This window comes from Triturus cristatus, chromosome 3_1 (genome assembly GCF_964204655.1).
Source record: "Triturus cristatus chromosome 3_1, aTriCri1.1, whole genome shotgun sequence".
Lineage (NCBI taxonomy): Eukaryota > Metazoa > Chordata > Amphibia > Caudata > Salamandridae > Triturus > Triturus cristatus.
Window position 1 is genome coordinate 957,303,888 of NC_140583.1, and position 72,089 is coordinate 957,375,976.

The window sequence follows — 72,089 nt, forward strand, 5'->3', positions numbered from 1 at the left end:
ATTTACTGAGCCATAAAGGTCTTTCCACTCCGTGAGGTTTTTTGCCAATCCAAAAATATATGGAAAATGCATTCTCACCCACGCACAAATTGCATCCACGATCACCATATAACAGCAAAATATAGATGACTCTCGAATGAATGGCACGTGTGGAAGCACATCAGCCTCCATTTTTAGGTCTCGCCTGAGCCAGCGCATGCGCTGGTCTGGCGAGATATTTAGGAGTGGAGTTTTAAAAGTGCTGCCAAAGGCTTTTGCTGGCCTCAAGCGTGCGGTTACGTGCACGTGAACGTGCACAGCTGCCATCTGGCTTTCTGTAGTGGCTCATTAAGCCTTACAGCGTGTGAATCATGCTCCTCCACCCCCTTGCTGCCTGCTCTCACTATCCCCTCCCTTCTCCCCCTCCCTCCTCGTCAGCTTGTTTTAATTAATTAATTTATTTATTTATTTAGTGTTTTATAGAGCGCGAACCAGACCCATGAGGGTATCAGAGCGCTTTACAGAAGTAACAGTTGGGATACAAGGACATAGGGGGGGGGGGGGGAAAGTCAAAGGGATAGGGACAGGTGGATACAGCATATGGTAGAACAAACAAACATAATTTTTTTGATGAATGACGGACAAGCCTGACACCCGATTCACTAAGATTAATAGAACGCGCGTGCACCACTCAAGTGCTTTTTTTTTCTTATTTCCTTTTTTCTCCCTGGCTCCCTCTCTCTGCACCTTTCCCTCTCTTTCTGCCATTTTCTCCCCGTGTACCTCTTTCTCTTTTTGCCCTTTGCTCCCCATGTACCTCTTTCCTCTGTTTCTCCCCGGCTCCCTCCCTCTCTCTGCCCCTTTCCCTCTCTTTCTGCCCCTCTCCCTGTGCTCCCCCTGTGTGCCTCCCATTCCTCTGTGCCCGTCTCTTCCCGCCCGGCTTCGTCAGCTCCCCACGGGCACATTGCCCGTAGGACTCGCCAATACTTGCGAAAAAATAAACACAGATTTAGCGTTGGCGGCTTTCATGACCCTGGGTGGGGGGTGAACAGTGCATCGGATACAAACATCTCCCACCCACATCTCCTTTTTTTATATACTTGGGGAAAAACAGGAAAGTTTACAGACTGTGTTACCAAATTATAGTCATTTTAAGAATGACAGTCAATGCCATTTCTTTAAGGCATTGTTTAATCATGTTTGATGCATGCCAATATTTCAAAACCTAAGAATCGGGGTAAAATATCCTTTTTTTAATTTGCTCAGATGAATGTCTGCCAAGCCTGACACCCGATTCACTGAGATTAATAGAAACAACACAATATTTACGCGGCGCCAATGAACAATTATCCTGCCATCTATCTCTGAGAATATCTTCCTGATTGAAAACTACTCATGCGTGTAATCGGAATTGTTTGGAATTAGAAGGGAATTTATGGCCTTGCTCCTACTGTCCCGATCCTGTCCTCCGTCTTTCTCTGTCTCATTATCCTTTTTTTCTCGCTCCCTCCCCCTGAGTCCTTATACAAGCACATTCCTAACTCCTTCCTTCCTTTCTTTTTTCTTCCCCTCTTCCCTCCTTCCTTCCTTTCTTACCTCCTCTCTTCCCTCTGTTCACTTCTCTCTATCCTCTGCTCTCTTCCTTCCTTTCTGCTTTCCTACCTTTATTCGGTCCTCCCTCCCTCCTGCTTCATTCCATCCTTTTTTTGCTCTTTCTTTCCATCTTTCCATGTCCTCCTCTCTTCCTACCCTCCTTCCTTCCTTCCTTTCTTCCCACCTTCCTTCTATCGTTCCTCCCTCCCTCCTGCTTCATTCCATCCTTTTTTTGCTCCTCCCTCCCTCCTGCTTCATTCCATCCTTTTTTTGCTCTTTCTTTCCATCTTTCCCAGGCCTCCTCTCTTCCCTCTGTTCCCTCCTCTTTTCCTACCCTCCTTCCTTCCTTTCTTCCTTCCTTCCCTTCTTTCATTCTTCCTTCATTCCTTCCTTCTATCGTTCCTCCTTTCCTCCCTTCCTCCCTCCTGCTTCATTCCATCCTTTTTTTGCTCTTTCTTTCCATCTTTCCATGTCCTCCTCTCTTCCCTCTCTTCCTACCCTCCTTCCTTCCTTTCTTCCCACCTTCCTTCTATCGTTCCTCCCTCCCTCCTGCTTCATTCCATCCTTTTTTTGCTCCTCCCTCCCTCCTGCTTCATTCCATCCTTTTTTTGCTCTTTCTTTCCATCTTTCCCAGGCCTCCTCTCTTCCCTCTGTTCCCTCCTCTTTTCCTACCCTCCTTCCTTCCTTCCTTTCTTCCTTCCTTCCCTTCTTTCCTCCTTCCTTCATTCCTTCCTTCTATCGTTCCTCCCTTCCTCCCTCCCTTATACCTTCTTTCCTTTCCTTCACTTCTCTCTCATCACTCCCTGCCCTTCCCTTTCTACCCTCCTGCCTTCCTCATCTACAGAGTCCATTGTGGACTGTGTAGTCGTGCATCTGTGTGTTGTGAATCCTGGAACATCTCCCTCGCCACAGACACCGCAATAAGTCACAATGATTACTAACCCCATAAGACTGGGACCTGGATAACTAAAGGCTTGTGGTATCTGATGCGTGCAATGTGCAAGCGCAGCACTATACTAACATGACGCAACTCAGGAATTAGGTCGCTACGTAGGTGGGCTTGAACTCGGAATGCCCAACAGATAGAGAGCTTGTGTCATGCTCTTCTGAATAGGAGATTTCACAGGACGCACACCACAGGGTAAGACACTGCATGCTTGCCATCGTTTTAGTTGCACTGTAAGAGGAGCCACATACAGCAGTCAAGGATAGATTGTACACTGTAATTCAGACGCAACGCTCTGGATCTTTTAGCCGGTCAATAATTTCCTCATATCTTTCTCTGGAGTTTGCTTCTCAGAATTGATGGTACAGTGAGGACAGATAATGTACATTGGAGGTGTGCAAGACATGTTTTAAATTGAAACCTATATAGACTATCATAAGAAAGAACAAGCATTGGCATAACGAATAGGTCTCGCCTTTGGGACCTTATAAGTGTTTAGTTATCCAGCACAATATCCTTGGTGCAACAACTTCAAGTGTTACATGGCTAAACACTCATAAGCTCCCAAAGACGCGACCTATTGGCTATGCCAATGCTTGTTAAAAGTGGAATGCAAGTACTCGTGCTAGGACACATGATATCAATTAACAATAGGTGAATTAATACAAAGCAGACACCTTTTCACAGTCATGTTTTTCCACAGAGGAATATTTCAGTGATAGTTCAGAGTTGCAGTAAAGATTTTATGAACCATAATTAAAAATTAAGGAGAACCCTAAATATCATGAATATGTAATAGCGGTATCAATGAATGCATTCAAAATGTGTAATAGAACAAAGATTCAGTAAACAACAGTTGTACTAGACACATAAAACACTGCTCAGATAAATGGCAAAAGGAGGCAAACTGAAAAGAAGCATACACAACAAAGCAATTACTCAGTTGGATCCCCACCTTCAAACAGGGAATTGGCTACAGGGTTACTTCACCGAGATAACTAGAGGGCCGGACGAATAGAACAATGCTCAGAGCAATCAAAGCAGCAAATCACACAGTTTGCAATATTCCCAACGTCACCAGCAACTACCGTGAATCAATAATACTTTGAAGGCATTAAGACTGACTTGCATGTCAGTTTGCATTTAGAAGGAGTTTCTTTGCACAGATAATCATCCCAGACCACCATCATTTAACAATGCCTTTGTTGGTGGAGGAGCCTAGCGCGCAACCAAGATGGCCGCGTAGGTGCGAGGCTCCCGAGGACCTCCGCGACCTCCTACATTAATCCTGACAGAATCCTGTCCCAGATGAGGGGACTGTATTTGTGAGCCCGAGCAGAGGTGACGCCCGTTTTCCGTTTTTAAATCGGACCTCGGACACCGGCGGGAGCATCGATAGAGGTTTGCGGCCTTCTCCACACCGGCCCCCCGTCCTGGAGTGGTGGGGCGATCCGGACAAGAAGTGAACAACAGCGGCGGGTGAGGCTGGGTAGCTCGCGTGCCCCGCACTTTCACTTTCGCTTTTGCGCCCTCCTTGCTGCCAGGCGAGGTTGGGTTGCGGGGCGGTGTGCGGTGCTGTGGCCTCGTTGGGCTGCCCTGCCGACCCGCCGGCAGCGATCTGTCCTGAGGATCGGCGGTGGCCCCCCCCCCGGAGCCCTTGAACGGGATTGTCTGCCCCCTTTCTGAGGAGATTGGCTCGATTTGGGGATTGCGACCATGGCCACAAAACAAGATGGCGACCGGGCCAAGGTGAAGTCGACCCGTCGTGGCACGGCCCAACAATCCAATAACATGGACCGCTACACCCTCCAGAAGGGATCTCCAGAGGTGCTGCGTAAGTCCCCCACGGGCCCGACGGATGCTCCCGCTCTACCCACGGACCTGACCCTCCGGGACGTCATGGGCGCCATCGCCGAGATGAAGGCCTCGGTGGACCAGCGCTTTGACACTCTGGCGCAGAAGATCGACTCGGTCCTCGTGGACGTGGGCCTCGTGAGAGCCGATCTGTCGAAAACAAATGACCGGGTCGATTCTTTGGCCCACTCTACCTCGGGCCTCACCACTGACGTGGCGGCCCTCCAACAGGAGGTGCGCAGGCTTGGCCAGGCGAGCGCCCTGGTGAATCGTCGACTGGAGGATTCCGAGGGTCGGGCCCGGAGAAACAACGTCCGCATTCTCGGGGTGCCGGAGGGACGAGAGGCGGAGGCAGCGGATCTGTTCGTGGAGGACCTGGTCCTCACCCACCTACAGCCCCGGGGGCTGAGCAAATTCTTTGCTGTGGAGCGGGCCCATAGGGTCCCTGGGGGTAGACCTAAGATCGGCGCCCCTCCGAGGCCTCTCATCGCCCGGATCTTCAATTTCAGGGACAGAGACGCTATCCTGCAGACTTCTAGGCTCCAAGGGCCGGTCAGACTGGACAACATGGATATTAATTTCTATCCTGACTTTACCCCGGCGGTCCAAAAGCAGCGATTGAGCTTTCTGGGTGTCAAACGTCGCCTACGAGACCTGAATCTCAAATATTCTATGCTTTTTCCAGCTAAGCTGAGGGTGGAGGTGGATGGCCACACACACTTTTTTGATCGTCCTGAAGCGGCCGGGGACTGGCTGGACACTTTGCCCGGAGATCGGGGCCGGGGGGGCGGGGGGGGAGCGGTTGGTGGGGAGGGCCCGCCGGATCAGGCCTAAGAGACTAATGGTAGGCCTTGCTCCGGACTGTGTTGTTGTCACCATTGACTGTTAGGGTAAGTTCCCCTCCTGAGGGGGTCGTGCGGGGTCTCTTGGGGGATCTCCCTCCTCCTCTGGGGGACTAGTTAGTTTTCTTCTATGGGGCGACAGGCACACTGCACTTTGGGGGGGCTATCTGGGCTCATGCAGGGGTGCAGGGTGGGGGGAGTTTTGTTGGGATGGGTGGGTTGGGGTGGGGTGTGGTTCGTTTTTACCGCAAGGCAAACCCTTTATTGTACTAGTGTTCTTGAGTTGCTCTCGGGGGGACAAATGATGGCTTCTGTATGTGATGGGGGGTAGGGACCTGACTTTATTGTCCTGGAACGTCAACGGGCTGGGGGATAGGATTAAGCGGGGTGTGGTCCTGCAGTATCTGAAACGGATCTCGCCTGATGTGGTCTTTCTGCAGGAGACACACCTTATTGGTAACTCCTTTTGTGCCATGAATCGACGTGGTTATCGTCTGGTGGCCCACTCGGGCTTTACGTCAGGCTCACGGGGGGTGGGCATTATGGTCAAGACCTCGCTCCCGCTAGAAATAGACGAGGTGCGCCATGATGAGAGGGGACGCTACACTGTTTTGGTGGGGAGGATGGAGGGCAAAGTGGTTGTCTTTGTCTCAGTGTACGTCCCACCGGGGTTGCAGTCCTCCACCTTTGCGGACCTGGGGCGCCTCCTTCTCGACCTTCCGGGGGGGCTTCTGGTGGTCGGGGGGGATTTCAACGCAGTGGTTTCTGGGACTATGGATCGTTATCCCCCTAGGGACCTCCCCCGGGCACAGGCGTGGCTGTCGGGCCTTTTGGATACACTGGGATTGGTGGACTGCTGGCGTTTAAAGCATCCCACTCAGCTGCAGTACACCTTCCATTCGGGTGCCCATGGTAGCCTTTCGCGGCTTGATCATATCCTTGTCCCTGCGGCCTATGCCGGGAGGGTGGGGGAGGTGCGCCATTTGGCGAGGGGCATTTCAGATCACTCCCCGCTCCTGTTGCACTTTGGTGTCTTCCCGAGGGGGGAGGGCAGGGTAGCCCCGATCAACGCTTGGTACCTGCGCGACCCCACTATTCGCGCTGACTTGATTAAATCCTTGCAACGGTATTTCGAGGAGAATGTGGGGTCAGTCCTGTCGGCTATCTCCCTTTGGGAGGCTTTCAAGACAGTGCTGAGAGGGGAGGCCCTCTCCCTTATTTCTCATGCCCGGAGGCGCGCACAGGAGGAGGTGACCCGGGTGGAGGCTGAAATTACTGAATTGGAGGGTGATTTGGGGAGTGGGGTGACTGACGCTGCGCTGCACGTTCTGCACCTCAAGCAGGCGGCCTATAGGGCCCTCGTCACGGAGGCGGCCAGGGGCCTCAGCAGAGAGCAACAGGGGCGATTGTATGATGTGGGTGATAAGGCGGGCAAGTTGATTGCGTGGTTGGATAAGAAGGAGAGAGCGAGTCGTGTGGTCCCGTTGATTGAGAGGGCGGATGGCGTGCGTGTCACTGAGCCGGAAGGCATTGTTTCTTGCTTCGCGGATTATTTCCGCGAGGTATATTCCCCGGTTTCTACCTGCTCGGAGGAGGATTCCCATGCCCTGCTGCGTGACATCGCGCTCCCCTCCCTTTCTGTGGAGGACAGGGAGTTGCTGGATGCCGCCCCCACCTCGGACGAAATCGCCCTCGCCATCCGCTCGGTCGCTTCTGGCAAGGCCATGGGCCCGAACGGCATTCCTATCGAGTTATACAAGCTGCGACCGGATGTACTGGCACCCCACCTCCGCGCGATGTTTCTTGCGGCCCACTCGCGGGGCTCCCTCCCGCCGGACCAGCGTCTGGCTACCATCGTGGTTATCCACAAGGAGGGGAGGCCTCGAGACCGAGTCACATCCTATCGGCCTATCTCGCTCTTGAATGCGGAGCCTAAAATCCTCGCCAAGGTGCTTGCCAACCGGCTGGTCGGTGTGGTGGGCGACCTGGTCCACCAAGACCAGTCCGGCTTTATTCCCCATCGCAATACGGCTCTCAATCTACGACGCCTGCACGGCGTGCTAGCGCGTGTTCCGTTCGTGCGGGAGCCGGCCATCTTGGCGTCTTTGGACGCCACCATGGCTTTCGACACACTCGAGTGGCCGTACATCTGGGCGATGCTGGCGAAGTTCGGCTTCGGGCCGGGTTTCGTCAGCTGGGTCAAATTGTTGTACTCGGACCCACTTGCGCAGGTGGTGGTGAATGGTCGAGTCTCGGCCCCATTCGTGCTGGGACGGGGCACGCGACAGGGTTGCCCCCTGTCGCCGCTCCTGTTCGCACTGGCCTTGGAACCTCTGGCGGAGTGGCTGCGGTGGCACCCTTCTATCCGAGGTCTCCGTTGGACCCCCGAATATGAGGACCGCGTGTCTCTCTATGCAGACGACATCCTTTTGTATTTAGCCTCCCCGCGTAAATCACTGATTGTCCTGGTTGATGTTCTGCACTCATTTGGCCGTAACTCAGGCCTCGTCATCAACTGGGCCAAATCCTGTGTCTATGTGCTTTCCGGGGAGGCTCCTGTCCTCCCGCGGGGCTGTCCGATCCAGATTGCCTCGGAGGGATTTCGATACTTGGGTGTCTACATTACGCTTGACCCAGTGGCCCGCTACGAGCGAAATTTGCTTCCCCCCCTCCAGCGTTTGAAGGAGGATGTCGCGCGCTGGAGGCGCTTGCCACTTTCGCCGCTCGGCCGGGCGGCTTTGTTCAAGATGATGTCACTGCCGCGCTTCCTGTACGCTCTCCAGAACACCATGGACCTGGTCCCAGCGCGCTACTTCCGTGAGGTGGAGGGTCTGCAGCGCCGCCTGTTCTGGGACGGGAGGCCGCGTATAGCCCTGGCAAAGTTGACGCTCCCGTGGTACGACGGAGGGATTGCCCTCCCGGATATTAAACGGTATTACTGGGCCTCCCAGTTAGCTGCAATTAATCACGGCCTCTATGGGCCCGCCCTAAACCCGGCATTTGAAATGGACAAGATGCTCCTGCCCGGTGGCGACTACAATCGAGCGCTCTACGCTAGTGTGCCCGATTCCCGCTTGACGGGACCCACGCGTGTGATGGTGCGAGTATGGCACGCGGCTAGTGCAGCTATGGGCTGGAAGGACCGTTTGACCCGGGCGTCACCGCTGTATGCGTCCGAGAGGTTGGGCTCTCTGTGGACCTCGAAGGGCTTTGCGCAGTGGGACACTATAGGCATCAGTACAGTGGGGGATCTCTGGACGAGGGGAGGATTTAAAACGTTTGAGACGTTGCAGGCGGAGTTTCAGCTGCGGGGCAGTGAATACTTTCGGTACCTGCAGGTCCGTCACGCACTGGGCTCCGTTTTCCCAGACGTGGCCTCCATCCCGGAGTCCTCCCCCCTGGAGGATCGAGTGCTAGATGGCCATGTTCCGGACAGCACGATCTCCCTCATTTACAAGAAATTGATAAATGATCGCTCGGGCTTACTGACTGGCCTCCGCGAGGCCTGGGTTGCCGATGGGCTGGAGTTGGACGACGAGGACTGGATTTCCGCGGTGGCCTCTCCGAAGGAGGTGGCCATCCCGGCTCGCCTTCGTTTCGTCCAGCTTAAGATACTCCACCGGGTGTACATGACGGGGCCAAGGCTTCTGCGTATGGGCTATGCCGAGGACGGACTGTGTAAGCGTGGATGTGGTGCCTCAGCGACCTTTCTACACATTTTGTGGGAATGCCCGAGGGTGGAGCGATTCTGGCGTGGTGTGCATGAGGTCCTGCGAGCGGTTACGCATGTCGCGCTGTTGCCTGAGGCGAGGAGATGTCTGCTGAATGTGTGGGAACCGACCGATTACTCAGTTCCGCAGACGCGATGGGTGACTCTGGGCTATATGGTGGCTAAGCGGGACGTTGCACAGCTGTGGGGATCCCAGAGGTCCCCGGCGGTGTCGGCCTGGAAAGAACACATGGATTGGTGCATGTTCCGAGAAAAGGTGGTGTATGTGGCGCGGGGTAAGCCTGGTGCATGGGTGAAGATATGGGGCCCCTGGAACGCCTTCCGCGGGGATATCTGCGAGCCGCCGTTGTTGCCTCCCGCCTCACCAGCTCCATCCCCTTAGTTGTCTCCCTTCCCTAGCTCCAAGCATAGTGTTCCCCCAGTCCTGGACTTGTTTCCCTTCCCCTCTTGGGGGTTTTCAGTGGATGGTTTGGGGTCCCCCATTTGAGGAGCACGTGCTGTCATTCTTGATCGTGGGTTGCCTTGCGGGTGTCTGTTTATTTATGTTGTTGTGTTGTAGAAAATGAAACCGTATTGCGGGCTCTGAGCCATATGGCCTGCGTTGTTGATACCGCCTGCCCTAGTGTCTATGCAAAGCTAAGTGCCTCATTGTATGTTTCTCATTTGTTCTCGTCACTTTAGCGGCCGGCCGGAAGGTTGTAGGCCCATACCTGTATATATTTGAGATTGCAATAAACGGTTTCAAAAAAAAAAAAAAAAAAAAAAAAAAAACAATGCCTTTGTTTAAGTAGAAACATATGTTTGCATTCCTTGTTTGCTTTTTCTCTTAAATCAAAGCTTGTGAACATTTAATTCCCTGTACTTGCAAAAGTCTTAAAGCTTCTTAGGGTTGTTTTGGCTTATCTGTCACTTTCAAGAAGGGCATGTTATATTCCTAAAATAAATATAAATGGTACATTATTTTAAGAAGTCTACAGTGTTTAAATACCTGCAATGATTAACTATAGTTCTTCTCTATGCGTGCTTTCAGTATGTTTAATAAAATGAAATGTCAAGATTTATCCAATATGTTTAATATCAATAAGTCAACAGCAGAACACTATTTCAGAACAAGTTTAAATGTGACACCCTATCAAAGTGATGTCAAAGTAATCTTTCGGTCAGCACTGGAAAAATATTTTTTTAGGGTTTAATGTTATAAAGTGGATGAAAAGTTCACATTCGTTTGGATACCGTTCTATGAGTCATTTTCAAAGCACAGCTTAAGTCAGCCTTTGAAAGAATGTTTCAATTTACACCTTCCTACAAGCTATTTGCATTTGCATCAGAATCTCTATGGTTACAGGAAAGAAGCTGCAAATGGGAAAATTCCATTTTAGGGTATGAATTTCAGAAATAAATAAACTGAAACTAATATTCATATTGAATAATAATATGTGGGCAGATAAATAGTAAATGGGGAAGTTATTCCTATCTAAAGAGTGCATACTGTAAGTGTAATCGTTTTAGTCGATCCTTTGGTGAAGTTAAACTCTGCAAAATCCACATCAATGTAGTTTGATACCAATTATACGCAGTTTCTACAGCAACATTTTTCGTGTTTCAATTAATACATATGGGAAAACAAATTAGATGATGAGCATTGTAGGTCATGAAAGAGAACATCTTTGCCCCTTTCCTGCTGAAAATCTAAGCTTCATTCATCAAAAAAATCTAAATGCTGGTAATTACTTTAGTGATTAACAATATGTCCATAGATTATGATTATGAGACAATCACTCTTTACAAAAATAATTAACAAATCTGATGTCCATATCTTGTCTGATATTAATGAAAATAATGACTGTGAGCAGAACCAAACCATATATGAATCCAAGGAGATGCAATGTATTTTCTTCTGTAAGTAAGGGATATTTAGAAATGTGTATCATAAATAATATTTTATGAGCAATGTTTATCAGAAGCACACCCAACTTAGATAACGCACACCACATGTTCTAAATAGTAATTAACTGAAGATGTCAGACAATAATACAAACAGCTTATGTTTATTGCATTGGAACAGGTGTTCAATAATCACATTAGAGAAAGCAGTAACATTCAGTAGTATAGATGCGGTCAGAAAAAAAACACAAGTACATCCAATGCCTTAGATTTCATGTAAGCCAGTAAGGTGATGTAGATGGTTTTCAATAATTATTCAAGAAAAAGCAAACGAGCATCAGCTACAGCTGGCATGAGTTCCATCACTAAGGACTTTTTCAAGGCTATGGAGATTTGGGGCCGGATGTACAAAGGTTATTTGCGGGCCAAAATGGTTTTTAAACCTGTTTGCGCCTGCAAAAAACCAGTGGTCCATGTACTAATCCTATTTTGCGAGTCGCAAATCAATTTGCGACTCACAAAATAGGATTAGCGACTCGCTATTAGGAAGGGGGGTTCCAAGGGAGTCCCTTCCTAATAGCGACTCCTTAAGCTATGTGAGATTGTTTTGCGACCCCAATTGTGGTCGCAAAACAATCGCAGTTTACCACCCTTCTCAGAAGGGTGGTGAAGCACTCGCAAACAGAAAGGGGTCCCCATGTGAATGCATGCGCAAATAAGTGCAGGCAGTGGGCCCAGGTACAACTGCCTGCCCTTAAAAAATTAAACTGAAAAGTTTCATTTTTATTTTTTATATGTATCCCGTTTTCCTTTAAGGAAAAGGGGCTGCATTTAATTTTAAAAAAACTGTTTGATTTAAAAGCAGTCCCAGACATGGAGCATTCAAACGGACAGAGAATTTCAGAGACATCTTGGTCCACACCCGACCTAGAACCACCATTCAGAGGCAACCTACTCTCTGGGCCCTAACCCCAGTAGAAGGATACTACCCGTGTGGGTCGTGTGCAGTGTGTCCCCAGACTACGGCATCCAAGCAGATTGATCTTGGTTTACCTAGACCTTGGCTTCAAAAATGCCACCCGAATTGTAACCCGAAAAATTGTGTACACCTTAACACCTGTCCCTGTGCCATGAGATATGTGGACATGACGACCCGCCCCATCAAGACTCGCATTGGGGAACACAAGAGCACAATCCGCTGTAGAAAAACTAACACAAAGCTACAGAATCACTGCCTAGAGAGTAATCACCCTCTTGAAAGTCTACGTTGGACAATAATCAAATCCCATCCCAAATGGTCCTCACGCACACTATTTAAAAACGAACAACGATCGGTGTTTCGCTTGAAGAGCAATATTACTGGTCTGAATGATGACATACCTTGGGTGTAACTGGCGTCTTAAAGTCTGGTTCCAGTCCGCAATCATTGGACAACTGAGGTTGTGCTCTTTTACAGAGTCTTTGGGAATGGAAAGACCACCTGACATAACAACTATCCCTACCATGGTAGACTCCCATGTGTACTGTTTATTGTTATCATCTTTGCGATTGCAAAAATTGCCCTTGGCCTCACCTCTTAGCAACGACCATCAATCACTGTCAGCACATCTGGGCAGCATTTCACACATCCCAGTTATTTTTACTGATGGTATACAGCACTTCGCCGACATTAGCATGATCATAATGTCAATTGTGAACTCCGCCATTATCAGGGGCTATCAGCATGAAAAGTGTTATCTGAGTCTCCAGAGGATAAGCTTACACATACAGAATACACCATATCTAGTGATCCAACTATGGGTGTTGATTAGACTATCCACTGTCCTTCCCATCACGCAATTGGCCCATATCTAATATGCGGGTCCGTGCATGTTCGACAGGATGTATGATTTACATTTTTACATATGAATATATGTACAATACATTCTTCCAATAGGAACTCCCTTTGGTCATGCAGAGGATGTATTTATACTCATCCATCATGGCCACCATTACCCTATCATCCCTCCTGACCTCACTCATGCAAAAGGGACACTCCCATTTACCACTACGGGCCCCCTAAGTTTCAAATAGCGAACTATTTGAAATATTTGCCACACTTTTTACTACATTCTTGTCATCCGGTTACAATGTTTTCTCCTTGTAGGGACTTCCACTTGCCCTACCTGTGGGTAGCATAGAAACCCTGGCCAGGTATTTGATGGAAGTTCTATTTACTCCACTCCATCATGGCCGCCATTGTTGCCAGCACCCTCCCCTTACACTCATCATGTTTTGAGCGACGTCTACACCGTCCATACCAATCTGACGGGGAGACGAGGCTCTACTTAGACGCAGGCTTCTTTCAATCGTTACCGGTGAGCCTATTCGGAGGGGCAGGTAACAAGGCTGTCTAGTGAGGGGAATACTGCGAGTATGCTCCTATTGCTTCAGAGTAGAATATCAGGTAGTGGGACTGCACGTGTGACATGGCTAACTTCACCTCTTTTTTCACCCAGCAGTTCTGATCTCTTCACATCGAAAGCATTTCCTCCATCTCTATCGTTCGCTTGCTGCTCCACTGTGGTCTATTGTATACGCCACGCACTGCTACTATTTTGACTGCATGTTTTGGCAGCACCTTCGAACGAGAGACACAATTTAATTTATGTGAGCACCGCTCCGTACACTACTAACCTATGCATTTTTTCAAGCTTGCAGACGAGGTTACATGACACAGAATACCAGGTACTGTTCCTAAATCACTGTCGCAGTAGTTTGGAATGGGTGTTTCTCTGTTTTTCTGTCACCCCGCCATTTTGTCCATGTAATACCTGGATGTTCCAACCATCCTCTTTGTGGGGATTTCTTTTCTCTTCCTGACTTGTCACATTTACCACGCATAACAGAGCTGGGTCGTATACATCGTGACTTGTTAAATTAAGCATGCCCTATAGTTGTGTGTGACCCATTCACTCATTAGTATGATATTATGAGTGTTATGCATGATGATATTGATACTTTCACAATATTATGCATGTTGTCTTCTTCTGGTTTTCTTTTTTCTCTTTTTTGTCTGTGTCTTTGCTAGGTTGGGTTTTATAAGACCACAAACAATACAAGTCTCCTGAAGTGCCTGAGACGCATCTGGCCCTACACTTGGGTATGGTGAGAGTAATGGGTGTCTCCCCCAGACTCCCCCAGTTTTTATCTTAATTCACACGGTCCTGATGAAGCGCACTGCGGATCCATTAGGGACCCATCTGATGCGCGAAACATGTTGACCATATCACACTTTCACATCACTTTCACAGACTAAGAGCAGTGGGAGAATATCTATCCCCCCTACACATTTGTTTCTAGGATAGGCTCCAGTCCCCTTGATTTTAATTTACCTTCTGGACCCGTGAATAAAATTGTATCGGGGTACCAACGAAGAAATTTTATCTTCACTCACACAATTTTTCACAAGGCCCACACACCGGCATGCACAACTGCGGCACCTCCTATAAAAGATCTCCGACAATGAGCCCTCTCGCGGGGCCCGTGGAGGACTGCAGAGCCACCCCCACGAGGAGCAACACCCGATGATGAAGCACGACACCCGCAAGGGTGTGTGAGGGCACCATTGTCAAAAGGAGGAATTCCCTTACTTTCATCTGACTCACTCTAGCTTTCGACACACTACTTATCAACATTAAGTTGCAGAAATTTCCCCTTGTTTAGGAACAGCTACCATTCAGTGTGTGTACATTTACTCTTGAGAGCACTGGTACTGGGCCATCTTTTTCTACAAATGCTCCCTGTACCCCCCTTTTTTTGTAATGTATAACCCCAGCAGGCCACCATCCCTGGAAGTGCCAGCCATTCTCAATGGGGTCGCAAATTGCGACAGCCTCATTAATATGCATGAGGCATACAATTTGCGACCCCCATTGGGAATCGCAAACAGTGTCTCAGACACTGTTGTACATCCCAATTAGCGAGTAGCAAATTGCGAGTCGCAAATGCGACGCAATTTGCGACTCACTTATTGGCGGGTCGTACATCTGGCCGATGACGTAGAATAGGTGCGGATTAATGGGATTAAAAGAATATATGAAATCCAGTATTTTTGTAAAGCGCGAACAGTTACCTGAGGCTGTCAAGGCACTGGGGGCTGTCGGGAAGATGTGTTTCTAATGTAGGAAGAGAAGAAGTGTGATAAATAACCAATAATATAGCTACACAATGAAACTGAAGAAGTGTGAAGTTCTGTTCCGGTCTCGCTGGAAGGATAGTGAACAGGGGAACTGTGATAATTAAAAGTGTCTAGGCTGAGTAATAATATGCAGTGTAGGCATGGAGAGGAAACAAAAATATTCACAATAGTATTGGATAGCAATAGACTGACTATAGTTTGCATATTTGACAAATGTCCAATCGCTTGTGCATATGGTAAAGCAAGTGTTGTAGTTTAAACTACTGCAGAATATTGGTATAGTAGGCTCTAAGGGAATGAGAAAATTAGAGTATTATGAGTGACTAAAAATTGTCAAGTTAATGAAAATACAATGAGCTCATGCTGTTAAATCTTACATTAATACCAAACCCCACCCATTATGGTAAGTGGGATAGGTTATCATCTATTATTGAAGATCACTGATAATGAAGTATGTGAGAGAGGAAGGATGACACATGACATCAAAGGTATGGTATTCCTGCTCCAGTGTAAGCAATTGGGTAACTGTGGGAAGTATCATAAGTCATTAGTAGTATAAAGAGTCATTATTGTGAGGTGAATTACAAGGAGAAGTGTGTCAAATTGCGCCAGAGAATGCATTGGGTGCCCTGAATTGCAAAATAGCTCAAAATGCACTGTTAGAAGGCAGTAACTAAACACTTTACAATGTCCTTTAGCATGGATTACATAAGGGAGGTATATTAAAATGATAAGCAGTATGGGCCAAATTGTATCTCGGAGGGAAAAAACCCTTCACACAAGAAAGTAAGCACTATACATAAACCAAGTGCTGGAGATATGGGCACATAGAGGGCGACACACCAGAACCTACGGGGAGGTTATTGCTACCCTGAGGAACCTACCTGAGCTTGCTGGTTTGCAAGCCAAAGGTGGGCTATCCAGGGAAGAGTTCTACAGAGCTCAAAATGAGTGTCCCACTCTAAATGGCTTGAGGCAACAAGCTGAGTTCCAGGCATCTAGGGACACCTCTGGAGATCACACACCTGATTTAATGGGAGAATGACCTCCTGTATAGTGAGCCTAAGATTTCTGATCCTGGGCAATCCATGTGTTGGTGGCACCCAAGTGCTACAGAGCCTTTCTACTGTGTTCCGCTCATGACATGCCCCTGACAGGACATCTCCGGCAGGACAAGACCTTTGCCAGACTTGTCACCCGCTTCTTGTGGCCCCAGATGAATGTAACCAAAAATGCATTCTGCAGGTCATGTCCTACCTGCCAGGCCAGTAGGAAGAATGGCAAAAAGCTAAAAGGTCCCTTGGTTCCCTTACCTCACTTTGAAAGGGTGGGCATCAATATTGTTGAGCTCATGGACTCCAAGACTGCCTTAGGCAACAGGTTTAGCTTGGTCCTGTTGGCACCATCCAACTAGATACCCAGAGGCCCTAATTCTGAGCAATGTAATTCCACCTACAGTGGCCAGAGCCCTGACGGGAATTTTTATCCAGATGAGGTTCTCCAGAGAAGTAGTGTCTGACAGGGTCACAGACTTCATGTCTATCTACATGAAGTCAGTGTAGAATGAGTGTAGGGTAACTTACAAGTTTGCTACATCATAGCACCCTCAGACCAATGGGCTAGTTGAGAGGTGTAACAAAACCCTTAAAAGCAAGATTGTAGACCTACCAGAGCCCATGGGGCAGAAGTGGGACTTCCTCTTGCCATGCCTTCTTTTTGCCTACAGAGAGGTGCCACAGAAAGGAGTTGACTTCAGTCCCTTTGAGCAGGAGCCACCCTGTGAAGGGACATCTCAGTCTGGTGAATGAGGATAGGAGCAACCTCTCAAAAAGCCCCACCCTGAAATGGTTAGCTGCATGTTGGCTCTCAGGAATCATATGAAACGCTTCTGGAAGAAGGCCTCTGAGAACATGGAAGCTGATCAGGAGGTAATGAAGCTCTGATAGGATCAGAATGCCACTCTGGTTGAGTTTCAAAAAGTGTGGGTTATGGAGCCAGTGGAGCCCAGGGCCCCACAAGTCCACTGGCATTGAAGGAGAGAAGGAGAGAAAGGTGGGGGTCACCTACCAGTTGGGCCCCAAAACCCCCAGGTACCCCTTAAGGGTTAATCACCACAAACCCCACGATGAGAGGTCTAAAGTCACCATGCTCCCGGTGACAGATGATGGGTTGGAAGAGGTAAGTGGACCTCTCCCCAACCTCTTATCGTCCATGGAGCAGGGTGGGTCAGTGGAAGGTGTCAATCTCTCCCCTAACCTGACCACAGAGCAGCAGAGAGGCTGTCGCCAGTTTTTGGGGCAGTATGCTTCTTTGTTCTCACTAATCCCTGGGCTTACACATTATGTACCAGTGATATTGATACTTGGGATAGCATGCCAGTGAAGAACAAGATTTATAGAATGTCTGATAAGGTGAGCGCTAGCATCAAGGAGAAAGTGTCCAAGATTCTTGACTTTGGAGTGATTGAGCACTCCAATTGCCTTTGCTCTAGCCCAGTGGTGCTGTCACCCAAACCCGCCACTCTGGGCACTGCCACAAAACTCAGATTCTGTGTAGTCTATAGGGGGCTCAACTCAGTCACAAAAACATATGCTCACCCCATCACCTCAACTGATGAACTCCTAGATGTTTTGGAAGCTGCCAAGTTCCTCAATACTTCTGGGCACTGGCAGATTGCCCTAACTAAGAGGGCTAAGGAGGGGGCTCCATTCTAAACTCCAAAGGGTCACTTCCAATTCAAAGTGATGCCCTTTTGGCTAAATAATCCCCCTGACACTTTTATGAGGCTGGTTAACAGGGTTGTGGCTAAGATGGAGGCCTTAAATGCCGCCTCCCAGGATGTTATTGCAGTCTTTTGTTACAACAAGGAGGATTACCTGTTTCACCTCCAGAAGGTGCTTCAGGCCCTGTAACAGGCTGGCCTGACTATGAAGGTCAGCATGTGCCAGATAGGATAGAGATCTGGGTGGGGGCAGTTGCAGCTGCTCCAAGACAAAATTGAGACTATCCTGGCCTGGGAACCCCCTAACATTCAGACTGAGGTAAGAGCCTTCCTAGGCCTCACTGGATATTACAGGAGATTTGTCAAGGGGCATGGCACCTTTCTGCCCCCTTGGCTGATCTGATTTCCAAGAAGCAGCCCAAAAGGGTGATTTGGACAGAGACCTGCCAGAAAGCGTTAACACTCTCAAGGAAGCCATTTGCACTGCACCAATACTCAAGGCTCTTAATGTCTCCAAATAATTTATGGTGCAGGCAGATGCTTCAGAGCATGGCATAGGTGCTGTGCCCTCACAGTTAAATGAGGAGGCCCTAGACTAACTGGTAGCCTTCAACAGTCGGAGGTTATTCTCCAGGGAAAAGAGCTAGAGTGCTATTGAGAGTGAAGCCTTTGCTATGGTCTGGGCACTGAAGGAGCTGAGACCATACCAGTTTAGGAATTCATTTCCGGGTTCAGACAGTCCACAGGCCCCTCAGATTGCTCATGCAGATGAGGGGTAGGAATCCCAAACTGTTGAGGTGGTCCATCTCCTTACAGGGCATGGACTTTATGGTGGAACACCACCCTGGGACTGACCACTCTAGTGCTGATGGTATATCCAGGTTCCTCAGCCTTAGTGATGAGAACTCCCATGAGGGTGAGTAGATTCTCCATTTAAAGATGGGAGGGACACATGCTAGACTTGGCATCCTCGGTGTGGTCTTCCCTCACACTTTTTGCCACCCCGTTCTCTGGATTTTCATTTTTGCTGGCATTAGGACTCTGTGTACTTTACCACTGCTAACCAATGCTAAAGTGCTTGTGCTCTCTCCTTTCAACATGTTAAAATTGACTTATATCCAATTGGCACACTTACTTTACTTATAAGTCCATAGTAAAGTGGTACGACCAGGACCTGTAGATTAAATGCTACTAGTGTGCCCCCAACCCTCATTGTGCCACCCACTTAAGTAGCCCCTTAAAACATGCATCAGGTCTGCTATTTCAGCCTGGGTGTTTTAAACAGCCAATTCGATCTGGCAAAATAAGCTTTTCGCAAGGCCCAACCCTCCCTTTTTAATACATTTGTCACCCTTAAGGTGTGCCCTAAACACCCTTTAAGGCAGGGTGCACTGTATTCAAAAGGTTGGACATGTGTTTCAAGTTTTACATGTCCTGGTAGTGAAAAGCTCCCAAATTGTTTTTTCCACTAATGTGAGGTCTACCTCTTCCATAGTATAACATTGGGTTACCTTATTACATTGAATAGGTGCTATCCTTTGATTGGGAACAGATAGAAATATCATATTTGGTCTCAAAATAAATGTCATTTACAATTTCCTTTAATTGAAAAATTGGATTTTAAGTCACAGTTTTGAAAATGCCACTTTTAGAAAGTTAATATTTTCTTACCCTAACCATTTGGTGGCTACAGCCTGAGTCTTGTGTCAAATGACTGTGAATAGCCTGGCAGTCCCACATTGTGTATTGCTCCCGGACAGTTAGACAAAAGGAAAATAGCTTTTGGCACGATGGGTCATTCCGCCAGGATGGGTAGGTAGAGCTGTTCCCTGGTTCACTTTCATTTCAATGAGCTGCCTCCAGCACACTCAAAAATGAATTTTACACCAGTCTATTGTCACCCTAGACCACTCGGGCCTGGGCATGGAAAGGAAGGAAACACCCAGAAACAGATGTGAGGGTAGCCTAACAATTTCCTCCATTTCAAATCTGGCAGTAGGTATAAATATTGGACCCTCAGACCAACTCTTCAGTACACTCTTGAACCTGCGGAGGGCCACCAAAAAGGCTGCCTTGTGTTTCAGAGGACTGCGCTCCTGCTTGAGGCCTGCTTTGCACCTCAGAGGACTGCCTTGCTGCTACTAGGGGACGGCCCTGCTGCTTGAAGCTTGCCTTATACCCTCAGAGAACTGCCCTGCTGCTTGAGGCCTGCTTTGATGCTTGATCTCAGGACTGCCAGAGTGACTCCAAGGGCTAGTTGGCTGGCCTCTGGTGTGAGCTACAGGGCTTCAGCGTATCAAGCTCTAGAGTCCTTGAACCTTGCTCCTGGCCTCTGCTTGGATTCAGTCTACAACCGCCCCCCCAAGTGGTGCCCAATCAGTCCCAGACCTTTGGAAATAGTGCTAAAGGTGCTCTTCTAGCCAAAACCTGAAACTTAATTTTTTTTCACCAAACATGGCCTGAGAACAGACAGGAGGCCCGGGACCGACCTGCTCACTGATCCACCCAAGGTGCATCACCAGTTGGCCTAACGTTCGCAGTTGCTCCTGCTATGTTCTTCTCTGTAGCAACAAATCCTGTTCATAGGGATCTCCGAGCAACAGTATCCGGCCTCATGGAGCCCTCATTGTCTACAGCCTGCATCTTTGTCCCACTGGACATTTTCAACATCCAAAAAAGTGACAAAGTCTGAACGAAGAAATCTTCACTGTTACTCCGTCAATCAAATCCACGATGGAGACACGTCCTCCTCGGCACCGTCGGTTGCCTTGTCCCACTGAGCTTTACCTTCTCAGGAACTTCTCCTTGACATTTCTCCTAAGTCTGACGGTAAGCCGAGACTGAGCCTAATCCACCTCAGACAGCTTGACCATGCTCAATCTCAGTCTGCCTTAATGTTTGACTTTGCCCCGGTCTCATGCGACCAGATATCCACAGTTGACATATTGATCTTTTAGGTGCCATTTTTCACTTAAAACTTTAGAAACTCATCATTCTGGTTATACTGATAGGACTTAATTTGTTTTAGTGCCATTTCACTTATTAAAATGTACTCTATTTGTCTAAACTGGTATGGGATTTTTTTTGTGTTGTGCTTTCAGTTTAATATGGTCTGTGTGCTGCATAAATACTTATTACAGTGCCTCTAAATTAATCCTGACGGTTTTTGTGCCAAGCTACCAGACTGTTTAGCACAGGTTATTCTAGTGACTTTTGTGATTCACCCAAACAAGGATTGTGGTTGTTGCTTAACGAGCGTTCCATCCACCCCTCAACCAAAGCCCAGTTTCTTACAGTAAAGTTTTTTAAAAGCTGTGCAATATTAAGTAATGAGCAAAGTGGCGAAGGTTGCCACACAGGTTTAAAAGTGAAGGGAAAATGAGGAGACTAACCTACTAAAATGAGTTTTTCAGTGGGCAGCCTCTGTGTTAGTGGGAAGGACGTTAATGTGCAACTGTGAGGTTGGCATCCATTTATCCTAATGAAGGTAGAAAGAGGGCAAATGCAGGAGTACAAAGAAAGATTCTTGCGCCGTGCTGGAAAGGGAGGAAATATAGTGTGACAGGTGATTGTGATGGCTGATTGTGTTCAGAACTAATAAGAAGGAGGCAGAAAGAGAGGAAATTTGAGAACAGCTGTATCACGGCAAAAAGACCAGCATAGACAAGTGGTTCTAATGTGCATGAGTGTAATGAGATGACTAGTGAGAAAATTAGAGCCTTGTCAAAGACTATGGAAAGAAGGCTGGAATGCTGACTTAGTTATTGGGCTGCCTTTGATAGTAGTATGTCCATATATTAGTGTCGTTTGTGAGACTGCTAAAGTATGGTACGGGGATTTGCTAATCAATAAAAAGTAATTGTAACAGAAGCAACAAAAAAGATTAGGAAAAAAAGGTTTTTGGTGCAACTCTGATATAGTGAGAGTTTACCCAGAGAGGTACGATGTTAGAGTATTAAAGACAAAACAACTCAATTTGCTATATAATATATAAAAGACAAATACATTTTGGTTCATACCATTGTATAAGTTCATATAGTAACGAGTATTGCAATATCCATTGATAATAATACATTTTCCTGTGGTCTTGTAATGGGTAGTCCTAATAAGAAAAAGTAATGGCACAAAAAAGGGCAAAAATATAAAAGGGGAAAGCATAGTTTATAGGACTAGCATGGTATAGTAAGAGTTGTCCACAAAGTTGCAACGTTGTCATGTTAGAGACAAGAAGATGAAATAAACCATAGAACATGACGTAAAATGCACATTAGTTCATGACATGGTATGGATACATATTACTGATGATAGGATTTATATATTCAATTAATTATATAGTTTTCAGCTGTGTTTGTCCATTTTTTTCAAAATGTGAGATGGTCAACATAGACAAGAAATTATTATGTTCCATGATAAGAAAAAGGTGAAAGAGAATACATTGAAACAATAGCACATACAGTAGACAAGATGGTATGATGATGTTAACAGGGTGTTGTCTATTGGGCTAGGGGTTTGGTCCAAAGATAGGTAAATGGTATTAGCACATCTTGATGTAGGAAATGGAACAGATGTTTGTTGGTAGAGACTCTGTATTACACGCTGCAAATTGATAGCTGACCTCCCACTTGCGGCACATTATGCAGTTTCACTCCCTGAATCAATTTGTCGAGAATCTCTTTGCTCCATTCCACTTACCATTTTGATGTGTCTCCCCAGCTTAATCCATGCCAAAGGACAATATAAAGTGTTTAATGCCTTCTGAGAGAGTGTTTTATTTAGCTATTTTGACATTTGGAGCTCACAATGGGGTGTACTCCCTGACTCAATTTAACAGTTGTCTCCTTGTAGTTCACCTCAGAACAATGAGTCTTAACGCTATTTGTGAGTTATCGCCCCAACCATACTTCCTGCAGATACCCAATTGCTTACACTGGAGCAAGCACCATTCCTTTAATATCATCTGTCTCACCCCTTTTTTACCTCAGGTGGACTTCTCCATTTCGCACAACCACATACTTCACACCAGTGAACTACAATAATAGATTATAACCCTTCCCAGTTACCATATTAAGCAGTGTTAGGTAAATATAGGATTTAAAGACACAAGCTCATCGTACTATTATTATCTTGCCAATTTGTGTCCACTCATAATACTCTCATTTTCACATTCCCTAAGAACCTACCATGCTAATGTCCTACACTAGTTTAATTTGCAACACTTGATTTACCATATGCTTGAGTAATTGGGCATTACTCAAATCTGCAAACAATCTCCAGTCAATATGTTGCCATCCAATACAAATATGAGTATCCTGAACTTTATGTCACTCTCCCTCTATGTCTACATGGCGCATTATTACTCACCATAGACACTTTTACTTATCTCATAATATTATATTTCTCTTCCTCAGCTGACTATTCTTCTGCAAGACTTGGACAGTACTTTTTCAATATCGTTTTGTAGTTATGTTTTTGGATTATTTATCACGTTTCTTCTTCTCTTCCTACACTAGCAACTCATGGGTAATATGATTTTGTTATGATTTTGCACTAAATTGGATTAATCCACTAACGCGAATCATCTGGTACAACATGTACATGTACTCACTCTTAGGGGACTTCATTGCACTCCTATCATAATATCCCTCTGTTGCCTCTATTGTTCTCCTTTTATCTATGTTATTGTGTTGAATTATTTCCTCCATTTTTAGGTCGAGTCTGGGCAACGCATGCACTGATCTGCGAGGCATGCTGTATTAAAGTGTGGACTTGAAGCCCCGCCCAGTCTCTGCCCATATTTGTCATTGGCTTGTGTCATTGTCCTTAGTAGATGCTGGCTTCTGATTCGTTCATAGGCTTGTTAGTCCTTCCTTAGTACCGCCTTGTCTTCATTTGTAACCTCCCATGAGGACTGACCCTTTTATTTCGGTTGTTACACGGTATGTCTTTTTTAGTCTGTAAGCACTATTTTCTTTAATGAGTTTCTCCTACTGCAGGCAGGACCTGCTTACCTTACATTTAGCACGCCATGTGCGCTTCCACTTTCCAAGCAGCCAATGCGAGACCAAAAGCTTGTAATTCATTGAGCATTAATTAGCCTGTCACGCCGACGAGTATGGAAAGGTTTATATTTGGGGATGTTTTTATGTCCAGTGCAATAAACATAACTGTTTGTATTATAATCTGCCATCTGCTAAATACAAGCAGTGAGTTATGATCTCCCGTTCACTCTGGAGGCACTTTTTTAGTAACAGAGTGCAGTCTGCTGCAGCACGCTCTTACTATTATTATTCTGATTTATAATCACATTCTTGTAAATTAGGCCGCCCCTATTTGAGATGTGCATTGGCATTTTCCACTGCTATCACAGTAAAGTGAAATAATATTTTATGCAGGGATGATTACCAGTTACCTCACTTTATCAACATGTCAGTACAGGTTCTTGTGGTGTGTCGGAGGGCAGACTCTTTGGCGTGCGGTCACGGCTTCCATTCCTCACGTTCTTTCTTGGGCGGGCCCACGAGGGTGGATACAGGAACCGGAACCCTTCCTCCGCCTCGCACGTGCTTTTCCTTCTGATTTATTCTTCAGGGAGCTCTTACGCTCGCAGATTTAAATATTGCAGCCTGGTACATTTTTTTCCTTTTGAAGCTCCTCAGCAACAGATTTAATTACGGAAGCTTGTTATATTTTTTTCCTTCTGAAAATCAAACTGGCTTTGTCAGCTCTTTTAGGCACAGTGCATATGTTTAGACATTAGCATTTAAGATATGAAGCTTTCACTTTTCTGGCTGAGCGTTATTTCACACACATATCAATCTGATCGCGTTTTTTTTCCTGGCATGCAGATAAAATGTTTATTAGTAGAGGAGAGAATCTCCGTGTCTGTTCCTTTTGGAAGGAGAGACGGTTTCAACACTGGTCTTGCACAAGAGAACAGTTGCTAGCACGGATTTTTTTGGTCAACGGCAGTGCAAGAGTTATTAGCACCAGAAGCAAAAAATTCATTTTTGGCCCATAACCTAAGTATTTGTAAAAGCGCACGTTCACCCCCAAATGGGCATCTTGGTGCTGAATAACAGATGTTTATTGTTACCCAACGGTACTCATTATTTTATCGACCTCAGAAAGGATGAAAGGCTGAGTGGACCCACCAGGGATTGTACCTGTGACAATGACGTCAAACACAGGCCCCTGTAGTGGATACATTAGTCCACTCAGCCACCAGACCTCACCTAATAGTTCAATTACCACCTAGCAAAAGGGTTGAATTTGCTTTGCCAAACTCCAGTATGGCATTATTTGCTTCCCCCTACTAGCAGTGCCATCGGTACCGGCAGTGGCATAATGCAAAAAGATGGGCTCCCCCATGTGAAATGTGGTGAGGGGCTCCTTCGCTTTCTCTCATATTTCCATTTGCTTTGAGCTGAATGAGGGCCCCAGGAAGCGTTGGGGGCCCTTGAAAGGTTGGCTCCCCCCCTACTCAACAGGGGCCTACATTACTCCCCAGAGTAGCAGCCATACCACATCACATGGACACACCGGCTATGTCCGTGGTATGAGCAACAAAATCAGGAATGATAGACCTATCTTTTGCACATCTTGAGATTGGTTTGGATGCATATGGAGAGGACTTAATTATCTTGTTAAGAATCGTATCATTAAGGTGGTTACATCACTCTCAATTGTGACTATTGTAATGCTCTTTTATCTTGTTCTCCTTATGTGGACTGAACGCTGACACATGCACCCTATGGAAGTGATTCCCAAATTTTCTAGAACCACAACCCACTTTTTAGAACTACACGTTTTCTAAACCCACCTACCTTTAATGAAAATGAGGAGAGGTGATTTTCAATATAACTAAAGCATTGTTTGTAGCACAGTGTTATTTACAGACAGTGCATTTTCCATTGAAATGGCCGTTAAATTTGCAGAGATATACAGTTTAACTGATAAAACTATAAAGCAGACATATGATAATGGGTGGAAATTGTGTTTCTGTGAATATCTATAATTTGTACATCACCAAGTAAGTGTCTTGATTCGTTTTGATCAAAATCACTGTTTCCAGCACACTTCAGATATACAAAGAAAAGCATTGAATTTTTGCTTTCCTAACTACTGGATGCATATCGTTCATTTACAGGTATTTACATTTTGTTGTGTGTTGCAAAAAACAATATCCTACATTGTCACATAATTCACTTCAAAAACTCTCACTTTGCAGTCAGAGAAAGTAAAACAAACACTAATCCCCATGTTAAAAGAATAAATCAGCCTGACATTTGATCTCTGTCTTTGAATCATCTGCAAATGTGACAAGTTAAATACAGAATTTAAAGGGACCTTCATTTATTGCTCTGACTTTTGCAACCCACCAGTTTGTCCAAGCGGACAGTTTGGGAAACACTGTCCTATGGTATATAACACCTGTAGCGGCTCCTCCACTAAGGTGGAGGAGCGTCGTCCCATTGCTGTAAAGCAGTGAAAGAAAGAACAAATAAAATGGTAATAGCTTGAGGTTGTTATCATTCTATTTGTTCCTGCTGCGCAGATTTGCGGGGTGGGCAGGGATGCTCTGCTCTCAGAGCAGGGGAGGAGTGTTTTGCTGGTCAAACTTGCTGGTCAAACAGTCATGCACACTTTGTATGTTCTCCATGCAGCTGCATTACCGCCTGTGTGAAGAACATGCCTAGGCCCCCACTCTCTGCTGAGCAACGATCCACGGTGCTCAAACCAATCACACCGCCCAAGCCGTGCTGGCCGCTACTGTATAACACATGCTTGCCAAAGCAATTCCTTCACTCATGCACATACACACATGGATGCCAAGGTGCACATGCAAGCTAGCAAAAGAAAATGATGATGGGAGGAAAATAGGCTTTATTAAAGGCCTGCTGCCTGCCTCAGACATGAGGGTTCAGGTACACGGTGAGCTGCTTCCTGAAGTGAAGTTATTTTTGTTTGGACCTGTTCTGCTGCAGGCAGCAACCAGCGAAGTGCCCCATTCCAGAAAGCCGGTTGGCACAGTATAATCTTGACAAAGGCAGCAACAATTTGAGTACCGGTCCCTTCTACTGTTGTCAAGCAGGATGTACTAAGAAATCTTTTAGCAGAAAAGAGAGGTGCATGGGAAAGACCAAGAATACGTTTAACTGATTTTATTATGATGGAGGAGAGATTATTTTGCAGGAGTAACCGGAAAGCTGGCAGCATTTTGTATTACCCCAGAATTGATTTTCGCCTTAATAATATTATTTACATTGATTTCGGAATAACTAAATTCTGGTTTTCCTTTTTCAATTGAACATGATTATGACAATGTCCAATTCAGTCCATGCTTCTCACTCCTATATGTCCACATGAACTGTCTCAGAAGTGCACACATGTTCACATAAATATCACTTTATATCTTACTTTGCATGATGTTCATCATTAGGCAACCTGGAGGGTTCACACCTGGAAGAACCTGCTTTTTTACTAACTTACTAGCACACACCTGACAAGCTTCCATTTACTACATAAATTTCAACATTCATCACACATAGGGCAATAATAATTTTGTGTTGAAAGGGTAGTACAATCTTCTAGTACCCTACCTTCACACTGATTATTATTGTCTCCTTTTAGTATCCTTTGTTGGTATTTTATGATATTTGTTCAGCATTATGTTAAGAAGATTTGCATAGTGTACATTTTGTTATTACTATAGTCGTGCACAACTGTTGCAGTTTGTGTTCTTTCATGCTCTGGTCTTAGACCGGAGACGGATTTCTGTTCATTTTGTCTGGATCATCATTACTGGGGTGTGGTTAACATATTATCTTCATGTAAATGTTTGATCGTGTGTGTGTGTTATAGTAATTAGAGGTGTTTGGTGTGTGTCGCTGGAGGTCTTTACAAATTCAGGTATCCATCTGGGTGTTTTGCTTTGTGCATTGCCCTGCTTTAAGTGTGTGTCTGAGGTAATTGAGTATAGAAGCCTATTTATAAATTAATTTTTTCAGGGCGTGATTTAGTACTACTCGCACATCACAAGAAATGTTACTAGTTTACAACTTTACACTTGTTAATTCAGTCTTAGCTATCTCCAACCCCTGGCTTCTGTGGGATGAAGACACGTAAGTCTATACATATATGCGACTCTACACTCACAAATGGTGAATTGAAAAAAAGTGTAGATTTAAACTTAGGCACAAGAGTAAATTTACCCAAAGATAAATCTTCATTCGTAAATCAAATTTTGTGAATAGGGCCCTTTTTTGACTGACTATATCAGTGTAGGCTACTAGTAACTTTTCACATGCAGGAGGAACTCTCCGCCAGTGAAGCGGATATCTCCCGATGGCGAAGTATAGGGAAAAATAAAAATAAATGTAATTCTTTAAAATAAATAATTTTTTTTAAAGTAAAATAAAAATAGAAAGCAAATTAAATTAAATATTATTGACCTAGAGCTAACACAAAATGTTACAACACATTACGTCATCAAACTAAATTTAATCATTAAAATATAATAATTTAGTCTGCAAATGTTATTTCCAAACACTATTACCCACAAACTACTTCCCTCACTAGTGCTTAATCATTGAATTGATTTTGCAAGTTTAAGTAAAAGTAATGGTTTCATTAATTTAAAATAAATTGTAAATGTTAAAATGCTTACTTTTCAAAGTCATATAACTTTTAACAGTAAAACAAGTATATAAATATATATATAAATATATTTGTGTGTCTATATATATATATATGTATATATATATATATATGTATATATATATTACCTACTGGCGGTCGCCAGTAGGTAGTTATAGTTAGGACCCTGTTTCCATAGGAAATCCGCAACATTCTATTTGGAATAACTTTGGCGCCGGTCGACGAATCCTCGCGAAATTTTCAAAATAGGTGGGGCGCTACGTTCCGCTCCTACCCTGTAAGTCTCGGGGGGATACGTCAAGCAGGGGCCGAGAAAAAAGGGGGGTCCCAAAACACGTTTTCCCCATGCATTTTTCCATAGGACCTTTAGACACAGCTACAGCCCGAACGGCTGAACAGAATTACTTGAAATTTGGCAGAGAGGTAGCCATAAGGTCAAGGAAGTGCCTTTTGCAGGTCTGGTGTAAATCTGTTCAGTATTTCCTGAGAAAATAGCATTTAAAAGCATATATGTATGTGGGCGGAGCCTAACCACACATCTCATCCTGAGATCTGATTGGCTGTCAGCACTTCATCCAAGAAGTGTTGGCAGCCATCTTGGGACCAATATACATGATAGCACCTCATTAAAAAGCATTGCAGTTAATAGAAGGTTTTAAGACTTTAGTTACATTATAAATCATTTGTTGATGGTACCATACTCATTTTAGGAATTGTGGTATGTTCTAAGGTGATTTCACCATGTGAAAAAGCCTTCTGCTGGGATATCATGATTGAGAGAAAAATATTTTCTCATGCTTTTACCACAGAGGTTTGGAAGGTGATCTATAGGCTAAACTGAGAGCTTATTTTCTGTAAATTCACATGATCTTTCTCAGTCATGTGAGAATGAAGTCTGACATTCTCAGTAAAACATGTACATCCAACAAGGGCAGAGACTGTCAGTTGATTCCTTTGTGTTCTACTGCAGCTTCCCAGAGTGTTCCAAAGAACTACTAGAGCGCTAACAGTCCTACTTATGATAAACGTATGGCACACCTGAAGCCATCTTGCTTGGATTAAAGTGGTAACTCTTAAAACATTTAATTTAAAAAGGAACAAAATGAGGGGGTTCATTTTTCCATAAAAAGTATGATTAGTGCTGCAGAAAGAAAAATTAGGGCACATTTTGAGTGACTTCTCAAATCCTCTTCTATTTCATTAAAAAATTCTGACATGCAGACTGAAACATGCACTTTCAATACCAGCAGCAGTTTTCCCTGGTGAGCAGTAGCTTTACTACAGTGATCTAATGAGCAAAAAGAGTGCTAACATTCTGAATTTATGGCAAATGTGTGACACATCTGAATGCCTTCTTGATGGAATCAAAGTAAAAAACTGAAAGTATTTCCTACTGAGGAGACTGCAGTAAATGAGGAAATTAGGAAACTTCATAACAAATAAGTCTCCCAAGATGGCCACCAGAGACAAAAGAGCCCAAATGTAGCCCAAATATCACCCAGATGTAGCCCAAGTATAGCCCAATGACAGAATGTCCCAGAATGTTCTTAAAAACAACTAGAGCGCTTACTGTCTTCATTATGACAAAAGTATGGCACACCTGAAGCCATCTTGATTGGAATAAACTGGTAACACTTAAAACATTTAATTTAAAAAGGAACACAATGAGGAGGTTCATTTTGCCATAGAAATTATGATTAATGCTGAAGAAAGAAAATGAGGGCACATTTTGAGTGACTTCTCAAATCCTCTTCTATTTCATTAAAAAATTCTGACATGCAGACTGAAACATGCACTTTTAATACCAGGAGCAGACTTCCATGGTGCAGTAGTTTTACTACAGTGATCTAATGAGCAACTAGAGTGCTAACATTCAGAATTTATGGCAAATGTGTGACATATCTGAATACCTTCATGATGGAATCAAAGTAAAAAACTGAAAGCATTTCCTACTGAGGAGACTGCAGTACATGAGGAAATTAGGAAACTTCATAACAAATAAATCTCCCAAGATGGCCACCGGAGACAAAAGAGCCCAAATGTAGCCCAAAATCACCCAGATGTAGCCCAAATATAGCCCAATGACAGAAGTGTGCAAAACACTTATTATTTTGTGTGTTTGCAGTGTTATATAGTGCAGACTTGTCAGGTATTGGAGTGCTTTACATGAGCATTGGTTACATCACACAAGAACAAATTCATTTTGGTTGTAGACATGGGGAGACTAAGTGATTTGACCAGAATCACAGAATGTCGAGCTGAAGCAGAAACTTCAACCTGGTTCCCCAGTTGCAAAGTCTGCAGTTCTGGAAGTAACACCACATCCTCTCAACATTTAATCAAGTGGTCAACTGGATAAAAAAACATAAAGATAACAAATAATTTAAAAGTGCTTTGTCGCTATTTGAAAACTCAGAAAATATGTCCTTATTTTAGTCTTTTAAAGCACTAACCATAATTTTGATGCCAATAAGACCCTCTCATATATGTAATTTCTAAAGGAAATGCTCTAGGTATTACAGTTTTGATTACATCAAGATGATGTCAGGCGTTCCACACTTTTGTAATAAATATAGAATGTTAGCAATCTAGTTGTTCATTAGGATACTGTTGAGAGGCAGAGGCCAGGGGCACGGACTCTGAAAATTGAAGGCAGGTAGGAGGGTGCAAAGGCAACAATTTAACCACACTGAGCAGGCAGGAAGGGCCGTGGAAGCACAACAGACTATGGAGGGCAGTGGAAAGGGGGGCAGGGGCAACAAACCAACAATACAGGACTTGCAAGAGAGGCTGTTGGAGGGAAGATCTATTACGGGTCAAGGAAGCTAGGGGCGGTCCCCAGATCCCCGGGAGCCACCACAGAACTGAGCAGGAGAGTGAGTCAGGGACAAAAGGGGCACCTTAATTTGAGCCGGGGTGCCTAGGAACGCTTGCTCCAAAAATGAAGAAAACAGACATATGAGACATGGAATTGGAGGCAGAATACAATGGCAGTTTAATGAGAAGATGCAACTTCAAAGAAACCGCAGAATAGAGACAAAGTACAAAATACAGAATCCAGATAATCATACAGCTGTCATAATATTCTCTGTATCTCAATTAATGTACTGACAGAGAGAGAGAGAAAACACATCTATAAATGCATCATGAGAAACAAGTTACACCAAGGAAAATGTTACCTAGGAACACTCACGTTTACTCTTAGAGCAAGCATTCCTGCAATTACAATACAAAATCTTTTAAATGCAAAAGTAAAGAGAACAATGGTTAAACATAACATGACATTTCATATAGGTAAAATAGAATAAGATACTTCAAGCAAAGCAGAGCAAGACATTTTAAGCAAAGGAAGACAAGAGCTCCCAGCTCTTGGGGAAAACCTGCACTGCCTGTTAACCTACATACAGACGGCGAGGTAATCCGTCGATATCTGTGGGTGCTCCCTTTTTATATCATTTTGTGGGCTCCTTTGCACGCTACATCTACCTACGTATGCTACCCAAAAGCTTCGTCTGCAGATTTTACCAGACATTTCGTCATTTACCCACTTAATGCTGACAATGGACTGGGTGAAAAGGTCAGTCTCTCAGGCCAATCGCTTATCGTAAGTTCCATAGAGCAAGCAGAAAATAATGGGTATTGTACGGGAATTCAATATATTCATGTATAAAATCTCCTCAGTTCTCCTAACTTGACGCTCTGCGGTTGCCACTTCCTTAAAAGCGGGAAACCTGCCCAGGAAGCAAGTACCAGTCCAGGATGCAGCCTACTGTATGTCGACAGCTTCAGGGGGATGTTGAACTTTGATACCGAGCACGGAGCACTCGGGTAGGGTGGGGGTTACTAGTTTGGATCAGAAGGCCTCGCAGACCTGCCTTCAGACTGCTATACACTAAAATTGAAGAGCTATGGTCAATTTAACAAAGAGGCCTACATATTGAACAGAAGGGCCTACACAGGGGTTTTATGCTGGCTGAGTGGTAAGGATGTCTCAGGATAATTATATAGCAACACAGGACCCGCTGGTCAATTTAATACGGCCTACAAATGCAGCTGGCAGGGCAAGGACAAGGGTCTCATACTTCAGGTGTGGACAGAACGGGCCAGGGGCCCCCTGTGATACAAAATCTACCCTCCTTCAAGGCTGTGGCAATGTAATAGACCATTGTGGGCAGAAGGAAGAGGCAATGGTAGTACAACCATACATGCCAACAGACCCGATTCAGCCAGGAAACGTCCAATGTTTTTAAGCTCAAATGGGCTTTATTTGATCTGTCTCCTGTCTACAATATCCTCTTTTTCAATGTAACTCAAAGGGGAAAATCAATACCCCAGTTTTTTTTCAAAATCTCCCTCTTACCAAGTTCAAAATGTTCGCAAGTATGGTACATTGGATCATGGAAGGAAATGGGATAGGGACATGGACTTGGATAACAGAGGACAGGAGGGACATGGAGAGGTGCACCAAATTGACCCTGCAGGGCAGGCATCAGGGTTTGCAGCAGCACAATACACCACACAGGGCATGCAGGACGGGAGTGCAGCACAACAATCCATAGAAAGCAAGAGGGAGGGGACAGGACCATGCACATGGACAACAGAGAACAGAGGGGCAAGAGGCAATGGTAGCTAGCTGACCATAATGGACAGACAGGAGAGAAAGCTGCAGCATAACAGACCATAAAGGGCAGGAGGGACGGATCAGGGGCATTACAATGGAACAGACAAGCCAGGAGGGAGGGAGTAGGGCTGGGGGCAAGGGGGCAGGGCAGGAGCAGCAAGATAGCCATGGAGGTCAGGCAGGATGGGCACTAGAAGCAAGACACACCATGAAGAGCAACAGTGAGACTGTGATAGCATACACACAGACCATGGAGGGAAGGTGGGAGGGGGTCAGGGGCAGCTAACTGACCACACAGGGAAGGTGGGAGGGGCCATGGCAGCACAGAAGACCATGCATGGCAAGTGGGAGGGTTAGTGGCAGCACAATGGCTATGATGGGCAAGAAGGAGGGTGGAGGGGCATGCACAAAGGACGATGGAGGATAGAAGGGAGGGTCAGGACCTGTGCACAGACAAGAAAGTTCAGGGGAAGGGACCTCACAACAGACCACACGGGGCAGGCAGGAGGAGCAGTTGCAGCACAACAGACCAGGGAGGGCAGAAGGGTGTGGCAGTACAATGGACCATGTAGGACAGGAGGAAGAGGATAGGGGCATGGCATGTGGACAGGCAGGGTGGAGGTGGCAGGGACAGGTTACAGTCATCTGACAATGCTAGGCAGGTGGGAGGGGAGTGGCAGCTCAACAGAACACTCAGAGTAGATAGGAGTGGCAGGTCCATGGGACATGGTGGGCAAAAAGGATGGAGCAGGGGCATGCACAAAGACATCGGAGGGCAGGGGAAAGGAGAATAGGGGCAGCAAGCTAAGCACAGAGTTTAAGCAGGAGGTCAATGATGGGGCATAGAATTGGGCAATGGAGGGCAGGAGGAGTGGACTGATACATCATACTAAATTGAGGGCAGTGGCAGCACATCAGACCATGCATGGCAGGAGGGAGGAGGCTAGTCCATGGATTTACACAACAGAGGATAGGGAGGAAGGGGATGGGGCAGCAAGCTAACTGTTCAGAGAAGGCGGGTATTAGGAACTTTATTGTTTTTAAAACATTGTGTCTGTGCGAACTACTTAAAATATGAACAAGTATGCAGCATAATCTCACTTTTATTCAGGAAGAAGAGGACGTTTGTGATGTGACTCCGGGCTCACTTGGCAGAAACACCCCCTGACCCTCCACCCCCTATCGCAAAATGTAATGCCCGTGAAAAGGGTAGGTGAACACAGTGTTATATAGAACATAGTCCTGAGAGCACGATTGAAAATGAAAACTAGATATAGTGTATGGTATAAACTATGCACCAAAAAGTGTGATATAAGATGAACTGGGCGTGAAATATAATATGCAATACATTGTGCGCAATGACAGATTCATTGGAGAGCGCGAGATAGCACAGGCACTAGCGCGTGCTATGCGATATGCGCCTTGGAGTGTAATATGCACAGGGCAGTGTTGTGTAACCTAACTAGTCTCTAAAGTTGTAATATAAAATATGTGCTGGGGAGTGTAACGTTGCATATGCACTGTGACAAAGATATGGATCCCAGATTGTAATATGTATGGCATAGCACTGTGCGTTATAACATAGGCATCGAGAAAGGCACGTTAGATGGGGCAATATAACCCGTGCGAAGACAAGTGTGGCATGACATATTCACGGGGTGGTGTTACAGTGCACATGGGCTAGAGAGTGTCATAGCATATGCACTAGCTAGTGGAATACAACACAGAGGTGTGTGGCACTCGGCAGGCAATGGTGGGTGTAACACAGCATTGGGCTCTGTCAGGAGCACGCTGTGACTCTCAAGTGATGTTCGTCCCCTTTCCAGAGAGTAAAATAAAAAGTATTACACATCCGGCAGTGGATGTGTGTTTTATTAACCGTGAGGGGGGTTTCTTGCATAGTTTTGGTCGAATTTTTGTCGAATCCCCTTTGAATGGCTTGGTGTGCATGTGTATTAAATGTGCCCGTCAATAGCTACCCATGTTTGTATAAATAAACGACAAGGGTGTCTACCAGGATTAGGCACGGTAGGGCATCAGACATGTCAGAGCTTCACTAGTGGTGTAAATACATTCCACGTGGATTCATTGCATGCATAGTCGCCTTTTAATGAATATCACGCAAATCGTCATGGTGATAGGTACGTACGGTTTGTCCAGCATGTCCTAGGTGTGTCTATAAATATATATTTTTTAAAAATAATAAAAAACAGTGGCCGGCCCTGGGGATTGGGGTCAAAAAAATATAATTAGGAGACTGGCCCTGGGGGATGGGGTCATCAGGGCCAATAAATTAGAATAAGAAGGGGAACCAAACAGCCCCCCTTCTTAAAAAACTAAAATAAATAAAAGACTGGCATCGTGCCGGAGGCCATGCCCCCTCCGTGCAGCACTCTGCAAACGCGCCCCCAACAGGCATCTCCAGTATGCGCCAGGGAGCTGCGCTGCAGCCAGGTGTTCTGAGGCCAAGCCCCTTTTTACACCTCTCTGCAACGCAGCTCTGTGGCGCTTACTGGAGGTACCTAGTAGTCTAGTTTGACCCTAGGGACCCTTAGGATTCAAGGGGACTTAATCTCTCAACTTAGAACAGCCACAGGGCGCGTTTACACAGTGGTGAGTGGAGGGGACGGGACCTGAGGTGACGTGTGCAAACACGCACTATGGCACGTTTTAAATTGGGGATATAATTTCCCTTCAATACTGAGGGCCCCTGGGGGCTAACTAGCCCACCAAGTGCTTCCAGTAAGCGCCACTGAGCTGCATTGCAGAGAGGTGGTCCAGGCCGTGCCACTTTTTACACCTCTCTGCAACGCAGCTCTGTGGCACTTACTGGAGGTACCTAGTGGGCTAGTTGGACCCTAGGGACCCTCAGGATTCAAATGAACTTAATCTCCCAACTAAAAATGGACACAGGGCGTGTTTACACAGTGGTGAATGGAGGGGACGGGGCCTGAGTTAACGTGTGCAAAAACGCCCTGTGGCCTGTTTTAAGAGGTAGTTTTAATCCCCATGCCCTATTATATACTAGGGGCTTACAGAGGAGGTCATGCTAATCACAGGGGGACCCCAACGCATAATGTTCCCTAGTGTATGTAGGTGTTTTCACTGTATTCTAAGTGTCTTTTAACATAGCACTGGCTCTAGGACTGGTTAGTCAGACTCAGTTACCACCAGTATCCGTCTGAAAAAGTTGAGGGTACAGGATGATTTTGCAACAAGGCTTCTTTCTGCTCTTCTTTTTGTTCTTTCTGCACGTTATCCTTCTTCCTGCACTTATCTTCGTATTTGAGGACTTCTGTTGCTTCTTTCTGCACTTCTTTTGTTTCTTTCTGTGCATTTTTTCTTCTTTCTTCACATGTCCTATCTCTGTAGGCATAGTTAGAAATTAGCATTTAAAAAACCTTTGAAATTCACAGAAAAAGCCATAGGTTTCAGGCACGTTATAGTTAGGAATTAGCATTTAAAAAACCTCAGAAATTCACTGAAAAAACCATAGGTTTCAGGGGTGTTATAGTTAGCTGGACTTTTCACTTGTACAAAACCATTGAAATTCCCCCGTTATAGTTAGTTCAGCTAACTATAACTCGCGCGCCCGCAATGCACTGCTGATGACGTCACATATTACATCACTCATGACATGGTCAGTGACATCACTCATGACATCACTGATGACATCTCAAATGACATCACTGATGACATCACTGATGACATCATCCAGTGAATGTGTGTTTTTCTGAAAATTAAATGTTTTCAAAAAATATCAAACAAAATGGCATCTGGACAGCAGCAGCAGCAGCAGGAGGAAGTATCTTCTGAAGAAGAATTCTTGTAGGAGGCACCACGTCCGCAGAGGCTGGAATCTGTCGTGTGGAAATTCTTCACTTTTCCACCTGGAGAGAAGAAAGTAAATGCAAGAAAGGTGACGTGCAAAATTTGTGACCGAGTCCTGTCAAGAGGCAGTGAAAAAGAAATTGTGGCACTGCTTCTATGAACAAGCATCTCTGGACCACATATCCTCTCAATCTTGCTGGGGAGGAAATGAGGCGAGCTGCTTTGAACCCCTCACCTGCTGTGGCAAGTACATCTGGAGCGTCCTCAGGAACACCTGCAATGGACATTAGGCCAGAATTCGCCTTTCTCGAGCAACACTGCGTGAAGTGTAAGAAACTTATATGCTTCAGTGAGCAGTCGGTGGATGCAGTTTGTGCTGCGCAACGCAACCCTCATTGTTAATTTCTTTGTTTTTTTTCTTTTGGAATGATAAGTAATTCCAAATGTTTCCTGTTTTATTAGTTCTTTTTTTGTTCATATTTTGAAAAAACCAAAAAAACTACAAAATTGTTAAAAAAAATAAAAAAAATGCAAAAGAAAAAAGAATAATAAAAAAAGTTCTTATCAGAACTACCTTATCTGGTTAAAGAAAGAACTATAATTGCAAGGTAATGTGTGAAAGTTTGGTTGAATATATGTATACAGCATGATTGACTGAAAGAATGCATTAGTAGTGTATGGTGAATTTATAGGTGAAGATTTATGAGGAAGTACTGCAGCGTGACACTGCAAGCTCTTTAGCTGCACTGCACTGTGTCACTTCCGAAACCCAGGGATGTGACATATGTACATGAATATGTTGCAACTCTGTGATTCCCTCTGCACTGCTGCACAAACTCCAGCCATGCGGTGACACAGGCACCCTTGCACCATGGTGCAAGGATGTCTGCGTCGTGTGGAGATTGTTTTTGTGCAGGAAGGGACACCTTCCTGCACAAAAACAATCAGTAAAGGAATTTTCCTCTTTCAATGTATTCTGTGGAATGCAGCATGCATTGAAAGAGGAAAAAATGAGGAGAAATGAAAACAATTCTCCTCGTTGCGGCTTGCTACACGAACTCTAGGATGGCGCAGCATTCACACACATCTCCAGATTTACGATTTCTCATAAATATGGAGATGTGTCTTGTTCTATGGGTGTTGCGTGGAAACACCCACAGCAACACCTATGGGACGCCCCTTCAACGCAAAGTTCTGTGTATGAAGGGGTCGTATTTACAAGGAGAGGAAAAACCACGCAGGGTGGCTTTTCCTCTCCTTGCAAATATGAAGGAGTGCCTGGCGCCATCACTACGTTACAAAAAGTGACGTACTGGTGGTGCAGGGTGCTTGTAAATCTGCCCCATAAGTGCTTAGGTATTGGCAGACTGATACAATAAGAACATAGTGTTGGATGGGTGATTGAAGAATTGCATGAGACTGACAGGAGGTATCCTACGCTGCATGGGTACTACTTCAGTATCTAATGGAGTGGACTAATAGCATGTATCTGCTTAGAGATTTGTAGGGATTATGCACAGAATATTTTATGTGTACTTGTGTTGGTGCCTAGGTTATTTTATAAGAATACCACTAGTAACTGGAATGATGACAGTGCTGCAAACAGAGTGAACACTTAATTTATAAGTGCTTACGTATTGGTGGAGTGATAGGATAAGTAGATAGTGGTAGATAAGTGATTAAAGAAGTGCAGATGTATTCCTAGACTGCACAGGTACTAACTGGGTATTTAGAAGAGCGTATCAATAGTATGTAGCTGGTTAGAGGTCTGCATGCATAGTGTACAAAATATTGTACCTGCACTTGTGTTAGTGGCTAGGCCATTCCTTAAGTATATGACTAATAACTGGAGTAATTTCAGTGCTGCAAAGAGAGTGTATGCTCAATTTATTAGTGCTTAGGTATTGGCAGAGTGATAAGAACAATAACAATACGTAGATAGTGCTGGATGGTTGAATGGAGAAGTGCAGGGGGCAGACAGAAGAATTCCTAGACTGCATAGGTACTAACTGAGTATTTAAAAGACTGTATCAAAGTTATGTAGCTGATTAAAGGTCAACATGCATAGTGCACAGAATATTGTAGCTGTACTAGTATTGGTGTGTCTATGGTTTCGAGAATGGTAGTCTTTATTTTAGGGTGTGAGGATATGCATCAGATGATCACGTAGATGATGTCATCAGTAATGCCATTTGAGATGTCATCAGTGATGTCATCAGTGATGTCACTGACCATGTTATTGTTATTGTTAGGTGTATTTGTAAAGCGCGACATTCATCCTACAAGGATATCACGGCGCTGCAAAAAATAACAGTAAAACCAAGGCATTAACCTGGGAACATATTGATTATTCTGAAGTAGGGAATAGTGCGGTTTTTAGTTTTTTCTTGAAGGTGGAGTAGGAGTCCGTGAGTCTGAGGTTGATCGGTAGTTCATTCCAACATTTCGCAGCAATGTGTGAAAAAGCACGTCCGCCCATTCTGGAAAGCTTAATCCGAGTAGTGGCTGCTTTGGCTGAGGTTTGCGAACGTAGGTTTCGCGCTGGGGCATAGAACTTAATTCTATTTCGTAGAATGTAAGGGCCTGTATTGTGAATTGTTTTATAGGCAATACATAGCATTTTGAACATGGCTCATGGGCAGCCAGTGTAAAGCTCTCAGACAGCTTGTGGCAGAATCGTACTTTCTCTTATTGCAGACTGCTTTTGCTGCGGCATTCTGGACCAGTTGTAATTTTCTAAATAAGTAGTCCGACATTCCTACAAATAGTGAGTTGCCATAATCCAGCCTGCTAACTAGTAACGACTGGACTAGGATCTGTCTACATTCAAGTGGGATCCAGGGGAAGACCCTTTTCAATCTTTTTAATATGGCAAATCCTTTGCCACATATTGAGGAGACATGGCATTTCAATGATAGAGTGGTGTCCATCTGAATTCCTAAATTTCTAGCAGACGATGTGGGGATTGGTGGAGAACCTAAGGAAGTTGGCCACCAGGTGTTATCCCAGAGCTGTTTGGCCCCACCAAAAAGTAGAATTTCTGATTTGTCAGCGTTCAGTTTTAAATAATGGCCGTGCATCCAATTGGATAGCTCTGACAGGCAGTTGTGTAGTCTACTTTTGGCGTCATCATCTCCATTTAGGGTAACCATCAGCTGAGTATCGTCAGCGTAGGAGCAGATATTAATGCCCCATTTCTTGCCAATCGATGCCAAAGAGGAGACATATACATTGAACAGTGTTGGGCTCAATGTAGCTCCTTGGGGAACTCCATATTTAATCTTACGGGGGGTAGAGGTAAAGTTGCCTAAACAAATGGACTGGGATCTGTTTGATAGAAAAGACTCCAGCCAGTTTAGGGCTTTACCTTGTATTCCTTTTGCGGCAAGTATGTGAATTAACAGTTTATGGGACACGGTATCAAATGCCGCTGATAAGTCGAGAAGTATCAGGGCAACCGTTTTACCTTTATCGACCTGCATGCGAATGTCGTCCATTACGGCCAAAAGCGTTGTTTCTGTGCTGTTATTAGATCTAAAACCTGTTTGGGAAACATCGAGAAGTTTGTTGATCTCTAGATAACTTGACAGTTGTTTTGTTACCAGTCTTTCTAAAACCTTCGATAAAAAGGGGAGCTGTGAGATGGGGCGGTAGTTGGCTGGATCGTTTATATCCGCGCCCGCCTTTTTTAGTAATGGAATTACTGCCGATTTTTTCCAAACTTCTGGAAAAACAGCTTGCTCCAGAGACTGGTTAAGAACTTTTGTGACTGCGGGGCCAATTATGGGAGTCAGTTGGGAAAAAATAAAGTGTGGGCAAACATCCCATGGTGAGCCAGATTTAATTTCTGACATGGCTTTAGTGATCTCATCTTCTGAAAATGGGCCAAAGGTGGAGCAGTTGGTTTGCAAAGTAGGGTCAATCCGATACTCCACAGGGGCCTGAGCGTTGTTTGTGAAAGAGGCATATATTTTATCAATTTTATCACAAAAGAAATCACTAATTTTAGAGCAGTTCTCTTGTGATGGTGTCAGATTGGATGTAAGACAAGGAGGATTACAAAGTTCTTTTACAATTTTAAAAAGCTCCTTGGACGAATTTTTATTCTCTAGAATTTTTTGAGAAAGGTAGTCTTTCTTTGCTTTGCGTATGGCAGTGTGGTATATTTTCAACTGATGTTTGTAAATGGCTCTGTCTTCGGCGTTTCTACTGATTCTCCATTTATGCTCCAGTGAGGTGCATTTTCTTTTTTCAATTTTTAGGTCTGGGCCATACCATTTCTCGGAGGTTTTTGATTTCAATCGATTGGTTGCGCGAGTCCGTGAACAGTGGTCAAGTGCTTTCTCTATGTTTTCTCGTAAGAGGCAAATTTTTTCTTCGCATGTCATTTCAGAGCTAGAAAAAAAGGAAAAATCTTCCTTGAATTTTTCCAAAGAGAATTTGCTCCAACATTTAGTGGAGTTGACCGACTGGGCTAGCGGTCTGTTGGTTTTTAGAGGTAGGTTTAAGGTAAAATCTATCCTATAGTGGTCTGTCCATGTCAAAGGGGTTATATCCGTAATGTTGGTCTTCGATATGTTTGTAAATATAAGATCTAACATGTGCCCCGCTCTGTGTGTGGGGCGAGCTATTTTCTGTGATAATTGTAGGATTTCCATGTCTGTGGTAAGTTGTTTAGTTAGGAAATTATCGGCTAAATCGAAATGAACATTGAAGTCACCAATGACTATAATGTTTTTATGGTTGAGGCAGAATGGAAGGATTTGTTCGAGAAGTTGGGTGCTAAAGTCAGTTGTACTGTTTGGGGGATTGTAGATGATTGCACATCCGAGGATAACCTGAGTATTGATGAAGATGGAGATGGTTAGCACATCGTGTTTGCCTAGTTGAGTGACTGTTTCTTGGTGACATGAAAAACTATCTTTAAATATCATGGCCACTCCACCACCTCTCTTAATTTGTCGATTTAGATTAATGATTTTGTACCCAGTGGGAAGGGCTGCGGTGATATCCGGGGTATTGTGCTCACCGAGCCAAGTCTCCGAAATGAAGGCAAAATCAGGTCTGCTATCATATAACATGTCCCATATCTCAGTCGAGTGTTTGGGGAGGGACCTAGCATTAACATAAATGCATGTGTAGTCCTGTGTAGGTGTGACTTCCGATGAGGGTAGCTCCGAGTGGTTACAATTCCAACTACAATAGCGGCAGCTGAAGGGGCCCATGGTGTGGGAGGGTCCAACTTTGGCACAAAGGGGGGCTGTTAAAGGAGTATTAAACATAAGCAGCTCACCTCGCGAGTAAACCATCGAAGGTTTGCCTGGTCTGCCTGTAGTTGGGGAGACAGGGGTTGTGGCCCCTGGTCCCGGCCTGTCGCGGACGGGCGCAGACGGGCTCGCCTTTGGCGAGCCTTCGGCGCGCATTCGACGCGCCCGCTGCGCTCGTCCGCTGCGCTTCCTGTAGAGACACATCTTTTATATGGGAAATAGATGAAGGGGCGAGTCTCTGAGCAGGGGGCGTGGCCTTCAATCGGCCAATGGCGTTCCCGTTTTTGCTCCAGTCACCCTCCCGCGTCAGCTGTCAGGGCGCTGAGCGCAGAGCGAAGGCAATGCTCGTTTGTTTAAAACAATGAAAAATCACAAATAATATACAATTTTTAAAAAAGGAACAGAGGATCCTACTCCCGGCTGTGCCTCAGGAGGAACTGCAATTTAAAGCGCAGCGCTCGTGATCAGCGCGCGCTTTTGTAGTGCAGAGGGGCGAGTCTCTGCGCAGGGGGCGTGGCCTTCAATCGGCCAATGGCGTTCCCGTTTTTGCTCCAGTCACCCTCCCGCGTCAGCTGTCAGGGCGCTGAGCGCAGAGCGAAGGCAATGCTCGTTTGTTTAAAACAATGAAAAATCACAAATAATATACAATTTTTAAAAAAGGAACAGAGGATCCTACTCCCGGCTGTGCCTCAGGAGGAACTGCAATTTAAAGCCATGAGTGATGTAATATGTGACGTCATCAACAGTGCATTACTTTAATCCAAAAAGTTGCCGGCCATATTGGCATGGTCACGATGTGAAAACTTCAGGAATTGATACAATAAAGAAAAGAAAACAAGTGTTAATATGCACACAATGTCATTTCAGCATATCTTGCCCCGTGACCGCCATACCTGTATGTTCGTCAACGTGACTTATTCATAATAAACATACTTAGAATTGCAAACATCAACATAAACAATGGACAACACATTACTTTAAAGTGAAAGGCTATCGGCCATATTTATCTGGGCACGTTGCGTATTATAATGGTTCTTACACGAAAGAAAAGGAAAAAAAGGGGTGTTAATATACACACACTATCCCTAAATAAAGTTCTAGCGATTATAGTTCCATTCCATTCACAGTTCATTTGAGTGATGTCATGAGTGATGTAACAGACCATGTCATGAATGATGTAATGTCTGAGGTCATTAGCAGTACATTACGGGGGCGTAAGTTATAGTTAGCTCAGGTAACTGTAACTGCTGAATTTCACTGGTTGTGTATGAGTGAAATCGGAGTCTAACTATACCGTCCCTGTAATCTTTGTTTTTTTAAGCAAATTTCTAGATTTTTTTTTAATGTTAAGTAAGATGCATATCACAATGGATGGTGGGGGGTTGGAAGCAGGGCCTGGTTGTGCTGCCCCCACCGAAGCTTGCTGCTCCTGCCTTCCCTCCTCCTCGCCATCCATTGTTCAAGTCCATGTCCCTGCTCCCTTATTACAGCCCTGTGTGGCCGTTGTTCTGCAACTGGCCTTCCCGCCTTCTCTGAACAGTTAGCTTGCTGCCCCATCCACCTCCTCCCTATCCTCTGTTGTCTAAATCCATGGACTAGCCTCCTCCCTCCTGCCATGCATGGTCTGATGTGCTGCCACTGCCCTCCATTTAGCATGATGTATCAGTCCACTCCTCCTGCCCTCCATTGCCCAATTATATGCCCCATTATTGACCTCCTGCTTAGCCTCTGTGCTTAGCTTGCTGCCCCTATTCTCCTTCCCCCTGCCCTCCGATGTCTTTGTGCATGCCCCTTCTCCATCCTTTTTGCCCACCATGTTCCATGGACCTGCCACTCCTATCTACTCTGAGTGTTCTGTTGAGCTGCCACTCCCCCCCACCTGCCTAGCATTGTCAGATGACTGTAACATGTCCCTGCCACCTCCACCCTGCCTGTCCACATTCCATGCCCCTATTCCCTGCCTCCTGTCCTCCATGGTCCATTTTACTGCCACATCCTTCTGCCCTCCCTGGTCTGTTGTGCTGCAACTGCTCCTCCTGCCTGCACCGCATGGTCTGTTGTGAGGCCCCTTCCCCTGAACTCTCTTCTGTGCCCAGGTCCTGACTCTCCCTTCTATCCTCCATGGGCCTTTGTGCATGCCCCTGTCCCCTCCTTCTTGCCCATCATAGCCATTGTGCTGCCACTAACACTCCCGCTTGCCATGCATGGTCTTCTGTGCTGCCACGGCCCCTCCCACCTTCCCTGTGTGGTCTGAGGAACTTCGATTTTCGATTGTGATCGTATCGACCCGCCAGTTTGTGCTCCGCCGCCATCTTGTGTTGCCCTCACTCAGGCAGCACCACGATCGAAGTCCTTTTCTGCTTTTTCTGCAGCTTCGTGTCAAAATTAGCCTTCTGCCTCTATTTGCAAAGCTGGTGTTAGGTTTGGCCGATTACACTAATCCCTGTCTGGTTTTTCTAATCCCCGTCTCAACTATCTGTTGGTTCACACTATTCTCCTCTGACTTTATCTTATCGTCTGGCCTTCGCTGTCCTCTGCTAGCATTCTCTCGTTTCACAACTGTCCTCCAATACACACAAACGTATCTTGCCACCTGCAAGTTAGTTGTGGATCTGTTAATGAATTAGTTTAAAGGAGGGGTGACAAACACAGTTGAAGGAAAGGCTTCTTCGAGTCATCTGATACTTTGTTTTCAAACCTTTCCTATTGGTTCTGTCCTGTTTTCCAACTTTCCTTATTGGCTCTTTCTTATGTGTTCTGGGTGTGTATTTGGTTAATGTATATTTTACAAATGTGCTATAAAAGATTGTGCGCCATGGAGTGAAGTGGCAGTCACTCCTGAGAACCTACCTCGTGTACTTCTGGGACAACTGTACTAGCTGCAGCTAATAAATCTGATCTTTTACGCCGACAGAGTGTCCCCGTGTCTCTGTGTAGCTAAGCAGGAGAACCCAGGAGATTAAGGCGTACCCTGCGCCGCCAGGTCCAAAAGGTTCTGGTTCTTCAACTGGCGCCCAACGTAGGGCGGCTTCAGTGGTACCGGTTCTGCCCGAAGGTCGTGAGGAACCCCGCAAGAAAATTCTGGAGGAATCGCGAGCCACATCAAGCGACCCCTGTATGTCGAAAGTGGTCCGAAGGTCTTTTGCAGCGCGGTTACTCCTTCCTGACGGCTACTAACGACTGCTGCCCTGACTGCCGCCCTGCCTTGGCACTTCCTTTGATGATGTAAGGTAAGGCAAGACGATAGACCGGCCTCTGTTGGTGTAAGAAGACGTCCTTAGTTAAGTATTTCGTGGGTCGTGCCCACAATTTTTGTCCTTTGCTTCTTAGTACCTCTGGTCCTTAGATTCGACTATTGCAATAGCCGAAGCCGAAGTGCATTTGTGCTGCGTAAACTGAGTTTTACCCTCTTGAAGTTTGTGAACAGTCAGGTGAAATCACGAGATGCCTGGTCTGACTAAGTTTGTAAAACTTTGTTGCTTTGGTTGTAATAGGGATTCCCGGCTTGAGGACTCTTGTCCGATTCCTTCGGTTGGAACTCCCACATATGAGCTCTATTCAAAACATGGTGTTGGCTCCATTGCCTTTAACGAAGCATGGACCCGATCCACGAAGAAAGATGGTGTTTTAAAATGGCCAGAAAATGGTAGTTTCGATTCTGATGTGCTAGATAATTTGGAAGCAGTTCTATTCAAAAGAAAAGCCCAGCCGGCAATGTTTGACTCTTTCCGCCTTTGGCGTAAGGAAGCCAAACAGAGAGAAATTAAGCAAGCAAAACGAGATAGGAAAGCACAGCGTTTGACAATTATACAGGTAGCCCAACAATTCAAAGATGATGAAATTAATAATGCGATGGAAATTTCAGAAAGACAGCATCGTATGGCGATAGATAAATGTTATCGGGTATTGCCTGTTTCCCCTTCCGATAACAAGAAAGATTTAGAAGAAGATCTCCTAATGTCCCATTTATTGAGGTTGCCTCCGCCCTATGTACAAGGTATTAATGCACCCCAGTTGTTACAGCCTGTTCAGCTGCCAGTGGTACCTCCGCCTGTTCTGGCTCTTCCGCATTTGCCTCCTCCAGTATTACCGCCTCTGCCAGTTTTGCTTTTAACTTCAACTTCTTTGCCCTCATCTTCTGATCTTCGATCTCCTTTGCCTTCTGCTCCTCCTGCAATTATCGGTTCTCCTTCCACTAGTTCGCCTAATACCTTGTTCCCTATTCTTATGTCTAATTCTTCGTCTGTGCGTAAGCGTCTTACGGACACCGTCACGGGTATTCTATCTCCTTTCTTTGAAGCTTTAAATGTGTTTTGCTCAAAGACAATCTCGCAGTCAGTTCCCAGATTTTGAAGAACGAGAAAGGTTGGACTCTCTTGCACGTAAATGGATCAAGAAGGGTCCTCAGTATAGTGTACCTGACATTATGCCTACTTTCTCACAATGGAATGCGCCTACGCAAAGATATGTTTTTAATGCAGTGTGTGATACTCTCACTAAAGAATGGGAAGATGTGAATTCGAGTCTGATCCCACAAGATCTGTTAGATGTTCAGGATGATTTTGATAAAGGACTTGTTGTGGGTTCTAAGGTCGAGAAAGCTGTAAGGACACTTAATTCTTATAGATCCTTATTATCCTCTCAGACTTTCCTTGATTCTGATCCGTCGGTTAAACTGACACTGAAAAACTATCCCATGAGAGAGGTTCCTCCAGTATGGAAGGAAGAGATTGCAGCAGTAGGTGCTAATCCAGCTATTCCTGCTCATTTTCAACGTATATGGGTACATGTTCCATGGAAACGATCTGAAGTTTTGGCTCTTAAGCAGACTCTACCGGATCCTCGTAAAAACCCTGCAGGTTATTATAAAGAATTATCACAGACAGTTAATGCTTGCATCATGAATCTAGCTGATATTGATATGTTGATGGGAAATGTAGTTCCACATACAATATGGGCTAAGATTCGTAAAGAGAATCACGCCCAGGAATTAGGTGCTAATTGGGATGTTATAACTGCCACAGATAGAGACCAAGTGGGTGGTGCAAAGCCTGACGCTTTGATTTCGGAACTCCCTGGTAGGATTATTACATTAATGAAAACGATGATGCCTGCATTGAGAGTTAACTGGGATAAATTAGCAGCATGCAAACAGAAGAAAGATGAGAGTGTCTCTGATTTCTTCACTCATTTCGAGGAGACATTTATTGATCACAGTGGTCAAGATATGGCTACAGAGGGTGGTCAGCGATTATTTGTGGACAAATTTGTATTTAATTTGCTTCCCGAGTTGTCACACAAATTGAAAGATTCTGAAAGTTCATGGGCTGTTTCTTCTTCTGCCCAGATATTGGCTACTGCACAATATTATGAAAACAGAGATAAAGAAGAAAAAGAAAAGCAAGAGAAAAAGACGAAAGAACTGAAAACAAAGGTTCTTTTGCAACAAGCTTATCTTCCTCGCTATGTTCAGCCTCAGTTTCAACAGCCTCCGTAGTTTCAGAGGTTGTATCAAAAACCTGAGCCATATACTCCGCGACCTTTGTTTAGGACCTAATCAATGTGCCTATTGTAGAGAAGAAGGTCATTTTAAAAGTAGTTGTCCGGTTTTATTGCAGCGCAATGGAGCATCAGATGCTCCACGAGGTCGTGCTGGCCTCCAGTCAGCAAACAGAGCTAGAGGTCGAGGTATGTCAACTCAAGAACAACGTTCCCTTCCTCCTCCCAATTCTGTGAACTATTTTTATCAGCAAAATGTTAGGTCTACGCAGTATTATAATGAGGATTGTTATGTTGAATGCGAGAATGAAAATCTTCACACTAAATAGGACAGCCATGGACAAAGTAAGGGAGTTGTGTCGATTCCAGGAGACCAGAATGGACCTTATGTTAACGTCACTACAATGGGTGTTTTAGAGCCATTTCTCCTAGATACTGGTGCGATGAGAAGTTTTATCATTCATTCCGAACTCCCTGGGGCACCTTTGTCTGGCTTAACGAATGTATCTGTAGGATTTTCTGGCGCCCCTGTTCGTAACCCGGTTTCTTGCCCTTTGCCTATTTCAATTGGCCCTTAAAATTTGGAAGCTCCACTTCTCTTGACGAATGGTTGCGGTGAGAATCTGTTGGGTCTGGACTTATTGAAAAGAATGCATGCTACGATATATTGTTCTCCTTCTGTTGTATATCTTACTCTAGGACAAAAACTGATCTCTCCAATGTATTTGTCCAAAGATCAGTTTCCACCTGAATTGCTTTCTCTTCTGGCAACGCTTTGGGCCACGGGTCCGAACGATGTGGGTTGTCTTGAGATTCCACCTTATGTTGTCACTCTTAAGCCTAATGTTGAATTGCCACGTATTCCGCGGTATAGAATTTCTACTGAAGGTGAAAAAGCGCTTTTGGAAATCATTCAAGATTTGATTCAGAAGGGTGTGGTTGAGGAAACGAGAGGTAACATATGCAACAGTCCTATTCTTCCAGTTCTTAAACGTACTGATCCTTCTCAGCCTCCTGTATATCGTTTCGTGATTGATCTCCGGGAGGTAAACAAAATTGTTGTACCGCAATTTCCTGTAGTCCCAGATATCACTGTTTTGTTGACGATGATACCTTCCACAGCGACTTGGTTTTCTGTTATCGATCTGAAGAATGCCTTCTTTAGTATTCCCATTGCTGAAGAGAGTAGGGACATTTTTGGCTTCTCTCTTGGAGGCCGAAGCTTCCGGTTTAAGCGCGCACCTCAGGGTTATTGTGAAAGTCCCTCTATTTACAGTCAAGCTTTAAAATGTCATCTTGATGCTTTTCATTTACCGTCTGGTGCTGCTCTTATCCAATACATGGATGACTTGTTGATTGCTGCTGATTCAGAAGATATTTGCAAAGATGTGACTGTTGCATTGTTACGCCATCTGTTTGATCTGAATCATAAGGTTTCACCATCAAAATTACAATACGTTCGTAGAGAGGTTACCTATTTGGGTCATCTCCTATCAAAGGAGGGACGACGATTAACCCCAGAACGAATTCAGGCAATTGCGCAAAAATCTGTGTCATCCACACAAAGGGAGGTACGTACCTTTCTGGGTATTACTTCTTATTGTAGGCAGTGGATCCCTAACTTCTCTTTGTTGGCCAAGCCTCTGTTGGCACTCACTTTGAAAGATACGCCTCAGCCCCTTCCATGGACTGACGAATGTCAGAGGAGTTTTACTGACTTACGTACTGCTCTATGTTCCGCTCCTGTATTGGGTACTCCCAATTACAGTAAGCCTTTCACGATCTACGTTTATGAAAAAGAAGGTTGTGCGTTGTCAGTTTTAACGCAGCGATTTGGAGACAAACAACGACCATGTGCATATTTTTCGGCTACGTTAGACCCAGTAGCTAAAGCATTGCCTAGTTGTCTCAAAGCAACAGCAGCAGCAGCGATTTCTATTCGACAGTCTGCTGGGATAGTGCTAGATAACACACTTATTGTTATGGTGCCGCATGCAGTGGACACCTTACTAAACCGAACAAAAACGCAGCATCTTACGAGTGCTCGTTTGTCTGGATATGAGTTGACGCTTTTGGCTAGTCACGTGCACATCAAACGATGTAATACTTTAAATCCAGCTACTTTGTTGCCTCTTCCAGTGGACAAAGAGGACCAAGAACAACATGATTGTTTCCTCCGTACCGAGGAAGAGACAAAAGGAAGAATTGATCTGAAAGATATGCCGCTAGAGAATCCGTATGGAATTCTATGGGTGGATGGTTCTTGTTTTAAGCTTCCTAATGGAGATACAGTTTCAGCCTATGCTGTTACTACTTTACATACAGTTGTGGAAACCGCACGTATCAGACACAATTCAGCTCAAGCAGCAGAATTGATAGCTTTAACGAGAGCATGTGTGTTGTCAAAAGGAAAGAGAGTAATCGTGTACACCGACAGTCAGTATGCCTTTGGTGTAGCGTTTAATTTTGGGCGTCTTTGGACAGAAAGGGGTTTCTTTACTTCTCATGGCACTAAAATACAACATGGTCAATTAGTGACTGATCTTCTTGAGTCACTTTTTTTGCCTGCCCAAATAGCAATTGTGAAGTGTAGTGCGCACAAAAAGATTACAGATGATGTTGGTCGAGGAAATTCTTTTGCAGATGAAGTAGCGAAAAAGACAGCGAGAGATGCAACAAGTCGAATGTATGTGGCGGGTCCTATGAATTGGGTTAGAGAGAGAGGATTGTATGAGGATACAGTGGAAAGTGTAAGAGCGATTCAGAAAGAGGCTACAGAGAAAGAGTTGAGCAAGTGGAAAGAAAGTACAGGAATGTCGGATGAGATGGGATGTTGGGTGGAATTATCTGAGCACCAACGTTGGCTGTTACCAGATGCCTATGTACTCCCAGTAGTCACTATGGTGCATGGTCCAGCTCACCTAAGTGCAAAAGGTATATGCAAGCTTCTAGCTCCAGTGTGGCAAAATGAAGGAATCCCGAAGTGTGCAGACAATGTAGTGAAACATTGTATTGTTTGTTTGATGTACAATCCGGGAAAGGGAACCCCAACTCCAGCAGGTCACTTTGCTCCTCCGACATATCCATTTGAGGTGTTGCAGATTGATTATATTCATATGGAGCGATGCAACAACCTCAAATATGTTCTGGTGGTAGTATGAGCCTTTTCAAGATGGATAGAAGCATATCCTCTAAAAGACAACACAGCCTTATCCACAGCTAAAGTTCTACTAAAAGAATTTTTCCCTAGGTTTGGTTTGCCGCACATTGTCTGGAGTGACAATGGGAGCGAATTTGTGGGCCAAGTCATGCAAAAAGTTTGTGCGGGTCTTGGTATCAAGCAAAAGTTCCATACGGCAAATCATCCACAGTCAGCGGGTTTAGTGGAATGCTACAACGGTACACTAAAGTTAAAACTAGCGAAAGTTCAAGCTAGTACAGGACTAAATTGGCCCGATGCTTTACCACTGGCTCTTCTGTCCACCAGAACTGCAGTACACTCTCGTTTGGGACTTAGCCCTTACGAAGTGGTTTTTGGACGCCCGGCTAACGTATGGGGAGTCCCTCGCCCTAAGAAATACTCAGACTTGCCATATCCAATGTTGATTGACTACTTGCATGACCTTACGACTAAATTGCGTGTTCTCCATCAACAGGTTCAGAGTGCTTTGCCGGAGGTTTCCACAGAACCAGGTCATTCCATCCAACCAGGTGACTGGGTCTGTACAAAGAATTTCCAAAGGACAAAAAATTTGGAGCCCAGGTGGAAGGAGCCTCGCTTAGTTCTTTTGACAACGAGAACAGCAGTCAAAGTTGAAGGAAAGAAGAATTGGATTCACGGTGTGCATTGTAAGAAAGTGCCTTTGCCTCTACCCTTTGATCAGTGGGTTCGTAGGGGTGTTGATGACTCAGAAAGTGAAAAAGTTCCACGATTCGTACCTTTTAGTGATGCACACCTGAATGGAACATTGTCTGAGAAAGAGGACGACGACATTCTTCAGGAAGCAATACCATCACATCGTCGCTTGAATACGACCAATCCACGAACATTGTTCCAAGACCAAACTACACCTGAAAAAGAACATTATAATTTGAGACCTAGACCAAAGAACTCTTAAGATTTCTCTCTCCTATGTAGTATTCTGTCCCGGTTGCAAGGTCACGGTAGGAGTCTTAGTTGCGACCTGAGTAGTGGCAATAGGCCTGCAGGACTTGCAGTGTCATAGGACGGCAGACAATCGTGACTAAGTGATTGAGGAAGATTGCCGTGAGCATCCACTTAGAAAGATGGAGACTACATTAGGCAAAAGAGAAAGTAAAGATAAAAAGAGTCATTGCAAAGAAATGTATAGTCGTTGTGTTATTGCTTTATGTATCATTATATTATTGTGTATTCTTTTGGCATGTATAAATTGGATTGTTATTACCCTGCAGCAAAAAGTTGTCTCTCCTTCTACCTCTTCGTCTTCTTCTACTGTCTCTCCAAATCTATTTCATACACTTCCTCAACATGAACTCATTAGAAGAACTGAATATTACAACAATTCCTTTGTCCAGTTGTTACATCAACATCAATTAGTGATCAATACAACTGATTGTTGGGTGTGTGGACTCATGCCACATACCGTAGAAAAAGGAATGCCGTATTTAGTTGTTCCGTTCTCCCATGAAGGTTCTGCTTGGGCTTATTTTTTTATCTTCTCCAATGCCTTTCAAAGCAAATTCAGACGATCCGTTAGTTCACGTATTAGTGATCCGGATTTTAGTCATAGTTCGTTGATAAAGGGAATGGTAGCTATGGCTAAAATCATGGAAAATAGTAAGATCTCCATTGACGAAAGAAAAGTGTACACTAACTGGAACGTCACCCATTATGTCACTAGCCTTGGTGATAAAGTTAAAAAAGGAAAGTCTTCACCGATTTGGACTATACCACATCAGGGCAATTTCTGTTTACAAATAAATGGTCAGTCTGCTGACACTATACAAAGAAATAGCTGTTCCCACACATATGTCTACTCCTCTCAAAACTCGACTCCTCTAGTGCCGTCTCAAGGCACATATTTCATTTGTTATAATAGGGCTTACACGTGGTTGCCAACGGGTTTCTCCGGTACTTGCTATATAGCTTTCCTTCTTCCCCCTACATACACCGCTTCTGCAAATCATCATCGAAACAGATACGGCAGAGGGATTATTAATTCCAAGGACACAGCAGGACAAGAGGGAGGAGATTTCCTCAAAGGATTTCTTCATTTTTGGGGTCCAATGGCCAACAGCAGAAATATAAGGCAATTGGTTTGTGTCGTAGAAACCACCATAGACATCACTGTAGGAGCCTTAAGTAATATCACGGCAGAACTACAGGCGGATCGTCTCATGACTTTACAAAACCGAGTTGCCTTAGACTTTGTTCTTGCAGACCGTGGTGGAGTATGCAAATTGATCGGGTCAAGTTGCTGTATTTTCATACCAAATGACGCTCCAACAGTATACCAAGCTATCTCTAAGTTACACATGATCTCTGAGTCGATTCATCAGGACGAAGGAGATTGGTCATTATTGGAGTGGTTTTGGGGACTACTGTCCAAATGGGGTTGGAAAATATTGACGTTCCTTGGAGTAGTTTTAGCCATCATATTCTCTTGTTGCCTTTGTATGCACTGTGGCCCCGCCATCTGCGACCTCTGTGCTACTATGTGCATCCCGAAAACCAAGTCACAAAGAACAGAGAATATCAGAATGATGCTACAGCAACAGCTCGATGACCTTATGGCCATCGACATTGACTCAGATTAATATGAGCCTGAGTATCTTGCCTGAGTTCTGGCAAAAGGAGGGTCTGAGGAACTTCGATTTTCGATTGTGATCGTATCGACCCGCCATTTTGTGCTCCGCCGCCATCTTGTGTTGCCCTCACTCAGGCAGCACGACGATCGAAGTCCTTTTCTGCTTCTTCTGTAGCTTCATGTCAAAATTAGCCTTCTGCCTCTATTTGCAAAGCTGGTGTTAGGTTTGGCCGAGTACACTAATCCCTGTCTGGTTTTTCTAATCCCCGTCTCAACTATCTGTTGGTTCACACTATTCTCCTCTGACTTTATCTTATCGTCTGGCCTTCGCTGTCCTCTGCTAGCATTCTCTCGTTTCACAACTGTCCTCCAATACACACAAATGTATCTCGCCACCTGCAAGTTAGTTGTGGATCTGTTAATGAATTAGTTTAAAGGAGGGGTGACAAACACAGTTGAAGGAAAGGCTTCTTCGAGTCATCTGATACTTTGTTTTCAAACCTTTCCTATTGGTTCTGTCCTGTTTTCCAACTTTCCTTATTGGCTCTTTCTTATGTGTTCTGGGTGTGTATTTGGTTAATGTATATTTTACATATGTGCTATAAAAGATTGTGCGCCACGGAGTGAAGTGGCAGTCTCCTGAGAACCTACCTCGTGTACTTCTGGGACAGCTGTACTAGCTGCAGCTAATAAATCTGATCTTTTACGCCGACAGAGTGTCCCCGTGTCTCTGTGTAGCTAAGCAGGAGGACCCAGGAGATTAAGGCGTACCCTGTGCCACCAGGTCCAAAGGTTCTGGTTCTTCAGGTCAGATAGCTGCTCCTGACCTCCTCCCACCTTCCCTACATGGTCTGTGTGTATGCCATCATAGTCTCACTGTTGCTCTCCATGGTGTGTCTTGCTTCTAGTGCGCATCCTGCCTGACCTCCATGGTCATCTTGCTGCTCCCTGCCCCCTTGCCCCCAGCCCTCTATTTCCATGTGCAGACCCCTATTCCCTCCCTCCTGGGTTGTCTGTTCCATTGAAATGCCCCTGATCCGTCCCTCCTGCCCTTTATGGTCTGTTATGCTGCAGCTTTCTCTCCTGTCTGTCCATTATGGTCAGCTAGCTACCATTGCCTCTTTCCCCTCTGTTCTCTGTTGTCCATGTGCATGGTCCTGTCCCCTACCTATTGATTTCTATGGATTGTTGTGCTGCACTCCCATCCTGCATGCCCTGTGTGGTGTATTGTGCTGCTGCAAACCCTGATGCCTGCCCTGTAGGGTCAGTTTGGTGCACCTCTCCATGTCCCTCCTGTCCTCTGTTATCCGAGTCCATGTCCCTACCCCAATTCCTCCTGCCTACGAACATTTTGAACTTGGTAAGAGGGAGATTTTGAAAAAAAAACTGGGGTATTGATTTTCCCCTTTGAGTTACATTGAAAAAGAGGAGATTGTAGACAGGAGACAGATCAAGTAAAGCCCATTTGAGCTTAAAAACATTGGACGTTTCCTGGCTGAATCGGGTCTGTTGGCATGTATGGTTGTACTACCACTGCCTCTTCCTTCTGCCGACAATGGTCTGTTATATTGCCACAGCCTCTCTTGCCAGTCCTGTATTGTTGGTTTGCTGCCCCTGCCCCCCTTTCTAGTGCCCTCCATAGTCTGTTGTGCTGCCACTGCCCTTCCTGCCTGCCCAGTGTGGTCAAATTGTTGCCTCTGCACCCTCCTACCTGCCTTCAATTTTCAGAGTCTGTGCCCCTGGCCTCTGCCTCTCAACAGTATCCTAATAAACAACTAGATTGCTAACATTCTATATTTATTACAAAAGTGTGGAACCCTGACGTCATGTTGATGTAATCAAAACTGTAATACCTAAAGCATTTCCTTTAGAAATTACATATACGAGAGGGTCTTATTTGCAACAAAATTATGGTTAGTGCTCTAAAAAACTAAAATGAGGACATATTTTCTGAGTTTTCAAATAGCGACAAAGCACTTTTAAATTATTTGTTATCTTTGTGTTTTTTTATCCAGTTGACCACTTGATTAAATGTTTCACTTAGGGGAGAGGATGTGATGTTACTTCCAGAGCTGCAGAATTTGCAACTGGGGAACCAGGTTGGAGTTTTTGCTTCAGCTCGACATTCTGTGATTCTGGTCAAATCACTTAATCTCCCCATGTCTACAACCAAAATGAATTTGTTCTTGTGTGATGTAACCAATGCTCATGTAAAGCACTCCAATACCTGATAAGTCTGCACTATATAAAACTGCAAAAACACAAAAAATAAAAAGTGTTTTGCACACTTCTGTCATTGGGCTACATGTGGGCTACATCTGCGTGATATTTGTGCTGCATTTGGGCTCTTTTGTCTCTGGTGGCCATCTTGGGAGATTTATTTGTTATGAAGTTTCCTAATTTCCTCATTTACTGCAGTTTCCTCAGTAGGAAATGCTTTCAGTTTTTTACTTCGATTCCATCAAGAAGGTATTCAGATATGTCACACATTTGCCATTAATTCTGAATGTTAGCACTCTAGTTGCTCATTAGATCACTGTAATAAAGCTACTGCTCACCACGGAAGTCTGCTGCTGGTATTAAAAGTGCATGTTTCAGTCTGCATGTCAGAATTTTTTAATGAAATAGAAGAGGATTTGAGAAGTCACTCAAAATGTGCCCTAATTTTTCTTTTTTCAGCACTAATCATAATTTCTATGGCAAAATGAACCCCCTCATTGTGTTCCTTTTTAAATTAAAGGTTTTAAGTGTTACCAGATTATTCCAATCAAGATGGCTTCCGGTGTGCCATGCTTTTGTCATAAGTAAGACAGTAAGCGCTCTAGTTGTTCTTATGAACACTCTGGGATATTCTGTCATTGGGCTATACTTGGGCTACATCTGGATGATATTTGTGCTACATTTGGGCTCCTTTGTCTCTGGTGGACATCTTGGGAGACTTATTTGTTATGAAGTTTCCTAATTTCCTCATTTACTGCAGTCTCCTCAGTAGGAAATACTTTCAGTTTTTTACTTTGGTTCCATCAAGAAGGCATTCAGATGTGTTACACATTTGCCATAAATTCTTAATGTTAGCACTCTAGTTGCTTATTAGATCACTGTAGTAAAGCTACTGCTCACCGGGGAAGTCTGCTGCTGGTATTCAAAGTGCATGTTTCAGTCTTCATGTCAGAATTTTTTTAATGAAATAGAAGAGGATTTGAGAAGTCACTCAAAATGTGCCCTAATGTTTCTTTCTGCAGCACTAATCATAATTTCTATGGCAACATGAACCCCCTCATTTTGTTCCTTTGCAAAGTAAATGTTTTAAGTGTTACCACTTTATTCCAATCAAGATGGCTTCAGGTGTGCCATACTTTTGTCATAAGTAAGACTGTTAGTGCTCTAGTTGTTCTTTAGAACACTCTGGGACATTCTGTCATTGGGCTATACTTGGGCTACATCTGGGTGATGTTTGTGCTACATTTGGGCTCTTTTGTCTCTGGTGGCCATCTTGGGAGACTTATTTGTTATGAAGTTTCCTAATTTCCTCATTTACTGCAGTCTCCTCAGTAGGAAATGCTTTCAGTTTTTTACTTTGATTCCATCAAGAAGGTATTCAGATATGTCACACATTTGCCATAAATTCTGAATGTTAGCACTCAAGTTGCTCATTAGATCACTGTAGTAAAGCTACTGCTCACCAGGGAAGTCTGCTACTGGTATTGAAAGTGCATGTTTCAGTCTGCCTGTCAGAATTTCTTTAATGAAATAGAAGAGGATTTGAAAAGTCACTCAAAATGTGCCCTAATGTTTCTTTCTGCAGCACTAATCATACTTTCTATGGCAAAATGAACCCCCTCATTTTAAATTAAATGTTTTAAGAGTTACCACTTTATTCCAATCAAGATGGCTTCAGGTGTGCAATATGTTTGTCATAAGTAGGACTGTTAGCGCTCTAGTTGTTCTTTAGAACACTCTGGGAAGCTGCAGTAGAGCACATAGGAATCAACTAACAGTCTCTACCCTTGTTGGATGTACATGTTGTACTGAGAATGTCAGACTTCATTCTCACATGACTGAGAATGATAATGTGAATTTACAGAAAATATGCTCTCAGTTTAGCCTATAGATCACCTTCCAAACCTCTGTGGGAAAAGCATGAGAAAATAGTTTTCTCTCAAACATGATTCATGATATCCCAGCAGAAGGCTTTTTCACATGATAAAATCACCTTAGAACACACCACAATTTCTAAAATGAGTATGGTACCATCAACAAATGATTTATAATGTAACTAAAGTCTTAAAACCTTCTATTAACTGCAATGCTTTTTAATGAGGTGCTATCATGTATATTGGTCCCAAGATGGCTGCCAACACTTCTTGGATGAAGTGCTGACAGCCAATCAGATCTCAGGATGAGATGTGTGGTTAGGCTCCGCCCAGATAAATATGTGATTTTACTTTTGATTTTCTCAGGAACTACTGAACGGATTTACACAATTTAACCAAAAGACACGACTCTGAATCAAGGGCTACCTTTTTGCCACATTTGGTGTAATTCCGTTCAGCAGTTCGGGCTGTAGCTGCTACTAAAGGTTCCTATGGAAAATTGCATGGGAAAACATGTTTTGGGACCCACCTTTTTTCTCGGCCCCTGCTTGACGAATCATCCCGAGACTTTTAGGATAGGAGCGGACCGGAGCTGGCCAAAAGTTTTTAAAATTTCGCGGAGATTCGTCAACCGGCGCCAAAGTTATTGGGAATAGAATGTTGCAGATTTCCTATGGAAAATAGGTCCTAACTATAACTACCTACTGGCGACCGCCAGTAGGTAATATATATATATATAAAGCGGTACAAAAGGGGGTGGTGATGGACGGAGCATCAGAACCAATCAAACACTCACACCCAGTCAACAGATCTGGGTTTGATCCATCACCGTTCTTTACCCACTCTGCCACCCCAGTTCAGACATGGCCATATGCAAATCAGTCTGACCCTGTGCCTCATGGGAACAGTCCAGCCCGAACTGCCAAGCCTTGCCTTCCCTGGACCAGAAACAAGCTTCCTAGGACCAGTTTCTGGCATTTCAGCCGTCTTCAGCCAGGCTTGCTTGAATCCAGTGGCAAAGTGAGCAAGGAAATCACGTCTGAGCATACCCTGCCAACTTATGACGAACAAAGCGGTACAAAAGGGGATGGTGATGGACGGAGCATCAGCACCAATCAAACACTCACACCCAGTCAACATATCTGGGTTTGATCCATCACCGTTCTTTAGCCCACTCTGCCACCCCAGTTCAGACATGGCAATATGCAAATCAGTCTGACCCTGTGCCTCATGGGAACAGTCCAGCCCGAACTGCCAAGCCATGCCTTCCCTGGACCAGAAACAAGCTTCCTAGGACCGGTTTCTGGCATTTCAGCTGTCTTCAGCCTGGCTTGCTTGAATCCAGTGGCAAAGTGAGCAAGGGACTCACGTCTGAGCATACCCTGCCCACTTATGGCGAACAAAGCGGTACAAAAGGGGGTGGTGATGGACGGAGCATCAGAACCAATCAAACACTCACACCCAGTCAACAGATCTGGGTTTGATCCATCACCGTTCTTTAGCCCACTCTGCCACCCCAGTTCAGACATGGCCATATGCAAATCAGTCTGACCCTGTGCCTCATGGGAACAGTCCAGCCCGAACTGCCAAGCCATGCCATCCCTGGACCAGAAACAAGCCGGACTGTTCCCATGAGGCACAGGGTCAAGACTGATTTGCCTATGGCTGGGTTCAAACTGGAACAGCATGGTGAGCAAAAAAACGATGGATTTAGGCCCAGATCTCTGTACTGGGGTGAATGTATGACATTGTTCTGCATTCTGTCCATCAATTGTTGTTTTTGCATTTGTCACCCCGAGTGGGAAGGGTATGCCCAGACGTGGGTCCCTTGCTCCATGCCACTGGAATCAAGCTATCCTGGCTGAAGAGGGGTGAAACCCCGAAACCGGTCCTAGGATGCTTGTTTCCAGTCCAGGGAGGACCTGGCTTGGCAGTTCGGGCTGGACTGTTCCCATGAGGCACAGGGTCAAGACTGATTTGCATATGGCTGGGTTCAAACTGGAACGGCATGGTGAGCAAATAAATGATGGATTTAGGCCCAGATCTCTGTACTGGGGTGAATGTACGACATTGTTCTGCATTCTGTCCATCAATTGTTGTTTTTGCAATATATATATATATATACATATATATATAAAACCTACTGGCGGTCGTCAGTAGGTAGTTATAGTTAGAACCTAGTTTCCATAGGAAAAGCATTTATTGATTTGCTAATAACTTTGGAGCCGTTTGACAAATGTTTGTGAAATTCTCCAAACATAAGGTCTATCCGGGTCAGCTCTTATCCTGAAGGTTTGGGGGTGATTAGTCAAGCGGGGGCTGAGAAAAAAGGGGGGTCCCAAAAAGTGTTTTCTCCATGTTAATTTCCATAAAAAAATTTATTACAGGCTGCAGCCTGAACTGCTGAACAGAATTACACCAAATTTGGCAAAAAGGTAGAGCTTGGTTCAGAAAGCGACCTTTTTTTTAAATGGTGTATATCCGTTCAGTAAATGTTGAGAAATTCAAAAAAACAATTTCTCATAGGAAACTTTAGCCAAGGCTACAGCCCGAACTGCTGAACGGAATTACACCAAATTTGGCAAAGAGGTAGTGTTTGATTCAGAAAGCGTCTTTTTTTTAAATGGTGTAAATCTGTTCAGCAGTTGCTGAGAAATAAAAAAAATAATAGTTTCAATATCTGGGGCAGCGGTGGGTTCGCACACCCTCCCGAACACACGCTTCACTGTGATTGGCTGCCAACACTCCAAACCAGGAAGTGTTGGCAGCCATCTTGTAACTCGGTAGAACCAAGTCACAAGAAAACAGTAGAAAAAAGATTAAAAGAGAAGTAAAGGGGGCAGAGTAGAAACACCCTGACCCCTAGTCCTGCTCAGGGGGGTCCCACGAGGACCACCAGGTCCAAAAATTATTATTATTATTCTTTTTTAAACGTCCGAATGCGCGCAGGGTGCGCGAATCCGGATAAAAAAATGAAGCGGGGGCTCCCCCACTTCATTTACATGAGCCCCTGGGTGGGCCAGGTTCCGGGGGCAATCCTATAATTATATTGCGGGGGGTAAATTAGGTGCGGGAGGGCACACAGACCTCCCGCAGCCCCAAGGATCACCATCTCCCCGGGGCTTGTTTTGTAATTGTTGGGGGGCCTCCGAGGTACCGGGGATCGCCACCCCCAGGGCTTTAATAAAATATTCAGGGGGGCCTCGTGGGCCCCCCGGAGCCCCGGGGACCACCACCTCCCCGGGGCTTTGAAAATAGAGGGAGGGGGGGCACGCGGCCCCCCTCCTGGAGCCCTTGATGGCCTTGGGGACAGCCCCCCCAAGGACGGCTCCTGCAATGTCCAGGGGAGCTCACCCCCGCGACATTGTTGTTTGCTATGACAGGGTGGAAGCACGTCTCGCACACTGTCATAGCAAACCCTAGTTTGCTTTGTTGAAGCGAGAGGAGGATAACCTGCTCCCGCTTCAATGAAGCAAAGCAGGATTGCTTTTGGGCAAGGGGAGCTGTATGTTAGCAGCCCCCCTTGCCCAAATGCAATGCCGGTTCCCGTAGGAGGCAGGGAGCCGGTGGGAGCATGGGGGCATTGGGGCTCCCCCCACGGTCCCCAACAAAGAGGACAAGGCCCCAGGGGATGGGGTTCCCGTGGCCAGTAGTGGACAAGGGAAGACAGACCACATGGCCCCCTTCCTAATGATTAATAAAAACATTCAAGATTTGGGCATGCCCCGGGGAATGGGGTCCTCGGGGCGATTATAAATGAATGGAAGTGGACCATTTTTTTTAGAAAGGTTTAGAGTGGCGATCCTAACGCGGTGCTCAGCACAGCCCCTAGTGTGAACTCGCTGGGTGCGCGGCTCTTAGTGTGGCCCCCTAGTGTGAATCCGCTGGGTACGTGGCTCTCAGTACGGCACCCGAGTAATTCACAGGTCTTTAAAAGACCATTTACCTGTGAATGAGGCTTTGTTGTGATTTCACCTCTTCTTAGAGCCCCTGCATCTCCACTCTGCCTATGACTGAAAGAATTAGCCCCCCCCCCAAAATGTTATCAGCCTACTCCGAAATTTGGCTCTAGTTGCACCCCTGACTGGCGTGCGCCGGCTCTGCTCACTCTGCTTACGCTTACAGAATTCCGTAGATTCTATCCGCCGTATGTAAATGATCCAGCTATGGGGCTGGGAATATCTTGCAGACAGGATTCTGGGCCTTTCCCGAGGCTTGGTTTGCAATCCTGACGCTCCGCCGGGGTTGCCACTGGTTGGCAGCCAATTAGAGCCAAGCTCGTGCTCGGGGGTTAGGCTCTGCCAACATATGTACTTATCCAATCACTCCACCAATCCCCAAGCACTTATAAATTCACTATACTCTAATCATCCAGTCTCTAGCCATGTACTCATGGAATGACCCAGACGAAGTTACATAACAAGGTCTTCCCCACTGCCAGAGGTAACATGGTTGCGTGCACAGTCAACAGCACAATGTAATGTGGTAGGGACCAGGGCCATCATGCATAAATAATGAACACACAGACACAGTTAGATAGATAGTGAAACTGGCTACGGCATGTGTGCTCGGCACCTTTTTATTACCAGGGTCACATGTCCAGTGACGTCTGTGCATGTGGGGTGAGTGTAAGTCAGCCCTCAGGGAATGGTTGGTGCCTGCAACAACTACAACAGTGATCATCGGATCACACACAGAGATTCAATCATAAAGGGTCCATGACTTGTGGTGCACTAAGGTAGGGGCACCAGATCTTAAATCACACACAAAAGATTGTACCGTAAAGGGTCCATGACTTGTGGTGCACTGAGGTAGGGGAACCAGAGATGAGCGTGCTGATGTGAAGAAATTGTTAATGTTCATTCGGGATATTTCTGCTGCCTGAGGTGACACTGTTGCGGACGGTGTCTACAGCACGAAACTCAATCATAAAGGGTCCATGAGTTGTGATGCACAGTTAGTGGCACCTGAAGAGCTCATGCTGTGCACAGCCAGCGATGATGGCGTGTCCTTGCAGGACAGGATTGGATTGGATATGTGTGAGACCTGCTGACCACAGTGTAGGCCGGAGGCAGCGATCAGCAAGTGCCTACAACCATGTGGTGTTGACTTGTGGTGCACTGAGTTAGTGGCAACAGTGGCGCTCAGCGTGTGCACAGCCAGCGATGATACGTGGTTCGGGTGGGCCGCACTGGGAGCAATGTTTGGGGAGAGGAGTTGGCCTAACGGCTATGGCGCTCAACCTCGGACCTGGGGAACTGGGTTCGAGTCTCGGTAATGATGCTGAACATCCTGTGATTCTCGGCAAATCACTTAATATCCCTGTGCCTAACAAAGAATGAATGTGTGTCCTAATGTAACGTAACTGGTGCTATGTAAAGCGCTCTGCTACCTGATTGGATTCGGGTCAAGTTTGCGCTATATAAAACTCTGGAAAAAAAAAAGTCTTTTGCCTAATGGATTCTGTGTCAATAAGGCCACGTGGCGGTGACTCGTGGTGCACTGAGTTAGTGGTATCAGAAGCATTCAGCGTGTGCGCAGCCAGGGATGATGCGTGGTGTGGGTGGGCCGCACTGGGAGCAATGTCTGTTGCCTACTGGATTGCGTCATCTGCAATCGCGACTCGATCTGAATTGTGAGCTCTGCTGTCCGCAGTGTAGATGGAAGGCAGTAGTCAGCGCAGACATCGAGGAATGCTCTTTGTCACTTCCTCTTGACAAAATCCGAGGACATAGAGTACAATTCTCTCTGCAATTAATAAATCAAGACTCAATTCAAATTGTGAGCCCTGCTGACTGCAGTGTAGGTGTATGGAACAAAAGATGAAATATGTATGGAATACATTGTCGAAAAGTGTATGTTTCAGGGATGTTATAGTTATTTGCCTACGGGACTTTGAAATGAATGAATCAAGACTGAATTTGAATTGTGAGCCCTGCTGACCACAGTGTAGGCCGGAGGCAGTGGTCAGCAAGGGCCCACAGGCACATGGCATAGAGTTGAGCTGCACAGTTAGTGGCACCTGAAGCACTCAGCGTGTACACAGCCAGTGATGATGCGTGGTCCGGCCGGGACGCACTGGGAGCAATGTTTGTTGCCTACTGGACTCTGCATTTAATGAATCAAGACTCAATTTGAATTGTGAGCCCTGCTGACCGCAGTGTAGGCCAGAGGGAGTGGTCAACAAGGGCCCACAGCCATGTGGCATTGACTTGAGGTGCACAGATTGGGAGCATTTGGTCTTCTTAACCGATTATACTCTCTTACACAATTTGCATCGGCACTAATCTTGAATTGTGAGCCCTGCTGACTGCAGTTTAGGCTGTGGTCAGCAAGGGCCCACAGCCACGTGGCGTTGACTTGAGCTACACAGAGTTAGTGGTACCTGAAGCACTCAGCGTGTGCACAGCCAGCGATGATGCGTGGTCCGGGCGGGCCGCACTGGTAGCAATGTCTGTTGCCTGATGGACTGCGTCATCTGCAATCGTGACTCTATCTGAATTGTCAGCCCTGCTAACTGCAGTGCAGGCCGGAGGCAGCGGTCAGCAAGGGCCAACAGCCACGTGGTGTTCACTTGAGCTACACAGAGTTAGTGGCACCTGAAGCACTCAGCGTGTGCGCAGCCAGTGATGATGTGTGGTCCGGGCGAGCCGCACTGGGAGCAATGTCTTTTGCCTAATGAATTCTGCGTCAATAAGGCCACATGGCGGTGACTTGTGGTGCACTGAGTTAGTGGCACCTGAAGCACTCTGCATGTGCACAGCCAGCGATGATGCGTGGTCTGGAAGGGCCGCACTGGGAGTAATGTCTGTTGCCTATTGGACTGTGTCATCTGTAATCGCGACTCGATGTGAATTGTGAGCCCTGCTGTCCGCAATGTAGACCAGAGGCAGCGGTCAGCAAGGGCCCATAGCCTTGTGGTGTCGAGTTCAGCTGCACAGTTAGTGATACAAGAAGCATTCAGTGTGTGTGCAGCCTGCGATGATGCATTGTCCGGGCAGGCCGCACTGGTAGCAATGTCTTTTGCCTAATGAATTCTGCCTTAATAAGGCTACGCGGCGATGACTTGTGGTGCACTGAGTTAGTGGCACCTGAAGCACTCAGCGTGTGCACAGCCAGCGATGATGCGTGGTCCGGGCGGGCCGCACTGGGAGCAATGTCTGTTGCCTACTGGACTGCGTCATCTGTAATCGCGACTCGATGTGAATTGTGAGCCCTGCTGTCTGCAGTGTAGGCCGGAGGCAGTGGTCAGCAAAGGCCCAAAGCCACTTGGCGTTGAGTTCAGCTGCACAGTTAGTAACACCAAAAGCATTCAGCGTGTCCGGACGGGCTGCACTGGGAGCAATGTCTCTTGCCTACTGGACTGTGTCATCTGCAATCGCGACTCGATCTGGATTGTGAGCCCTGCTGTCTGCAGTGTACATCGAAGGCAGTAGTCTGTACAGACATAACTCTGTGATGTTGTGCCTCTGGGTTCGCAGGGGGCCTGTGTCGAGGAGGCCCGCGGTCATGGTGGCGGCCTCGTGGCAGGGTGAGGGCCACCGCTCTGGCAGACGCTTTGGCCTTCACAGAAGTGAACCACGCCCAAAGCCCCGGCCTATTTATTCACACTCCTACGCTGGAATGGCAGACGTTGGACCAGCTCACTCCGCTTCCGGTTCCGCTTACAGGGGGGACGACACAGCTACATGACTGAGATCTTCCCCACTGCCTGAGGTAACATGGTTGCGTCCACTGTTCACAACAGTATAAGCACCAGCAGTATATGTACACATGGAGAGTTCTGTGCTCTGCATAGTGAGGTCTGTCGAGCACATTACCGCTACACTTGGCATTGTGTGCATTGCTCGGCAAGGACAGCACTGTGCTAGTCCTATGCTTAAAGACTTTGCTGTACAAATGGCAAAAGACTTTGTCCTTTTCTATCTCGGCGTGGATGGCACTGTGCTAATCCTATGCTTAAAGATTTTGATAGAAAAACAGACATTTGAGGTGAGCAGATCTAGAGTGTCGCTGGTGTTGAGAGTGCGCCATACAGGAGCTGCTTTCCACCTAAACTTGAGAACTACCCAGAGTTCTCTGCTTCTTTTTTGCATAATTTATTCGTCACTCTATGCCTGAAAGGGTATTTCTTTGACTTATACTGGGTGCTCCCTTGTGTCTGGACAAAGCTATACCTCTCTGAAGAGCTCTAATTAGAGCGAAACACTGTGTCAGGGATTGCTTTTACTCATTTCAGGTTGGCTTGATTGGTATTTTACCAACTCAAAGCTGTAATACTGTGCCTGGAGTGGTAATTGGCTTTTGTCATTTTACAGCTCGGCAAGGACAGCACTGTGCTAGTCCTATGCTTAAAGACTTTGCTGTACAAATGGCAAAAGACTTTGTCCTTTTCTATCTCGGCGTGGATGGCACTGTGCTAATCCTATGCTTAAAGATTTTGATAGAAAAACAGACATTTGAGGTGAGCAGATCTAGAGTGTCGCTGGTGTTGAGAGTGCTCCATACAGGAGCTGCTTTCCACCTAAACTTGAGAACTACCCAGAGTTCTCTGCTTCTTTTTTGCATATATATATTAATATTTAAGAAAACAGAAGACATTATATTATTTTAATAACAAACAAAAAAAATGACAAAAACTATTTTTGGGATATTAATTTTACAAAATATCACGATAAAAAATCAAAATACTGAAAATCCATAGGTTTAATGAACATTATAATTCGAAATTAGCATTTAAAAAACCTTTGAAATTCACTGAAAAAAACATAGGTTTCAGGCACGTTATAGTTAGTTGGACATTTCTCTCGTACAAAACCATAGAAATGTACCCGTTATAGTTAGTTCAGCTAACTATAACTCGCGCACCTGAAATGCACTGCTGATGTTGTGTAATATTACATCATTCATGACATGGTCAGTGACATCACTGATGACATCACTGATGACATCACTGATGATATCATCCACGTGAAAATCTGATGCACCTCCTCACACACTAATATAACCTTTGATACACCCGCTGTAAAATACAGACTACCATTTTCAAAACCATCGACACACCAATACCAGTTACTACATACGCACTCACTGATTCCTAGGTCTACACACACATTCACTCATTCACCCATACAATCACTCATACATGCAGTCACTCATCAATGCAACACTATCATAAGCACTCATACACCTATACAGACACTAACACACCACCACTCATCCAGAGTTAGTCACACACCTAGTCAGTCATGCAAAGAATCAATCACACTTCCATTTACTGACCAGTACAGTTATACACACACCACATCACTTATTCAAACAGAAACAAATGCATACTTACTCTCTTATACAATCACTGATACAAGTACACACTTATCCATAGAGCCACTCTCACAATCACTGACTCTCACGTATAGTCATTTATATACTTCAACTTTCACATACACTGCCTTTTACATATGTAATTACTTGGACATGTACCATTGAGACATCCATTCACTCACCAACACACCCATACACACACTCACCCACCCATACAGCTGTTTCCACATGCACTCTTGAACCCATACACATAGTGAATCAACCACTCAAACATCTATGCACAGAGTCACACACCTCCCACCCACCCACACACACACTGAGGCACCCATACAAATACTCAGGCAACCAATCGATAACCCATGTAGCTACTGACCAACCCATGCAGCAGCTTATACAACAACAGACAGACTAATACAGACATTCACACAATTTAGTCACTAACCCATGCATTCAGTAAGACACATGTAATCACTCACTTAAACAGTCAGTCACGTACCTACTAAATCCTCCATTCAGTCACTTATACACCCACTCATTCTTCAATACACCTTGGCATATATATAATACATATTTAAACTTTAAAGAAAAACACAGTCACTGGATGGTGTCATCAGTAATGTCACCAGTGATGTCATCAGTGATGTCATCAGTAATGTCATCAGTGATCAGTCACTGACCATGTCATGTATGATGTAATATGTCACGTCATCAGCAGTGCATTGCAGGTGCGCAAGTTATAGTTAGCTGAACTAAATATAACGGGGGAATTTCTATGGTTTTGTACGAGAGAAATGTCCAACTATAACATTGCTGAAACCTATGGTTTTTTCAGTGAATATATATATATATATATATCCATTACTCCGTCGTCAAGCATTTGCAGAAAAGACGAAGATAGACCCAGGTTTGTGTGCTTCTTTACAGATTTATTTCACAAGCCCATACACCATCGCCATAAATATATATATATATATATATATACACATATACACACACACACAACCTTTGATGCCATCATTTAAAGAAAATCTGGCACTTCAAGATGTCAAGTATCGCATCAGTTTAAATGGTAGGCTGATGCATTTCGACTCGCAGGTCTTTGTCCCTTAATGTCCCATCTCATACAAAAAAAGAAATAAATAGCTAAGTGGTTATAACATTATGCAGCTAAACAGTTACCACAGAGTCAAGATGAGCAACTGGCACCCTAAAAAAAAACATGTGCATCCATAAGTGACACATAAATTAACAAACATAAAAGAAAGCAATTCACTCATACATTAATGTATTTTCAGTCTAGGCTCACTTAAAGATGAATTAAGATTTTCATAGAAGCAGTAAAAATTAATCTTTTATAATAGGCAGCAGCCATACTCAAACAAGTGTACAAAAATAGCAGGCGAGAGCCAAAGTTGTACATCTAGAAAAATAGCTTGATATACCAATGAGGAAGTGAAAAACAAAGAGAGAAAATAAAAAGGAAACAGTCTTCTGTGGCCAACTATGTGTACATCTCAAAATGGCCTCAAAGCAAATCAGACAGTCAGAAAGAATACATCATACTCACGTGATCAACCAATATGTACCTGCATCTCTTCGTCCTGGTTAAGCCCTCCGAAGTGTCGACTGTTAGGTAAGATGATGTACTCAGACAACAACCTCCTCAAAGTGCGTTCTCTGTCACAGCCTCTTTTGCTTACCACCACTCTGTCAATTTCAAAAAAGGAAAGGAAATTTCATGAGTGTACAAGGAGTGCTGTTGGTGCCCATGACATGCAAAGAAGTAGCTACGATCCTTGTTTCTAACTGCACGCAAGTGTTCATGGATTCACTTCTTTACAGGACAAATAGTACTTCTCACATATTCCAACCCACAGGGACAGCCTAAAACAATATATATATAACAAAATCACAGTTGCAATGAATGAACTTTTTTTATCTTCGCCTCTCTACCTGTAGGAAGTGTGCACGTTTTTTGTTGGTCCTCTGTGCGCATGCTAAGCACTTTGCGCTCTTTTATAACCCTTGTTGTGCTTTGAGACAGGACCCTTGAACCCTTCGCTGGTCCATTGGATAACTATGCACCAACCTGTCTTTCAATGATCTGCTCCTTCTGTATGGTATCTGGGGCAGAGGCTCACTAATTGACCTATCACCTGGTCAGATCTGACCAGGTACTAATCTTTGCTCAAAATCCGTCTGATGGAGTCGGATTCACTGTTTCACCACCCTGTCCTCCTGCTTGCATCGCTTTGGTATCGGTAAGATATCTCTGTTGATGCCTGCAACCTTAGCATAAGCTGTCCTGATTACTTTCCCTTGGTATCCTCTGGACTTAAACCTCCCTACCATCCTGGTCTGTTCTGCTTTAAATGTCTTAGGGGTGCTGTTGTTCCTTTTAGCCCTGAGCATTTTCCCATGGGGGATGCTCCACTTGATGTTGGGTGGGTGTTGTCTATGAGCATGTAAAATGCTATTTCCAGCAGTAATTTTCCTAAAAAGGCTTGTGCGAATGGTTCCCTCCTCCACTGTGACCAAGACATCTAGGAATTCCAAGGTTGTTAAATGGGACTTTATCATAATGATGCGTAGGTAACTTCATTTGTGTTTTAATTTAGTCTGTCACTGGGACCAAACAAGGTTTTAAATGTGACATGCATAATATCTGATTTTTTATTCCTTATAAAACCTTTGACGAGCTGTTTTTTGGTTAAGAAGAAATTGTATGTTTAATCATGATGTATAGTCCGCCACTGGGCACCGACTTGAATATGGCTAGAGGCACTGCAGCTTTCCTCGCTCCACATGGGAAGTGGTATACACAACATTAGCTTGTGGTGTTCTTAACCCTTGATAATTGGCAGATTGGATATGTATACATTACATTCAATCATGATTTGTGTTGTGCATGCACTAAGATGCCGCATTTGGTACCAAATGTAATTAATTTTTTCCTGAATTTATTTATAAACATGTAACATACAGCTTTCTTTGTATGATGAACTTTTGAGCAATAAGCACCCTTTGAGTAGTCTTTTCACTATTTTCCCTAAAATGTGAAGCTCATTTGTTTTTAACGGTGATAGTGCACCATTTACTTGTATGGTTGGCTTTGACAAAGACTGGCACGTTGAAATGCATCAGCCAACCAATTAAACTGATGTGGTAATTGACTTCTTGGAGTGCCTGCTTTTTCTTTGACTCATGGCATCAAAGGCTGTCTGTATGTAAAAGTGGTCATGCTTCCGCTGCCATGTACCAGCCTCGTGATGTGGACGCAATCGGGTATCCAGCATGTAAAAGCGGTCCTGCTCCCGCTGCCATGCACCAGCCTCGTGAGGTGGACACAATCGGATATCCAGTAGGAGACGTCAGGAAGATATAAATATATATATTCACTGAAAAAAACAAAGATTACAGGGATGTTATAGTTAGGCACAGATTTCACTTGTACAAAACCAGAGAATATCAGCAGTTATAGTTACGCGAGCTAACTGTAACTTACGCCCCCACAATGCACTGCTTAGGACCTCACATATTACATCACTCATGAAATAGTCATTCATATTACTGATGACATCACTGATGATATCTCAAATGACTTCACTGACGACATCATCAAGTGAATGTAAGTGTTTTTAAGAGTTTTTGGGTGTTAAAATATATACTAACCTACTACAAAAGTTAGATTATTATACTAGTTGTACTACCAATGAGTGATAGTATCTCTAACATGTGTGATCTGAGTGGGTTTGTGACTGTCTGTATCAGTGTGTGAGTGGGTGTGTGAGTAGCTATATGGGTGTGTGAGTGCATGCATGAGTGACTGTATGGGTGAGTGAGTGTATATCTGAATAGGTCTGTAGGTTGTGTCAGTGGTTGTATGTGTGTATGAGTGGGTATCTGAGTGGTTGTATGGGTGAGTGAGTGTGTGAGTGGTTTTGTGGTTGTGTGAGTGGCTGTATTGGTGTATAAGTAGGTATGTGAGTAGGTGTGTGGGTGAGTGAGTTGGTGTGTGAGTGGCTATGTTGGTGCATAGTACGACCCTTTCCACAGCAGTGAGCCCCACCATGGAAAGGATTGCGATAAGGCAAATCAGGGGGCCCACACAGGGCCCCCTGATACCTCTGTGCATGGGGGTGCATGCAGGGGCACATGGTGGGTCCCCCTGTATTTTTGCACTTCCTGTTCATGCACAGAACATTGTGCATTTCTGTCCTTGCAGGAACGAGCTGTGGCGCTCCTACAGCGGTGCCTTTCTAAGGCTCTCCTATGAGCCTAAGAAAGACACCATTGTGGGACTGCCACCGCAGGACTGCCCACCTTGATTATACATGGAATCCAGCAGCCGGGCAGACTATGAGTTTGGTGGTCTCGCAGTGGGCGGTAGTGTGGCGGCCTGCTGCAAGACCACCAAACTTGTAATCAGGTCCTAAGTCTGGACCACTAAGGCAACCAAGAAGATCAAGGGCAAAATAGGGAGACAAACCTCAACAATCCTACAATACATAGAGGCACATGGTGTGGGGTAGGAGAAATTGCCACCCACAAAGATGACAATAGACAACTCCAAAATCATCCCAAACTATTTCTGACTATTTCTGACTCCAATAAATATCTCTCTAGTAGGGTGCAAACAATCGAAAAAATATCAATAGAAATGAACCCAATTCAGACCAATCTATGGAAGGTATGAGAAAGAACAAAGTAACAGAAGAAACAGACGAAAGGGTCACAGCACTGGTCCAAGAAATGAGAGTCCCCATAATTAGACTAGAGGGCACAATACAAGCTCAGGAGGTGAGGGTCAATGTCGTGGAGGCAGGTCACACTAAGCACAATAAAGGTCATTAACTCCAGAAAACATTTGAAGCAATAAAAAGAAAACTACAACTTGAAATACATGTTAATGTTACCAACCAAACTCAGAGTGATTAAGGAAGGAAAATCATATTTTTCATGTTCTCAGAAATAGCATGGACTAAACTGGAGCATAAGGAAAGGAACAAGAAGACCTATCATAAAACAGAGTGGTGGTCATGGAAGATGTCACACTATCCATGGAATGAAGAATGACCTACCAAACAGGGAAATGATACATCAGCTATTGGGCACCTATGGAAGTAAATAAAGTGACACACTCCCCTAAGATGGGAGTAATACTCACCACCACTTCACAATGAACTTAAAGTGGAGGCAATCGCTTGGACCTAGGACCTTCCTCATATAGGCGGCAGTGTAAGGAGGTGTGAGGATCAATCCCTTGCATATGTTTATTTAC